The following is a 72089-nucleotide window of genomic DNA, read 5'->3' as shown; positions in this document are numbered from 1 at the left end:
ATTAAATCCGCGACATCGAGCAATGCCGTAGCCGTAAAGCTACCGCGGAGGCACGGAAGCGTTGATTTGACGTGCGACCGCTTCCGTAGTGTCACCTAGGACCCCGCGGTGCGTTTTAATTAATGCCGCTCTGCTTCTGCACGCCCTGCATACGTTGTCCGCGTGACATGTTTGCATGTTAGTTTTTTTTTTCAGAAATAGCAGAAGCGTACCCTACTGTACCTTCAACTTAAATTTATACCGTTTACCCTTAACCACAGTCCTATCTAGAAGTAGGGTTTGCTTGCCTGGTCACCTCAGCTATTCTTTATCTCTCTCTCTCTCCCCCCTCCCTCCCTTCTACGGGGCTGTGGGCGAACAGTGGCAGGGCTGTTATTCATTCGTTACGCGACGGCGTCGGCTCTACCCAATCTCTATCCCCTCTCCCCTCTGCCATTCTATCTCGCTTCCCTCGGGACTGTTTCACGTTAGTACAAAGGTAAGCGCCGCAGTTTCTTCAGTGCTTGTGCGGGGAGGTCACGGGTAATTACAGCCGTCAAGATGGTACTGTGTCGGCGCCCAGGGAGCTCCAGATAGCGCTCCGGTGAAGCGTTGTAATGGTCCGAAAAAGTTAATCATATCGCATATTTTTCTCTACCGCGCTTCCGCCATGTGTATACACACTCTGAAAGAACTCCGACGCGCCGTGCTAGAGTGCGACAGCATCAGCAGCAGTGGAAAAGTCGAATGAAGAGGGAAAGAAGGCTGTTCTTTAAAAGGTTCACTTTTACAGAAACAAAACTGCCCTTCGAAATGTCCGTGTAATGGCAAATGCTCCGCGAACGAAGCCCGTGAATAGGGTGTTTCTAGCGAGAGGAAAATCCTGCTGGAGGCTACACCGTGGGATGTGGCTACCGCATGTTCATGTGACCGTGTTCATGAACATTACATGAACACGCTCACATGAACATGCTAATATGAACACTGGCCTGCAGGCTTGACGTGGGAAACGGTGACCGTTTACAGAAAAAGTAAAAGGTGTGTAGTGTATCACCGACATCTTAACGTTACGATATTGTATGGATCCATGAAACGATCGAGTTAGGTGAAGTTAAATCGTTTACAATTACTTAGCAGTTCACGAAGAAATGCGGAGCAATCATATGAAAAAAAAAAACAACGAAAACGGCCCAATAAAATAAATGGTCTTTTCCCGTATACTCGGAGGTAATGACAGGGAAAAAAAAAGAAACGAAAAAAAGAAAGACAGTCTTCTAACCGCGCGGATGGCGAGCTGGTCTAATTGGTTCGGGTTCGCAGTTTTCGCCTGTCGTTTACTCTTCTTTCGTGCTTGCGTGTTTAACTGTTTCGCTGGAACATTGCATCCTTCTAATTCCCATAGCGTTCTCAGACACTTCGCGCGTGAATACACATTTAAGTTTATAAAGAGGAGCACTCTGTCGTGCGATTCATGTTGTTCGCGGAAGCTTCGAAGTCCCTATAAGACGCTTCAATTCGACGACATCATCGTCTACTAACCACCGCGTGGAAAACTTTGACAATGGTGTGCTATTCTCAAGGTGCATCGGCAAAGCTGGCGTTGTTCGTGGAAGCGGCTAATTTTGCAGCAAAGATGACCGATAGAGCTCTTCACATGGGCACTTGGCTCACGTGGGTGAGTCAGCCACTCCGATGCGACAGCTGCACAACTTGGCGAAGGCTACTCCGAGACCACATTTGACACGACTGTGTTGCGTGCGATGGTGAAATATGCAGTGATACAACTGCAATTGTAATGATAGATTGAGGCTGTGTCAATTTGAGTAGACTGCGCTATCTGTAGCAGAGGGCCTGGCAATCTGGTCTTACATCTTGCCAGCCCACGCGAGCCATTTTTTGCTGTACCTGAAGGCGATAGACTTTGACTGCCCGACTGTAAACGCTGCACGTGCCTTGTCTCTTCGGTGTGATAGCGCGTGACTCATCCCCCCCCCCTCTCTCTCTCTCCTAACCTGCCATTTCGTCACGCGCCAATGTTGCTAGAGTGCTGAAAGGGTGACGCGTTGCATGCACTCATGTTCTGCCCGCTTGCTGTGGGACGCGTATGGTTTAACTAGCAGTGCATCTATCTACTATCTCCAAACTGTGCTCTCTCCAAACTGACCCTATCTCCAAACTGGCGTCATTGTGGAAATCAGAATTCGTAAATTGCAGTATGTGCCGTGAATTAATTAATTCATAAAATAATTAGTAGACTTTAGTAAATTAGTTGAATGTGCGTCTCCATTTCTCGTGGAAGTAATTTCCGCCCCTCTGAGCAATCCAGCTCAAGGACCGGAACTATGTTTATGTAACAGGCTGTTTCTAAATATTCCATAAAGCTTTAAAATGATCACCCTGTATTTGCGAAGTTGTAGGAACTACAATACGGTTTCTCCGACATAAAGGATGAGACCATAGCGAGTGTATGAAGGGTGGAGGATATCAGATATTCCATGTCGATACTAAAGTTCTTCCCGAAATATCGGACCTCGCCTCATCGACGGTGCCATCACAAAGCGCAGAATTTGCTGATGCCTTGCAGCAATAAGGATATAGGTATGGTGATCTGCCTTTCCTTCCCTTTATGTCTCTCTCTATAGGTATGGTGGCATTGCTCATAAATAAAGCAAAGTAATCCGTAATTACTGTACGAGCCCTCAATACCTCGTGAGCACCAGGAATGGCTGGTCACAGCAACTTTTTATTACGACCCGTTAAAGAAAACAAGCGTAGGGAGCTGCGTGGCTTCGCGCATGAAAGAACGAGACTCAGCATTTCACCGGAAGCGGAGGTGGTGGTCACGTGGTGTTCAGACGACCACTAGTGTGTCTCGTTGTCCTCCTCGCTCACCGCACAGGGTGGCGACAATCGCGTCGTCTGCTACGGAGCGCGCCAAGTTCCATCTCACTCCGCAGGGCCGTGCAAGAACACCCGTATACCGTGAAACGGGTGTGCACGTTAAAGAACCTCAGGTGGTCAAAACTGACTCGATGTCCCCCACTACGGGCGTGCTTCATAATCATATCGTGGTTCTGACACGAAAAACGCCATTTTTTTGTTAAGTATCATGACGCAGCTGCTGAGCTGGCCGCATGGTGGCTGCTAGGGCTATTGCCACCTCTTCCGTAGTGTCTGTAGCCTGCACTGTGGCCGCTGCAAGTTCTTCTGGACGTTTACTACACTTAGGGCGTATTGGCTGCTTGCCGGCCTTCGTGCTTACTTGGCTCCGTAGGTGTACTGGACCGTTCCCTCTTTCCCGAAAGAACAGTACCGGGCCTGCAATGTTGTCTTTCGTCTTGCTACGTGGTGTTAGAGGAGCATGGTTCGAAAGGGGAATTTTTCCCACTTAAGGAAAAGTGCTTCCTTTACCTTACTTTTTTTTTATGGTCGGGGGTCGCTGATTAAGCGCTTTCTTTCGCCCCTCCTTCTTAGACCTAAGTGTTGGTCTGAAGTAAGTTAAATGATTAATATAGCAGACTCTGCTTAAAGGGATTTCGAAGAGACAGAAAAAAGTCGGTTTCCTTGGAAAGGCGAAGCATCAATTGCGATAGCAAATCAGTAAACAGCTATACGAAGTAAGGAGAGTAGCCTTATCGGCCGAATAAACTTGCAAACATTCGCTTAATAGCTAAATTAACAAGCATGGCGTTAAGCACGCGCAGAAGGAAGCATGAACACGTCTCACTCGATGGCCCGACCGCCGAAACCGAAACTTTCTGTGGCGATAAAGAGAGAACAAGAGGTAGCGGATGCGGAGCCTAGGCATATTTGTTAGAACGCCAACTATTTAGGCCGCAATTTGAGAACGCTTCTTACGCCTCGATTTCGGGCTACTCGCAACGGATACGCGTTTCTGACTTGCGACGGTATCGAATTTTTTTTTTCCAATGCGACGGAAGAGAAGCCAAAGACAAAAATTGCGTAGATTTAACGCGCACGTTTGAGTGCATGCATCGAGCGAAGCGATGGGACGCGAAGCATTTTATTCCCTTCTTATTTTGCCTGAACCTGTACTTTTCATTCGATCTTTACGCACCCCACAGATCACACTGTCAAATGTCACGAAATGTTTACAGGTTGATGCACTACCTCCTTGTCAACCTACTTCGATATGTAAAACACCAGTTCGGGCACTTTCAGACGTCGAGAAAGCGACGTCCCCGATGTCCGAGGCGATGCTTTAGGCATTCCGGTGGATGAATGATGAGGAGAGGAGGTACAGCCGAGAGAACAACGACGCGTGTAATATTTATCTTGCGTCACAGTGCACAGAAACGCAAGGGAGAGAGAGAGAGACAGAAAGAGAGTCTCATAAATCCTGAAGAGCTTCGCCTGGCGTCACACCTGAAACGCCACTCAAAACGGGCGCGGTGGAAAAATAAAACTATTTGCCCCAATGCACGATACACACACAATGTGCACAGAACACGCCAGAACACTCAGCAAGCTAAAGTATGTCAATACGACCATGGCCTCTGAGGAAGCTTAAAGAAAAGGGGCTTCGGCGTGCAATATGCGCAGGCATATTGCAAAAGATATAACACGTGGGTACGTTTTTCTATCCACATTGCTAGAAGCACACACCAATTTCTGGAGGTTTGGACACTCTGGTTGAGCGGCTCGAGAATGGGTGTAGAGCCAAACTTCTGACTTTGCTTTTTTTATTCAAACCGGACTAGATGTTTATTTATTCACTCACTGGGGCATAACAAAGGGTGTTTTTTTTGTCGCACGATGGGTGTGTGGAGAAAGCGTGGCAAGGAGAAGGCAACTAAATACCTGACAATCTGCCAGATACCAACCTGACCGCCACACTGCATCAACGCTCAGCCCAATGGGCTACCACTATTTTTATTTCTTCAGCGTTTAAGGCACTTCAACGATTCGAGAAGAAGCTGTTGGTAATCGTGCGCGACTCTCTACCAGGACTGGTTTGCTTTCATTGACAAAGGCGTAGACACACGTCATTGCTGCGGGGTAAATAATAATATTTGGGGTTTTACGTGCCAAAACCACTTTCTGATTATGAGGCACGCCGTAGTGGAGGACTCCGGAAATTTCGACCACCTGGGGTTCTTTAACGTGCACCTAAATCTAAGCACACGGGTGTTTTCGCATTTCGCCCCCATCGAAATGCGGCCGCCGTGGCCGGGATTCGATCCCGCGACCTCGTGCTCAGCAGCCCAACACCATAGCCACTGAGCAACCACGGCGGGTGCTGCGGGGTAAGTTCGACCCTGATCCACGACTGTGCGGCACTGCCCGTCCACGGTGCCCCGCTTCGGGTTTCTGGGCGAAAGGTTCGCCTCACTTGTTACTCGGCGTTGGCGGAAGGGTAAATGGTGCAGACAGAAAGAATAGAGAAGACGTTGATTATGAAGATGAAGATGGCCGTGAAAATCTTGCACGCCCCAAGACTCTTCAAAGCTTCCTGTCCAGTCTGCGCTCGTACAAAAATTTGTTGAGAGCCTTCAGACTATCAGGCTGATGACGAGGATCAGGCGAAGGTCCCAATGGAATCTTTTCTGTTAATGGTCCGATGACAAATTTTGACGACATGTCTTTCAGCGATTTTCTCTGCACATCAAATCGCGGGCAGATGCACAAGAGGTGTTCTGTCGTCTCAGGAATGCGGCATTCCTGGCGACAGGAAAGGTAGGAAGGTCAACCAGACGAGCACCCGGTTTGCTGCCCTACACTGGCTTGGGGGAAAAGAAATAGAGAGAGAAAAAATGGAGAGAGTAAGCACTGAAAAAAAATTAGGGCGTTTTACGTGCCAAAACCACTTTCTGATTATGAGCCACGCCGTAGTGGAGGACTCCGGAAATTTCGACTACCTGGGGTTGTTTAACATGCACCCTAAGTACGCGGGTGTTTTCGCATTTCGCCCGCCATCGAAATGCGGCAACTGAGCAACCATGGCGGGTTAGTAAGCACTGAGTGGGTATGGGAGGATGTACGAGGACTCTAAGTAAGGCCACTTGGCTCGTGCATACTATGCCCATTACCTATACTTGCGGGGCTGGTGAAGCTGCGGCTCACAAGCGGTAATTGCAGATTGCAAAGAGACAAACTTTATTTGGCTCACAGTATTTAATACATTTTCACTTTACTGCATGGAGACCAATTCTGCTGAAATGAAGAAGTATAATGTCAGACCGTTTACTGGAAAAGGCCATTTCCAAAATATTTTCCTCATTTCTCTTTATATTGTATTTTGTCTTTACATTCACCTGTTTACTGTAATGGCCGACGGCGGCAGAGAGGAACACGTACGCGCCTTCCGACGCCGAGACGTGGTCTTCCCATTGCGTGTACGTGGTCGCACCACAGCCATTAAGCCGTTGCAGTGCGTGGCGCTTCCGAGAGCTCCGTGTCCCTCGCCTCCCGACCCGCACGGGATGGCAGCGGGATATCAAGCGCTGTCACTCGGCCGTCATCGCTCCCCCGGGCAGGTCAACGGGCTTCCCCCGTAGCAATATTCGTATGAACCAGGAGAGGCGTTTGATCGGGCTGTTCAAGCAACTCTGCGGGTCACCGCCCCATGATTGCGTCGATGATTGCGTAAATTTGACATCAGGAGATTAGAATAAAATCTTCATGGAATACATTTACGTTATACGGCCCCTGTTTTTTGCACGCAGCACTCGTGCCTTCAGCGGAAGGCAAGAGGCGTACGTGCAGATCGTGGCGGTCCGTCCACTTGGAACCGTCGTTTCTTTTGCAAGCAAACGCACTGCCCGTCTGTCGCGTCTCTCAAAAGACCTTCTAAACCTTAATTCACGTGCGGCAAACCGTCGTCCATAGCTTGACAGCACGGCGACAACGACGGCAAATGCACTCCTCGAACGGCCGCATAATTGAGTTTGCAATAAAACATAGTTAACGTGAAGACTGCAGCAACAAAAGGTAAACGAAACAAGCATTTTTAGTCTGCTTCGTTTCAGAAGACCACTTATCGTAGATCACTTGGCCTGGCGAACCTGCAAACATCGAATCAATTGCAAATGTTAAGACAATGCTTGACCTCAAAAGCTCCTATATCGGAATACATGTTAACGAAGAAGTCTTTTTTATGCGGCGTACACCACCCCGGATTTCGTAAGGCTTACTTTACGAAAAGAAAAGGTTAAATTCTACATGCTGTAGGGCGTGACGTTTTTGTTTATGCCATCAACCTTTATTTGTTCAAATTGCCGAATATAGGAGAACTAAAGCATCGTGCTTGCGCCTCTGTAACGCATCAGTAAAATGAATAATATCGCAATTTTGTGTGCACCTACCGAAAGAAATATAGTGAACAAAAGTGATCGCTCTGTGAGCAGGAGTCCTCGTAAACAGAGAAAAATTTTAAGCGTTGGCTGCAAGCTTATGCTTCACATTTCTTTACTTACCCAGACTGAGTACTTACTCAGTACCCAGACGTTTGCGGATTCCGCCTCCCTCGAAATGCACCCGCCTTGGCCGGGATTCGATCCCGCGACCCCGTGCTTAGCAGCCCAACACCATAGCCAATTAGCTACGCAACAAAGACAACCACCTTTCTTGCAATTTCAGCATAAATAAGCACCAGAATAGCAGTAGAAGCACACTGTTCCGTATGGTTTCGGCATTGCAAACAGGCAAAAGCGGTATGCAAATAGGCACGTCCACGAGAAAGGCCCAGACGTGCGCGCGACACGTGACCTACGCTTCAAGGTAAAAGACTGATGCAGCTTGAATTCCCGAAGCAACAATTTCACAATTTTCACAATTTATTTATTTATTTATTAGTAAAAATACAGATAATTGCATGTGCGTAGTATACATAAGGAGGTCCCAAAGTCAAAGACTGTATCGGGACCTCCTGCTAAAGACACTTATGATGTTATACAAAGTTTAAAGCAACAGTAGTATAGATGAGAACTAAGAGTAATATCGAAACATGTTTATAGCATATGAGTAATAAGAACACTTGTTAACAGCAGGACAATATAAAAAAACGGAATACAAAAAAAAATGAGGAGAGTTTCAGTACGTATTTATTATGAATGATTTTAGTTCTTTTTTAAATTGGTATAAATTTTTTGCATTTTTGATGATAGGGGGTAAAGTGTTCCAAAGCGATATAGCGGAAAATTCCGCAGTCTGTTTACCATAGTTAGTTCGCACTTTAGGTAGAAGAAAATTATTATTGAGTGCAAATCTAGTGTGACTATGAGCTATTAGGTCACAAGGTGAGAAGCAGATTGATGGTAGTTCCTTAGTCATATATTTGTAGAATAAAATTCCTAGATTATATTTGGTCAGTTCTGAAATGGTTAGGATGTTGTTTTCATGTAGTAAGGATTTTCCATTAGCAAAGCGTGAACTGCTTGTAATTATTCTTATGGACTGGTTCTGGATTACCTGGAGGGATGCCAAGTGAGTGTTATAAGTGTTACCCCAGCATAGTATGCCGTAGTTAATATGAGAGTGAATGAATGAGTAGTATAGCGAGATTAATGTATTATGTGTAAAGTAGGGACGAGTTTTAATTAGAACGCGAATACCGAATGCTATTTTCTTTTTGATGTGAGAAATGTGATCTTTATATTTCAAGCTGCAGTCAAGAGAAATCCCAAGATGAGCATGGACTGGGAGAGATGGAGTGTGAGCCGAAAGTTAAAGAAGGGGAGAATGCCGAATGTTGTTGATGTGAGGAAAATACAACAAATTTAGTCTTAGTGGCATTAATGGATAATAGGTTGGCATTACACCAACTTAAAACATTTTGTAGATCAGTATTTAGCTTGTTAATAAGAAGTGACATGTGTTTATCAGAGGAAAATATGGTAGTATCATCAGCGTACAGAATGCACTTAGTAGAGGACAAACAGTTAGGTAGGTCATTGATATAAATCAAAAACAGTAGTGGTCCTAAGATGGATCCTTGAGGGACGCCAATGTTAGTGGTTTGTTCTCTGGAGTAGACGTTAGATACAGACACAATTTGAACCCTATTTGATAAGTAACTTTTTAATAATGAGAGCGCAGCACCACGAACACCGATAGCCTCAAGTTTAGTAAAAAGGATAATATGGTTTAAGCAGTCAAATGCCTTTGTTATATCAGTGAAAACTGAACCTGCAAATAGACCATCGTCAATTATTTTTTTTTAATTGGTCAGTTAGATGTATCAGTGCCAAATCTGTGGAGTATCCATTACGAAAGCCAAGTTGGAATGAAGAGAGAATGTTAAATTTAGTGAGATATTTGGTTAGACGCATTGCGATTAATTTCTCCAAAACTTTGCTGAAAAAGGGTAAAATACAAATAGGGCGGTAGTTATGTATTAATGTACTGTCACCTTTTTTTAGAACTGGAATGACTTTTCCGCGTTTAAGCTCGTTAGGAAACACACCAGTCTTGAATATCGAACAACAACGGCAAAAAAAAAACGCCACTGTAGAGGCACAGGGTCAATGTTGACAGCCTGGAGTTCTTATGTGCATGCAAAGCTGGGTACAGGTAGGTATTCTCACTCCGCCCTCACCGAAAGGCAGCCACCGCGTCAGGTAATCGAACCAGGGTTCTCAGTAGAACCGCCGCAGCCAAGTGAAGGCAAAACATGATACAACGTTCAGCGAAATTGACTGTGACAGATATTAGCGAAAATTCATCGCCGTCCTTGTATGCCTGGAATGGTGTCTCGTAATATCCACTTATTGCTCATCCTTTCGTTATCATCAGTGACGCTGGCGTTATCGGCGGCGCCCGAGGCAAAGGCCAAAGTACGTAAGATATGAACTGGATCATTACGAAATGGACAAATGCGTGCGAATTGTTCACCGTTCCCCCCCAACGGCATGAGTTCAGGTGCTCTCGTGCACCGGAGCATTGCCGCATGTTTAGTGTTATCGCTTGGAATCTACTTTTTTTCGAAGTCCTCTCGCTCACATCGTGAACCGCAGACAGCGCCCCGAACTTCTTCGCGTACGCCCTCACTACCCTAACCCCTGCCAACGACCACCACGCTTTGTCGCTCCTCCAGTGCACTCTACGCTTCATCATCTCAAGATATAAATGGGCGGCGCACTTTGACGCATAGGAGGCCGACAGTCCCGCCATTCCTCTTCATACTCTTGCAAGTGCTTGCGAACTTAGTGTAACGCTGCAATCCTATAGACCCTTTTATTGAGGGCGCCGCTATTTTGCGATCACAGCGCCCTCTATCGTCCGCCGCCATGCTGGTATGCGCTCGAGGGTGCATGGCGAACGTGTTGTTGACGACGAGTGGCGACTTTTCGCGCTTTGCTGAAAGGTGTCAACAAGTTGTTTGGATTGGGAAACATCTTAGCATGTTGTCACTACGCTCTTAGGTTCGATATAGCCGTAATATAAAATCGCAATGGACATAGAGGCGCTCCCGCAGCTCTGCCCGCGATCGAAATCGGAGGCAAGTCTGGACATTGTCGATAGGTAACGTACACCAGTAGCTTGTTAACATTGTATACCTAGCCTGGAACTCTATTGAGGTATCACTCAGGGGACAACAATCAGAGGTGCCCCATGTGTCATGCGGTGTGCTGCACGAGCTTAGTCCAATCCAGGTAACTGCGAAGCTCCGAGGAATAACATTTGGCTCGCTTTCGTGCTTATACAATTTTCACGGTAAGAGTTTCTAAACAGTGTTTGTCAGACCCCCGGACATCAATGTTTACAACATAACAAACTCTAAATAAATCGACTGAAAGGGCTGTTAACATGGAGAAAATGAGCTGAATATGGTAGCTGCGATTATGCCACGATCAATCTGACTCACGCGACACGTTGAAAGATTACGCGCACTCTTTTGAGTTTCGAATGGTGCATGTGCGTGTAAAGGCACATCGCCTACTTGAGAGAGTTGAAAAACGAAAAAGTACTCTTTGCAACAGCAACTTTATTTTCTGCAATAATACAGCGCGCGATGAGCGGCGTCGACAGCTTGCCGGCGAGATTCGGAAGCACGGAAGAGCCAATGTGAACTATAGGGCCGGCCGGCACACGGTGGGCATGGCTTTGGTTACGGAATGGAAAGGAATGCACCTTCATTTCTTATTCGGCATGTGCTGTTTTCATAACATGACTTCGGTCAACTTCCGCCAGAACGTTGGTTGCCAAGCATGATAAACTTAGAACATGTTTGAAGAGAATAAGTTGAATGTGCGTGCATTAAGAAATAGTTCATCCATTCGCAATAGGTGACCGATTCCAATACGCACCTTTCTTTCATATCCCAGTTTGATCATGGGTGCCTAGTTCCGAGTTCATTGCCGAGCTCTCAGTGGGAACAAAACCGTGCGAACATGCGCGCGACGGCATCAAGTTCCTACTGTGTATGCTGGCGATACAAAGCAGACGCGTCTCTGTTATCGCAGCGGCAGTGTCCACGAAGTCGCCGCGGCTCATGATGCACGTCGCGCTTGCTTCCGAAAGTTATTTTTGCTGCCTAATACAGCAGAGTGGTATACCGTCGACCTTGAGACATGTGAAATCGCAAAAATGCTAGGCACAACTCGTTAGAATCGCACTTATTCGCCAATAAACTGCTACCTTGCACAGCTGCCGCTGGAAGGAATCCGCATATGTCGGTGCGAGGAGGAGACTGGCCCGGCGCGCTGGTTCGAGGCTACGTTCCTCCTCGCCGATAAAACAGTTTATTGGTCCGTGCGTCCGCCTGATTGTGTGTGTCCCTGTGTGTGCAAGGGTGTGTGCGCTGCTGGAAGAGAGCCGTGTATCAGTGAGGTAGGTCGGCTTCCTCAGCGTATGGTAACGTTTTCGCACGTGGGCATTCGTGCATCGTCTTGGTGTTGCCGTGTCTCTGGCGCGGTGAGTACCCGTTCAAAGTGCACGTAAGTATAAGTTTCTGCCATTCTCATCAGTCATGCTCATCGGCGTATTCACCCCACAGCTGTTGATTTTTTTGTATGTGTTCCCGACCCTTGAGCTGTGTTCCGGTGAGCTCCGTTGGCTGTGCAGCGCAAAGTATCGTTTTCTCACGTGGACTTTCGTGGATCGCTTTGGTTTGCGCGGGTTTTGCTTTGTAGTTTCCACCGTGCATACCCTGGCGGCGCGCACACACAGTGTATCTGTCTGCCCTTCTCATCACTACTGCTGTCCTGCTTATTTTAGCTACAGCTCTTCATCTGGGCGCAACATTTCCAGACCGTGGATCTGTCGTAGTATAACTTCCATCAGAAGTGCATTGACGGGGGCCAGTTGATATATGATGTGACTGCATTGTGTATGGTTGCACTGCGAAGGTGACGCACGGCAGGCGGGACACAGGAAAACGTGTAACGCTAGGTAAAGCCGGGCATGAAAGACTACGGGACACGGGTTTCACGGCATGTTTTAATTTCTGCTCTGGTAAGGCATGACGCTTTTGCTTTAATGAATCGCTGTGTAGTTGAGTGTAAATTCGAGACCATGTGTGCTCCCAGGGTTTGTAAAAGTTCAACTTTCTCGCAAATGACATTCCCCGTAAAATTGTGCGACTGACTCTGAGTGTTCGACCGTTGTCTTTGTGTCAGTGTATTTGTGTATGTCACCTTACCAGTGGAACCGTACAGCATAGTCTCATACGTTCTGCCCAGCTACGAAGTTCAACTTGAGCAGGCTAAGCATTTCTAGCGACACACGTAATACGATGTAGGCTTATTGCTTGCGGTTGAGTGCTTTTGTGTCTTTCTAGAAACTCTCCAGTTCGTGATGTGCATTTTGTTATCGTATTAGGTGTAACAGATTGTATGTATGATGTAGAGTGAGAGTAGCACGGCGATGGGTCAGACGCTATGGGTTTCCGCTGCTGAGCTAGATATCGCGGTTTGGATTTCCGGCTGAATCGACCAGTCTTGAGAATTTAAGTTTAGAAAAATGTAAAGAATTCGAAATCTCAATCACTGTGCTTTGAGTGCACGTTAGAAAAAGCCCCATGTTGTCAAAATTAACCCGCAGCTCACCACTATTCTGTCAACCCGCTATGCTTCTTTGATAAATGCCTTGCTGGTTAAGACACGTTAAATTTTAACATTTCTTTAACGTAGTCGTGGCTTTCGTAGGCCGCTGCGATTGTATTTGCCAGTAATAGAAGACGAGGCTTGTGTCTTTTTATTTAAAAGCTTGGGGGAATATGAGCCTGAAGCGCAGCACTGTTTGACATGGCTTTTGCAAGGAGCTTTCCCTGTGTTTAAGCGTGTACGTGCAGGCGCCCTCCGGATCCCTAGTTACCGTCCTAAATAAGCGTTGACAAAGGGCGGCCTCTAGGTGAAACAGTATTTAGGCCGCGTTCAACAAGCGAGCCGCAATAACGTGCAATTAAGGCCGTAAAATAATTTATCGAAGCGTCAGGAACTACGGAGAATTGCTAGAGCGATGTAATCTGCTCAACATGCATAAACCACGTTTTGTACAAATATTCCTGTGCTAAAGTGTAAAGCTGCAGCGTTGCGTGCCTAAAATGCCCGCGAATGTGTTACAACTTGTGGTGTAGCCTTGTATTGTACTATAGGCTATCCTTGTGGCACTGCTTGTGAACTGCAAGTGAGGTCGGTGTATTGTCATTCTTGCGTAATATTTTACGATATTTTATTACTTGCTGTCCAAATTGTGGGTGTTTTCACGTACGATGTGCTAACTGGGACTTATGCGGATAGCACGTTCCGACTTTTATTTTCATTTTATTTTGGCATTTTCTCTTCCTTGTTTTCTTTGTTTGCTTGCTTGTCTCTTTGAGCCTGCCATTCTCGCTGTGTACTGTTTGCCGAAGAGACAAGTAGTACAGTCAGCATCACCTATGAAGCCAAGTTGCCAACCTCTCCTGCATCTCGTTCTACTCTCCGAATCGGAGGAACATGTTTATATGTCGTTCGACGGATGCGCTGCGAAGGAATGGAACACGCCACGTTGGCTCGTGCTTCGCCGAAAAATTGAGTGCGCCTTCGCGCAAATAAACTTTGCCGCATGTGATCAATAGTAATGGGCTCAGTAGAATTATGGCTTAAAATTAGGTATAGCATCTTAAAGTTGCTCGAAGAGGTTCCTGTAAACGAACTTCTTGCTGGCGCAGACCTAGTGCTAATTGGTAGTTCCATGCTGCTCTATACGCGAAGCCGTGATACATACAACGACCTCCGAAATGTCTTTGCGCGATAAATGTTCGGAAAACACAGACGACGCACAGGGAATCTCAGACACCGTAACTTTCATAGCTACGCCATGGTCGAACGTTCCGAACTGTTTTAGAATGAACTCGGATGACACCCAGTACTTGAATTCTTGGACTATTGTTACTCTCAAATATGAATATTAAGGAACATATTGCTTGTATTTATTAAAGGTTGATCGCTCTTTGGCAGTCATCTGTTGAAAAAGTATTACATTTCCTATAAAGTAGAAGTAGTAAAAAAAAATTCCAGACTGGGGTGGAGCTTTATCGCTTAATCACAACAGAATCAACGAAGGTCAGTATGCCTACTGAAATGTTAGTACCTGCAGCAACCCTGGGGCAAACTTTTGTGTTTGTTGAGAGAGATTTCTCCTGCGATTAATAATAAACCTGAAACACCTGTTAGGAGCGGTGCCATTGAATGACCAGTTTCTTCGCATCGTAATGCGGTCTCTCTGCATTGCGGTTTGATTTGCTTTTGTGAGCGTTTTCGACAAGTAACGCATATCGTTCGGTCTAGAAAGGGAGGCCTCTCGTAGTTCTTGAATCTTAGAGGTCGTCGCACGAAATTTTTTAGTTCCAGTTTAGCATCGGACAAGATGTGTACAGACGGAGGTCTTAAAGGGCCCCTCAGCAGGCCCCATAGAAAATTTCGGTTATACGCTGCAAGTTGTTACGTGTTCTCTAAGGAACGTTCTGCCGCAAAAAAAAAAAAAAAAGAATTCACATCGGCTCATTAATAGCCTAGATAGAAATATTTCAGTGCCGGGAACCCATGATTTCAGAAGGCGAGCTACACTGCATAGCAAGACGTTCTCTCCACTCGCCTCGTCTAACCTCTGCAAGCGAAATTCCTTCCCTGCGTTCTCCCATACCGGACCTCGAGGATCGCGGGACGAACACGTCACAGGGCCTTCATTTTTTTTTTGGCGCTACGCACTTCCGCCGACGACGTCGCGCGCGAGCTGTTGTCTCGTTCGCACAGCGCACGATTTTGCTCGCTGTGCACAAGGAAACATGACTAGCGGTATAATTTAGTGGTACACGAATACTCAGACAGAAGAAGCGGATCACATTGATTGATTGATTGAAAACGTTTTTATTTGCTGAATATTCGTAGAACTCGTGGGTGGGCCGCCTAGTCTGGTAGTCCACTGGTTATTGCTGCTGCACTGACCCTCTCCACCAGCCGGTGCTGACGGTCAGGATCATCGCTGCGCAGAATAGCCTCCCACTGCTCTTCGGAGTGATTTCGAATGGGGTCAACTATCGGATTAAATTGGCATGCCCACACCATGCGGTAGAGGCTAGCTGCCTCTCAAACATGATCACGCAATGGAATACGGTAGAAAATGGCATAGTTCTGGTGCCTGCGCACGTGACCGCACAACCGTGGGAACAAGCAGACGAAGCGGAAGTACATCTATCTCTCTTGCTTTGGTGCGAAGTAACACAAAAAAACACGCAGACATTCAGTTTGTATGTTTTATTATTTCTCTAAAGTTCAAATTCGGCAATTGAAGCAACAGATCGCACAGATGCCTTGAATAATTCTCGAAGTCACGTGTCACCACGAGCGACGTCACACTGCGGACACGACTACGTAGGCGCATGGGCACGACTACGTCACCGTCCGGCTTGGAGCGCGTCGGCCGCGAGGAGAAGGAAAAATGGCGTTCGGTTTGAAATTTCAGATATCTTCGAGGCGCGTGGCGACGTAATACTTTGCAGACACGATCGTTATCGCGCAATGTATGCTCAGCGCTTGTCAGCTCAAAATGGCCAGACCTCGTGAGGGGCCCTTTAAGGTCAGGCTCAGTTCCGCGCGTCGTTATTGACTTTCTTGCCATAGAAAGACGGGACGCTAACTTCCGTTTCCTTAAGGAACTAAGCAAAGTATAGTGACACCGCGGAAAACAAAAGGATGGCAAATCGGTTTTTGTTTAGTCTCATTCGACTTTCAGGACAAAAAGCAATGTTTAGTCGCTATTACATTTGTTGGCTGTCCTATTTACCGCTGTTAGGTCTGGCAAAAGACGTGGTCGTTGCCCCGAAACTCCTTAGATGTGTATTTGCACAATGGGCCCGCGACATTTAGTGCTCCCCATTCGCTGGCAGTGCAGATGTCTTGAATAATTTGAGGACAAAAGGCAATGTTTAGTCGTTATTACATTTGTTGGCTGTCCTATTTACCACTGTTAGGTCTGACAAAAGGCGTCGTGCCGAAACTCCTTAGATGCGTACCTGCACAATGGGCCCGTGACATTTAGTGCTCCCCATTCGCTGGCAGTGCATATTGCTTTACCATATATAGCCGTCTCCAGGATGTGCGTGTAGCGGCTTTGTAGCTGCTGTGTATGTCGCCCTGTGAACGGATGGAACGCCATATCAAAACTGTGTTTGTGAATCGTGACTGGCTTAATATTATGTTAAGGCGCCCGCCTTACGGTGTCGACTGGCTATCGCAGACAGGCTGGACCTTCGCTCTCCGTTAGATCAAGTGACAGCCGACGACGGGGAGGACAATGCCTGTGAGTGTTTGCTTTTTTATTTACAGACTTCCTATCTCCAGAACGCTAGTCTCTGTCGCAAGAAAGAGCGTTATGGCGTTCTAAGTCTCTGGGACTACAGTATTGGCACCACACCCGGCTGCATGCGGTTATTTGGGGCACCACTTTTCTGACACTATTGCTACCAGCGTTGTCGCTAGCCTTGCACGTTTGATGCCCCTGTTTTCAGTAAACCACAACACAAATATGCTTACACGCCTCGTGGAGCGTCTTGTTTATGCAGACGGAAACTATACAGTGAGATCAACTTGCTTGGCGGCCAATTCCGATGAGTTGTTTAGAGACGCTTCTGAAAGTGCCGACGTCGTTTTGCAGTTGAACTTGGAGAAATTCCTGCAAAGCGGCGATCACGCCGATGTGGAGTTTGTCGTGAAGCCGGAAAAATTCGACATCTCGAAGACCTTCAAGGCTCACAAGCAATTACTGGCCTTGAGTAGCGAAGTTTTCGAAGCCATGTTCTACGGTCAGCTTGCCGAAAAGGACATCGTGGTCATCACTGATCTCCACCCTGATGGATTCTACGGCCTTCTGAAGTGAGTATACTTTTGCAGCCGGGTTGATGAGCCATCGTCACAGGCATTACCCTACTATGTATTTTAGAATGTCGCACGGACCCGACCCAGCTAAGATCCACGTGCATTGTTTGCAACGAATAGGCGAGGCCTTTACCGAGTGCTTCAGTGTACCGGCTATCTCAATTGTGATTGCTGTGAAATAGTGCAATATGGTTTTTTACAGCGAAGCTATTGTGTGACTAGAAGCACTGAAATACATCGTGTCTGTTTGGACGGCATTGTACAAAAAATCTAATCTTTCGAGAGCTTTATTCAGGAAGTAGGGAAAATGTTACGGGTGATAATGCGGGCAAACTTGAAGTCTGTGCGTTGTTTCGGAGATAAATGAAAATTGCTGAAGTTTCGTTCTCGGCCTTTTAACTGGCGTTATGCAGTTTCCTCACTGCCCTGTAAGAACCAAAGATGGCAGGAGTCTCAGATTTGGACAAAATGGTGGCAGTCTATTGGTGACATGCACCGAAGCATTGATATGTTTAGAGCAATTTCGTGCATTGTAAACAATTAGCACTAGCATTCTCCAAATTTCCATGCGTTATACGAGGCCTGTAATAGGTTTTTCCGGTGTCCTCGGTGAACTATGCGTTGAACTTGCTTATATTTTGTTGAACTGTGCGTGCTGTCCGTGACTTACGATAAATGTTCAGTTTGGTTAAGTAAATAACAGCCTGCATAGAAAATTACTCATTCAAGTGTTTTGGAGTGTCACACGGCCGTTTTTCGCGTTGTTTCCCATAGTGTCAAGAGATGCCTACATGACACCGTGTTCACATTTGGTGGAGCTTGTGAGCATAGTAGTTGTAATGTCTGGGAAAACTTTCACGTAATGAACGAAATGGAGTAAACGAAGCAGTAATGGCAACCCAACTGCACGGATTGACCGACTCCCTAATGCTCCCTGGCTCATCTGGGATCTTTACTTGCCTATAGCGAAGTCCTCGTGATGGAACCGCCTTTTCCACTTCGACATCGGTAATTACAAGGAAATTTCCCGCAACTTACTGATGAATTGAGTTTTCGTTGCTATTTATGTCATCGCCATTCTGCATGTTTGGCGGAATTTTGTTGCAAACGCGAATGAGTTACGTATAGCAGTTTCAGTTGAAGTTCTGTTCGTGCCTGTTGGAGGCAAGTTCTTATCATCGTTCCGTTTGTCTCGCATTTCCTTCTAAGCGAATTTGATTTTTCCCTGATTCCACTGTACTAATAAATGTTGTATGACTTGAAAATAAGGCGTGAATCAAGACGTAATAGTAATGATTTATACGACTTTTTCGTGCGGGTGTGTTATGTGAAAATTTGCAACTGCAAAAAATTCTCACAGTAGGCCATCACTTGATTAACCGTATTTGAGAAGGGTTTCGTACTTGAAAAAAATATTGTTTCGCATTGAGTAAGTATTAAAACTGCGTTGCTTTGTGCACGAGAAGAAAGGGGGCTTACCGTGGGGCCGGATTTTTTATTAACCGTATTATAAGAAGCCAAGAAACACTGACCCCAAAGACAACACACGACAAATTACATGTGCTTAATAAATGAAATAAAGAAACAATAAGTCGAGCCCCTCGGTTAGCCCCCTTTTCTTGTCGTTACTACATAACGAGAGTCTCGAATCCGGCAACACTGATGCCTTCAGGTAGCATATGTGGGCTTATTGACCGGTTGGCCTTCACCCAAAAAGGTCACGTTCTCGTGGCGCCTGCGACAGAAAGGATGTGCCACATCCGCCGCCTAGCTCTGTGTGTGGTGGCCCTGGCTAACACTCCCAGGATTCTACTGGGAAACGTAAATACCCAAGAAAGTGGATGAGGAAATGGCCCCGCGGTAGCTGAACTGGTAGAGCATCGTACGCGAAATGCGAAGGTTGTTGGATCCTTCTCCACCTGCGGCAAGTTCTTTTTTCATCCACTTTAACTTCCATTAATTTATCGTTTCTTTATTTCATTTATTAAGCACAAGTGATTTCACCTGTGTTGTCCTTGGTGCGAGTGTTTGTTGGCTTCGGAGAAATTGTTTTGTGTGCGTAATTTCATATTTAAAAGTAACGAATTGTCTGTTGTATGACATGCTCAATGTTATTTTCGGTTTTTATGTACTCCTGCTCGGGAACGAAGAGGCCCTGCAATATGTACTCGTATGAACAACGTAAATAAGTATTTGCGCACACATCAAAGAAAGTTTCACTTAAACCTATTATATCACAACACCGTTTCCCACTGCATAAAATTTTAACACCTTTATCTATGTTTCCGGTCGTTGAGAGCGCATTCATACAAAAAAGTTTAGTCCAACCTATATTAGCATATCTAGTGAATATTAATTGGTTTGATGAACAATGTTGCTATCTTTTTTCGAACATGTCACTAAACTGAGGCAAAGAATTCGCAAGATTTTCGCAATATCCTGCTGGAAGGTCGCTAATATTGTCGCTAAAATAGTCTAGAGATTTTGATGCTGTTTAGGTGCTCTTGCAACACTACAAATAGAGGCTAACATCCAGCAAGCTTTGGCTGTTAGTCCAGAGTCCATGCAGGTTAACAAAAATTTATTAGGAGGGTGTAGAAGACCTAATTTATGTTAAAGATTCATTTAGAAAATAATGTAAGATAGCAGCTGAAATCCTCCGTTTACGTCCAGGTTTTAAGGTGAAAGTTTTAGCGCGCTTGGAACAATCACAGGTAACCTGATTCTCCCATGAGGTATAGACGCTTGGTCTACTCTATGTCTGAAAATTTTGTAGCTTTAAGCGCTCATCAAATAAGTGACCTTGCTCATGTTCACATTGTGTACCTTTGTACCGGTGAGATTACGTTGCCGCCTCTTGATCCATCTGAATGCTCGCTCCGTGCAGTATTGATTTGTCCGAAGGACGTGAGAAACGGAGGCGATGCATTGATTCGCGTGGACAAGCCCAACTGTAGCATGGCTTCCCACAGCTCGTCTCCTATTGTTGACCTGCTGCATTGGAAACGTTACCCTAAATTTTACATCTATTGCGGTAAGTCTTGAAACGTAACTTAGTGCTATGCTCGCAAATTTGTCCGCCAATGGAACTTAAACATCTCCAGCAACCGCAGTGTAAAGACCCTTTCCAGAGGTTTCATGATAAAATAATAATAAAAAAAACGCGCATTTTGTGACCACAATTTGAAGCCCGTTTGCTTCATCGCAACTAACCACAGCGCATGCCCCTGGTGAGTGGAGACCAGCGTGCGGTACAGCCAATTTCGGGCACCTTTTTTCCCTAGCATTTTTTAATGATGACGCACGCTCTAGAAAGTCATTTCTGAAGCACCTTTCTTTGGAGCCGCCGTCTCCAATGATGCTGCCACGTTGCCAAACAATGTAACCCGCCGTGGTTGCTTAGTGGCTTTGGTGTTGGGCTGCTGAGCACGAGGTTGCAGGATCGAATCCCGGCCACGGCGGCCGTATTTCGATGGGGGCGAAATGTGAAAACGCCCGTGTACTTAGATTTAGATGCACGTTAAAGAACCCCAAGTGGTCGAAATTTCAGGAGACCTCCACTGCGGCGTGCCTCATAATCAGAAATTGGTTTTGGCACGTAGAAACCCCATAAATAAAGAAAAAAAATAGGCCAAAGAATGTAGTTGGTCGCCGAAGGCAAATAGTGTATCAATAGCGCCACGGTTACGTCAATACCTACTTATAGGTGGGATCCGCATAATTTTGTTGGTTTTAAACTTCTTGAGTGAAATTTTATTCTCCGAAGTACAATCCGCTCTGCTCTGAATCCGGCGACCAGTCTGCTTTCACATGAGTCGATTTCTAGACATTGCGGTGCATCGCAAATAAGGTGCCGTATGTTCGGCACTCGTTTACATTATTTTACCTTCACTGTTTGTCGCCCGCTATGTCTTTGCAGGGTTTATGTTATTAGCCTGTGTTGTCGTGTTTTAAATTTTAGATGCATATTATTAACGACGAAGCTTTTTTTTCTTTATTTGCCTGTCGTGCTATACGTCGCATTATTTATTGTGCCATTTAGGAAAAACAAAACCTCCGGCACTTACCCCTGTATCTGCTCTTGTATGTTTGGCGATATGTTCGTCTGTGACAGCTATTTCGCCACCTCGGTTTTGTTTTGCAGGTACGTGTACGCGGGACGGGCCAGGATCGAAAATTGTTTCGAAGCCTTGCACACAAAGGCTGCAGCGGAGAAATATCTCTTCGAAGAGCTGGCAACTGCGTGCCTGACCTACCTTCGCGAGCACGTCGACGCCAAAGAAGCTTGTCTCTTGCTCGACTGTGCCTTCGAGAGCGGCTACGGATCGCTGGACAAAGTGGCAGAAGCAGTGCTCGCTAACTACGGCGAGGACGTTCTGCGTTCCGACGCGTTCTTCAATAGCCGTGTGGAAACGGTGCTTCATGTTGTGGAGAAGGTAACAAATTAGTCGCGTGGCCAGAATTTCATACCAAGATTGCTTAGCATGAAAGTATTTAAGCAGGGGCTGCAAAAAATCGTAGGCGCCCGGTGTCACGTGACTTGGCTGCTCCAATAGTAAGGAGCAGGCGAGCGGGTGGGAAAGTTCGAAAGATGGCGCTTCTTCAATGAGTACGGCTCTGAACAGCACTATTTTATTCGCCTGCTCACCTGATCAAAAGCGACCAATCCGCAGTTATTCTTCAGCATTCGCGCGCGTTTTGCTGACATTAATATTTGTCGTGTTGAGAAATGTCAATGAAATCGGGTGCTTGTGTTTTCTCTATATTCGTCCCAGCGTGCCGAGTTAGCTTACAATGCTGACATGACAGTCGGATGACATGACAGTCGGATGACAAGGTAGAATCACGATGTCGCATTCAGGGGAGAACGTGATTAATGATTTGCTGTAATACATATTTTTACCTGGCAGAATAATGCTGTTGACGCCTTTCGACACTTATAGGACGTCGCTCTGCCGACTCTTCGCTGAAGATCCGCCTTAGCGGCATTTTTATCCTTCCGTTGCACGCCGTCGCGATTTTCCACCAGCCGCCGCAGGCTAACCAAGCGGTAGCGGCCTGGCGTCAGACGCACGCACCACCCTCCTTATCCGATCATCTACTTTCACTGCCGCTAGTTTGTACCCGACAAAACCCTCTCCGCTGCTGCGTACTCTTCGTCTCTTGTCGGCTAATTCGATAAAGCTGTCAAGGCAGACAATGCTATCCGTTTTGAAAACGAACAAAACCGATTTTCTATACACGAGGAGAGTGTATGATTGGACGGTTAACACAACGCTGTGGGTCAACGCCCGGTGCTTGCGTCGGCGGTTACGTAAATGGAAGGTCAGGGAATTGGTGTGAAAACACATTTTAAGAAGTTTACGTCACAGGGTCCCTGGTAAACATCCTTTAGATCTCTTTCGGAAGATTGCCAACCTTGACCTCCTTCGTCATTTGAGGTTCGAGGGCTTTGCAAAAACTTAAACTTAAGTACTTCGTTGTATGCTGTGCGCCGGGAAGTTATGGTCGCTGCATTAGCGTTAGCCGTGGCCACTTTCTAGCCGCTGGATCCCTGGAGCACTTCTTTATTTCATCTACGAACTTCTCCCACGTTGTGATCGGTCCACGTTTCGCCGGATGTTCCGGCAACAGCCGTCGAAGGTTAGTGGCTCGATTTTTTGCTGCCACGGGAGGCTGAGGAGTGGGGAGCTGTCGGCGTTGGAAGCCATCTCTCATTGTAGACTCAATTTGGCGACGTCAGCAAAGCTCAGATTGCGCCTCTTTGGTCGGTTGGTTGTCGTTCTTCGGGGGCGCCGTTTTGTCTGGTTGCTCCACCAGAACTGTTACGATGGGACATGCTTTGGGATTTGATTATGCTGCACAGAACGTCATGAGCTCCCGGAAATATTGTCAAATTTTCTGTCGTGATATCTCTAGATGATTGCAGGTACGTTTTTATTCAAATGATACTGCCCTGTTTACCTTCGGCTTAAGTTTAATGCTAACTTTATACAGGCTATCAGCTCCTTATACTTGCATCTTGAAGGCAACATATTGTGCAATGGAAATTACAACAATGTATCTGCACGTGACAAATGTATTCGTGTATGTATTCGCAAATATATTCGCAGGTGACAAATGTACCGGAAATTTTGATAGTTCGTGCGGCGCTCAAGTGGGCGCGATCATTTTGCAAGGCGGGTGCCACAGACTTCAAGACGACCATCGGTGCCTTCCTGCCGAAACTGAGGTTCTTGGCGCTGTCATCGTCGGAATTTGTCGAGTTAGTCACCTCCGAGGACGCGCAAGGTGTGATGGAAAAAGAGGACGCGTTCGCCATTTTGTGTCACGTGATCCACGAGGGGCGCGCTACACTGCCGGAGTGGGTGTGCCGGGAGAATATACCACGCCGTCTGACGACAGATGACCCGACTGGCTTGTCTGGGAGCGACAGGTCTTACTGGGATGACAGTGACAGCTCTTACATTGACAGCGACTTTTAAGAAAGTTTTAGGCCCCAGGTGAACTGATTTCACCACACGAACGTACGTGCAGTGCAGAAGATATCCTGTTCAGCTACGACTGTGCCTGTTTGAATGAATGGTGTTGCATTAAAAAGATATAGATTGCGTGACTGTTGGCAGCAAATTTCCATATTTTTTAGTCATTGAATAAATATGTAAGTAAGAGTTAGGTTAGCAGAAGCAGACCACGATTTTCCACTGGTTCTGTCACAACATTTTTATTTGTATAACTTCATCAGTTTACGTGTAATCACTACGCGGGAGTTTTGCAAAAAGGGCTCTTCAGAAAGCGCAGTTTACTTTATAAAATGCTTGCATAGGATAGGTTGGAGAAATGGTAGTAACTTGCCGAAGCAACGTATATATCACATTTCGCTCATGGCGTACTGATCCGTGCCAGTTTATTTAAATGCGTTTGTTTGTTTGTGCGTTTAAATGGAAACGTGCAAATTTGATGCTTAATTTAAAGCAAAATTATTCAGTATATTCACACGATTTTTGTGAAAGCACAGGCCGGTCTAAACAGCAAAGTCCTCTCCCAACTCTCACTGGGCTTTTACACTTTTATAAAATTGCATCAGATTTTACGAAAACATAGAAAACGATTGTTTATATTTAGCGTCTCGCAAACGTTTCAAGAGAAAAGTAAGGGCAAACCTTGCTCTCATGTCACTGTTCGTAAAAAGTTGTTCATATATATGCACCCTTGCCGAATATCACAGCGCTGCATTTGTTGTCAAAAACCAACTTAAAGATTGATTTCGATGAGTTGTATGCTGTATTTTCCTTTCATCTGTGCTACCGTATCGGGTTATTTTTGGAGCGAGTGGCATTCATATTTTACGTGCACGTAATCATGAATGTGTGTCAGTACTCTGTTAAAGAGGTTTCTCTGTACGCGAAGTGTTCTGTGTGAAAGATGTGTTTCTTTAGTTTTTGAAATCCTCAAGCTCTAATTCGCGTGTTTTTCAGCGATGACAGTGTCAGATTATTCAAAGAAAGTTATTCAGGGCGATACTTATTGAAAAAACTTCAGCAATGGTGGATGCCAGAACTTGCATGGTAAGTAAATGTCAAATAAATATGTTAATTTTGCCAGTTTACCAACTTTAGGAGGTATGCTGTCATCGCATGACTTCGACTAAACTCCGTTACTGAAGGGATAACATTTTAGTGGAAATGTTGTGCATATGCCCCAACTTTCGTTAAGTACGGATTCTGAATGTGTCACAAAATGCATTGTGTTTCCATTCAAGTGTTTTGCGTGCGGAAATTCTCTGCACAAAATCTAACCTAACCAGAAATGTTGCAGATGTCGAGTTCTTGAAGCTGGTGCAAATCACAGAGTTCCGAAAACGAAATGTTATGCGTTGAATAGTGTCCGACTTCAGCAATGACAACATCCCTCCTAATGACATTAATGAGAAAACGTAATGTGTGCTCAAGAGGTCATTAATGCTCATGTTGGCAATTATTGAGCAAAATATGACGTCCGCCACTGCTGTGTAGCTCATTCACCTAAAATGGTCTCAAATCTCTCATGTTTAATAACCTCTAACAGACCTTACAAAAACGGAAGCCACGAACACGAGAGCACAACGAATGTCAAACTGCGCCTTTCACAGTCATCCGCTTTGTGTGGGCCCACATGTTGCACTGTTACAAGGTATAAATCTAACCAGCTAGCTCAAATGTGTACACTATGGACGTGTTGTGGTCGTTTACATCTAAAAAAAGTTCGAGGATTGCTGTCAAGTTATTGCGGTTGTAATTTCTTCCTCACTGTACGCTAACGGTACACGGCATCCACACCACTTCTGTTCCTTGGAGCCATTTCACCAATTTCTTTGAAACAGAAGCATTCTGTTTCGGTAGTAACAAACGACTGACTATATTAACTTTCTGGCCCTACTTAGAAATTAATGAATATTCAGGGTTTACTTTCATATACATAGAGGGCAGCTGGAATATCATAAGCATTCCTTTTAGGCGTCACAACCATGAGTGCTTCTAGCCATGTGCCCTAAGCTGCAATCGTGTATTGTAATATACCAATCTTTTCACACTGTGGAACTCTAATTTCGGTTGGAATGGATGTATGTATATTGTGTATGTGGCTTCTTTCACTGTGCTGTAAGTGTAGTTATTGCCTTATTTACAACTGTTACTCAGGCGATGTCAAGGTCTGACAGCGCAAGTGTGATTGCTTGTGTACTTGTATTTCCACTGTTTAAGCCTTCAATAAATGACGTCATATGAGGCCTTTTGCGTCTTTTGACTTGACACCCTCACTGTTGGCTGATTTGGCAGCGCAATTGCTTTTTGCCTTTTCTTTTGTATGCATTTGTACGTGGCACGAAGTATTTGCTGGCATCACCTGAGGGACTGTTGTGTTGCGATAGCAAATAGTTGGAAAAAAAGAACATTTTCAGGTGATCCCTGCGGTTGTGATTTCAATTGCTACGTCTGAGGTGGGCTCTCTACAACAGGCACCACCATCATCTCGACGACAAATCCTGAAGCACGTAACGTCATTTTATTCGGCTACAATATTGCCTGCTGTGGAATTAAAAATGCATGCAGGCAACCACTCGATCGGAGTTCATGTGTGGGGCAGGCTTCACGAAATAAAAAAGTTGACAACCGCCAATGCGTCACTGTAGATCGACTTACACCCTGAAGGATCCTTAAGGGTACATATCGGTCTATAACTGACGCCCGTGCATAGGTAAGGGCGTAATACTGTGATCTATGGACAAAAACAACACGAAGGATGTAAATCGGTTTACAAAGCTTAATAAAGTTGCCTCATGACAGTGGACGTTGGAGTAATTGCAAGGTCGGCCGGACAGCGAAAACCAAGTTTCGAACTTCTAAGCGGGACCATTGTACGTGTTCAAGAATGCTTCAGAAGGACAGTATCGTGGAAACTCGGAAATATACTCCCACTTGAAGAAACAACTCTAAATCAAATGTGGACAGGGGTGTGCGTACGGGCGCTGCACCAGCGCCGAAGCAAAGCAGAACCAGCGCAGGACGATCGGCGTCATTTCAGCTGAGGAAACCTGCTGCAGCTTGAAGGCTTCACGCAGTGAAAGCTTGGCTGAACCTGAGTGAGAATAAATATGTACAGATCACACATTTTCTCTGCTTCTGTGTAGCACACGGGTATATATGCGAGGATGAACAAATGTGATCTCAAGTGGTGAATCTGCCAGCGTCCTAGAGCACGAGTTAAGCGATTTGCTCGGTGGAGCACGTCTGTTTAATAAATGAAACGTACATATAAGGCGCTAGGTCATGTGCATAATTTCACAGCTCCTGTATTGCGAAATGTCTTCTGCATACCGTAGAAAAAGTTTTGTGAAAGACACAGAACAATATGGCAATTTCTTGTAACATATACTTTTAGTTTAGCTTGTTCTCTGTCTGATTTGAGCGCAATTGCCTGTTTATTGCTTTTCTGCAATTTTTACACTTTCTTCCAATAAGGGGCTGAGAGTTTGCTCCCGCCATAAAGGGTGATATACTGGAATGTGCTTGTAACAGATAATGTATATAGAGATAAGCATGCTGCGTAGAACATACTAGATGTGACCGCTGACGAGAGATGTGGTACCAAGGCACCTGGCACTGCGCGGCACCATCCACTCTACAAGATTCGCGGCATGACTTGTCCTGGTTGTAACTGCAACTTAGCTAGAGAGAGAGAGAGAGCAAGCACAGAGAGAGAGAGAGAGGTGTTTATTACTATAGAAAAGCTGAGAGGTCGGCTTGAATCAATGTTCTGACCTGTTACTCGGCGTTGGGGGAAGGGTAAAGGGTGTAGACAGAATAGAGAAGACGTTGATTATGAGGATGAAGATGGCCGTGAAAATCTTGCACGCCCTAAGAATCTTCAGAGTCTCCTGTCCAGTCTGCTGTCATACAAAAATTTGTTGAGAGCCTACAGACTATCAGGCTGATGACGAGGATGAGGCGAAGGTCCCAATAGAATCTTTTCAGTTAATGGTCCAACGACAAATTTTGACGTGTCTGTCAGCGATTTTCTCTGCAAATCAAATCGCGGGCCGATGCACGAGAGGTGTTCTGTCGTCTCAAGGATACCGCATTCCTGACGACAGGAAAGACAGGGAGGTCAACCAGACGAGCGCCCGGTTCGCTACCCTACACTGGGGGTGGGGGAAAGGGGAATATAAAGAGGGAGAGAATAAGCATAGGGGGCGTGTGAAAGGATGTACAGAGACTCTAGTAACTAAGACCACTTGGCTCGTGCCTATTAGGTCCGTCACCTATACTTGCGGGGCTGGTGAAGCTGCAACGCACAAATGTTAATTGAAGATTGTAAAGAGACAAACAAATGTTATTTCGCTCACAGTATTTATTACATTTGCACTTTACTGTATGGAGACCAATTCTGTTGAAATTAAGAAAAAATATGCCAGTCCGCAAACAGAAAAGGCCCATTTATAATTTTTTTCCTCATTTCTTCTTTGTATTGTAATTTGTCTTTACATTCATCTGCTTACTGTAATAGCCGACGGCGGCAGACAGGAACACGTACGCACCTTCCGACGCCTGGTTTCCGAGAGCTCCGCGTTACTCGTCTCCCTACCTGCACGGGATGGCAGCGGGTTATAAAACCCTGTCACTCGACCGTCATCGCTCCGACTGTGAGGTGAACGGGCTTCCGCCGTAGCAATGCTCCTATGAACCAGGGGAGGCATTTGATTGGGCTGTTCAAATATCTCTGCGGGTCACCGCCCATGCTTGCGTCGGCGATTGCGTAAAGTTGACATCAGGAGTTTGGAATAAAATCGGCATGGAATAGTTTTACGTTATACGGCCCCTGTTTTATGCGAAGCATATTACGAGGGCTCAACCCAGCTCCTCAGGCGCGGCGGTGACCATGAAATCACGTGACACCGTGACGTCACGACAGAGGAGAAGTGGCTTTGGCTCAACTCTTGCAAGACGGGCTGGGTGGGAATCGAACCAGGGTCTCCGGAGTGTGGGACGGAGACGCTACCACTGAGCCACGAGTACAACGCTTCAAAGCGGTACAAAAGCGCCTCTAGTGAATGCGGTGTTGCCTTAGAAACGCGCTGTTTCTAAGGCGTGCGTCTCTTGCTCAGGCGCACATTTCGTTGCCGCGCCGAACGCTGCTTTGCTCGACGCTCACCGCGTCCAATGCGGGGCGCGTAGTCGCTGCCCTGTAGCCCATTGTCTTACACCCCTTGGCGGGTCGACGGGAACGCTGTCGCGTTCCACTCTTGAAGGCGAAGAAGTAATGCATGAGTTGTTTCTTCGTCTAGCCGAACCAAATATAGCCAAGCAACAGCAGTTCACCAGGCTAAACAGTGGTTCAACAACTAAAATAAAGGCTAGTATGCTTCGCATCCTGGGCTTAACCTTACCTAAGCCACAGCCATTTTTTTTTGCACGCAGCACTCGTGCCGTCAGCCGAAGGCAAGAGGCGTACGAGCAGATCATGACGGTGCGTCCACTTGGAACCAGTCGCTTTTTTTGCAGGCAAACGCACTGCCCATCTGTCGCCTCTCTGAAAAGACCTTCTAAACCTTAATTCACGTGCGGCAAACCGTCGTCGATAGCTTGACAGCACGGCGTCTTGACAGCTTTGTATGCAAATAAACCCATGCTCTTTGGCTGGTGCGAGTAGCCAGTGCCTGAGCCATCGGCGGCAGCCATTTTTTATTCCTTTCGCAACGGGACAGCCTGTGCCTACTCAGAAAAAAAACTCAGTTTTGTTCGGCATATTAATGCAACTTCAATGCGTTCGCGTCAGTTTGACGCGGTGAGTTCTCGCCGGTTTCTTGACGTCAGGTGACAGGCAGGTGAAGTGGGTGTCGCCGGAGAACTTTTGACCAATAGCCGAGCGCTAATGGCGAAAAGGTGTCGAATCATAAACAACCATTTTTATTTTGTTCTTTCCGGTCATGCATAATCGGTGTGTTCACGTCATATCAGATGGGCAGCTATCGCCGTTTTCGTAACGTTGCGTGACAGCCAAGCAAAGTGGGGGTGGTTCAAAAAGTTTTGACCAATGGTGAAGGGCACTTGCTGTCAACGTGAAAATTAAATTATGGGGTTTCACGTGCCAGAACCACGATTTGATTATGAGGCATGCCGCAGTGGGGGACTCCAGAAATTTGGACCATCTGGGGTTATTTAACGTGCACCTAAATCTAAGTACCCAGGCGTTTTCGCATTCGGCCTCCCTCGAAATGCGCCTGCTGTGGGCGGGAGTCGATCCCGCGACCTCGTGCTTAGCAGCTCAACACCATAGCCACTAAGCAACGCGAAAAAAACAACCGCCTTTCTTGCAATTGCAGCATAAATATATACCAGAAAAGCAGTAGAAGCATATTGTTCGGCATGGTTTCGGCATTGCAAATAGACAAAAGCGGTATGCACATTGGCACGTCCACGAGAAAGCCGCCGACGTGGGCACTACACGTGACCTACGCTTCAAGGTGAAGGAGTGACGCAGCTTCGATTCTCGAAGCAACACCGCGGGCTACAACAAACGCCGATGTAAAGGCACAGGGTCAATGTTGACAACCTGTAGTTCTTTAATGTGCACTGAAAGCTGGGCACACGTAGGTATTCTCACTGCGCCCTGACCGGAAGGCAGCCACCGCGTCAGGTAATCGAACCCAAGATGTCACTACAACCGCCGCAGCCAAGTGAAGGCAAAACATGATACAACGTTCAGGGAAATTTGATGTGACAGATACTATAGCGAAAATTCCTCGCAGTCCAAGCAGAGAACCGTGAAATAACTCGATCGATAGTGCTGTTAAAATGAATAAAATGAGTTGATGACAGTGACCGCGAATATGCCACGATGAACCAGACGCACGCGACGCGTTGAAAGATTATGCGCACTCTTTATGTCTCGAATGGTGCCTGTGCGTGCAAGGGCACATCGCCTACTCGAGAGACTTGAAAAACGAACAACTACTCTTTGCAACAGCAACTTTATTTTCTGCAGTATTACAGCGCGCGATGAGCGGCGTCGACAGCCCGGCGGCGAGATTCGGAAGAACGGGAGAGCCCGTGAGAACTAGTGTCTGCCGGCACAGCGTAGGCATGGCTTTGGTTACAGAATGGAAAAGAACACACCTTCATTTCTTAGTCGGTAGGTACTGTTTTCATAATACGTCCTCGGTCAACTTCCGCAAGAACGTTGGTTGCCAAGCATGAAAACCTTAGAACACGTTTGAACAGAATAAGTTTAACGTGTGTGCACGATTTCATCCATTCGCAATAGTTGACCGACTCCAACACGCACCTTTCTTTAATATCCCAGTTGGATCATGGGTGCCCAGTTCCGAATGCCTCGCCGAGCGCTCACTGGGAACAAAACCCTCTGAACATACGCGCGATGGCATCAAGTTCCTTCTGTGTATGCTGGCAATACACAGCGGACGCGTCTCTGCTATCGCAGCGGCGGTGTCCACGAAGTCGCCGCGGCTGAAGTTGCACTTTAGCCTTGCTTCCGTAAGTGATTTTTGCAGCAGAATACAGCAAAGTGGTAGCCCACCGACCTTGAGTCAGCTGACGTCGCAAAAATCCCAGACAGAAAGCGTTAGAATCGCGCTAATTCGCAATTAAACCATTACCTTGCCCAGCTGCCGCTGAGAGGAAAGGGAATCCGCACATAACCGTGTGAGGAGGAGAGCTGCCCGGCGCGCTGGTTCGAGGCTACGTTCCTCCTCACCAAAAAAGCTGTCTATTGGTCCGTACGCCCGCCTGATTGTGTGTGTGCGTGTGTGTGCGCTGCTAGTTGAGAGCCGTGTATCAGTGACATCGGTCTGCTTCGCCGCGCATGGTATCGTTTTCTCACGTGGGCATTCGTGCATCGTGTTGGTGTTGCCGTATCTCTGGCGCCGTGAGTACCAGTTCAAAGTGCACGTAAGTATAAGTTTCTGCCATTCTCATCAGTCATGCACATAGGCGAATTTACACCACGGCTGTTTAATTTTTTGTATGCGTTCCCGACCCTCGAGCTGTGTTTCTGTGAGCTCCGTTCGCTGTGCAGCGCAAAGTATCGTTTTCTCACGTGGACTTCCGTGCATCGCTTTGGTTTGGCGCGGGTGTGACCTCGTAGTTGGCACATGAATCCCTGTTCGACGTGGACGCAAGTATGAATTTATGCCCTTCTCATCACTTCTGCCGTCCTGTTTTAGAAACAGCTCTCCATGTCGGCGCAACACTTATTAGCCCCGAGAAAGAGGAATGGCGCCCTCTCGCGAGTGACGTCACGGCCAGGGCGCCGCTCGCTCCGGCTCGCTCGGCTGTCGCGCGCGCTCGTTCCCTTCGTGCGCTGGAGTTTGATAAAGCCCCTCAATTTTCCAAAAGTAGCGCCATTCTTAAATCTTTCCGCCACCCCGCTCACCCAGGCGCTTCCTCCTCCACTCCTCCTGTCGCCCCAGCCTCCTCCGCTCCCCCATTGGCCAATCTGTGTCAAGTGAAAGCGGGCCCCGCGCTTTTGTATATTTTTTTCTTTCTGGCGCAGAGCAGGCGCCGCGCTTTTGTATATCTTTTCTTTCCAGCGCGCTGCGACCCCCAATCTTGGGCCCGCGACCCCCATTCTTGGGCCTGCGCGACGAAGTACGGCAGGCGGTTTGAAGGAGCGCGGTAGTTTTATACAATGTGTTAGGGCCGAGTGCTTAAGTGCGATGCCGTGCTGCTGCGCCTACGGTTGCCACAACAGACACAGTGACGGCAAAAAGCTTTTTGTTTTACCATCCGCCGGGCGCAACGCAAAACGAAGAAAAGTGTGGATTCACAAGATCGGGCGGGCTGACTTCGAGCAAGTGGCAAAGAACGCGCGGCTTTGTGAAGTGACACGGCTCCTCCAACCTCTTCTTCTGACGCCCGTGTCAAAACGGGTTCGTGTCCAGTGCATTGGGGGTGCGTTAAAGAACCCCAGCTGCAAAAAAAATTAATCCAGAGCCCCCATTATGGCGTGCCTTATGAGATCGTGGTGTTGGGATGTAAAACCCAAGAATCAACTTTTCTTCTGTCTTGTGTGCCTTGACTGTTCCAGTTAACGCAACACTGCTTCCTTGTGAAAACTTACAACGCAAAAGAATACAGACGCACGTAGTATACAGAGATAAAATTAGCACTTCAACAAAAGTGTTGCTGGTGCCAATGAGGGAGGGGGATAATTATTTTCTGAACCTCTTTCCAGTTGTCCCATCAAGTTCCTTCTTTCTTTTCTATCAAATTCTAACCGTTTGCACTGTAATAAATAAATAACGATTTCATATGCTGGTACGTTGTTAAAATTATCTATACCGCCTATGTGTGAAAACGTTGCTCATGGCCACCACAACCTGTGCATGAGCTACGTACAGTCGACCAAAAAAGTTTACGGACCACGGGATCTCAGTAAATTCAAAATATACGAGCAGCCTTTAAAAGCAGCCAGTAAAATTGTGCATCACAGTGTTGTTCGCATATGCCACAAAAGGCTAAAAATGGGAATACCAGGTTGTGTTTTGAGACTGAGGAGATATTCAGCTTTGTGTCAGATCTCTTGGTCCGTAAACTTTTTTGGTCGACTGTACATCTGTAAAAGGCGCGGAACAGAAACGGCCCTGCTGCCAGGCATTGCTGACCGCAGACAGTCGGAATCTCTCACGCGCCGGCCGAACAAAAGCATCCTGCAGGTACGTAAATTAACCTACGAAACCACGTGCACATACTTTCGCGCTGTCAAAACCTGAAACTCTGGTAATCACTCGCGTGTCTGAGCACACCGCGTGCTTGTGTCGTGTTTCAGCAACACGAACTTTCAACGTGCGCGCGCTTTACGCCTTAAATACGCCTTGAATAATGGTGCTTTTCTCTATTTCTTCCGCAAATCCGACACGACATTCTTAAGGCCAGTTACCGACTGACAAAGCAAGATCTAGATTGAAAAAAAACTGCTCCGCAGGACTCGAACGAACTTTTCCGCGGATTTCCTCCCGTAGCGTGTTAGCCGTCGTCTGCTACGGCAGGCCCACCACCAGCGGCGCCACCATCGAGGCCGCGCCGAGCGGAGGAGGAGGGAAGTGAATGGCGCTACTTTGGGAGATTGAGGGGCTTTAGAGTTTGAGGTATAGTAGCGGCGCCTGGTGGCGGCGCGGGAAACGACATCTGGGTCGTACCAGCTTGAGTCGTATTGAACCCTGGCTGTGGCGAAGCACGTTTCTAGGCCGAGTTTTGCGTCTATTCGCACTTTTTTATGCCCTGTTACGAGTGCGAAAAGGCTCTTCACTTCTCACAGACCACGCCGACCACGCTGCGAGCTCGCCGCAGCCTATAGGTCTACGAAAACGGACTCTCCGTGTGCTGTGGGACGTAATGCTAGGAGCAGAAGGAATCGGTGACGCCGATCCGGGGAGACCTAGCCCAGCCTCGAAAAGGCGTCACCGTCATTACTTCTGCGTCGTGGGCTGCCATGAACAAGAAGGCCTGAATCCCAACATCAGATTCTGCCGTTTTCCTTCAAGGCCTCACGAAGTGGAGCGTCGGGCGCGCTGCATAGCTGCAGTTCGTCGCGCTGAGTAAGCGAAACTTCGCGCCATGTTGACTGATTCGCCTGTCTTGAAGCTTGCTTGGTTATCTGCGTTCTAATGTTCGGTATTTTGCGCCTACAGTCCCGACAGCAGACCGACATAGCAGCAGGCATGGCTGGTAATTCACGATTCGAGACCCGGCCACAGCGACAATTAACAATTCGACCGATGCGAAGTGGTGAAGTGACCAGGTGTGTGTAAATGAGCACAAATGGTCGGGCTCATTCGATCACAATTCACTACTCCACTACGAGCAGCACAGGTTAAGAGAGTTAAATGCGCAGTACAGTAAACCACAGCGCTCATCCTTGATCTCAAGCCAGCACGTTGAGGCAGCGCAGCAAGGCAGTATTGATTGCAGCACATCGATGTTCGAGCGCTGTCATTAAAACCTACGTCAAGCGAGCGGCGCACGAGCTCGCGCTGCAGCGCGATTCGCACGTACGTGCGAGCTCATATGCATTGCATCAGTTATTACCAGTTACTAAAAGGGACAGATGGCCGCTACTATAACGCAGGCATAACTACTTGTTTAGCGGCATGCAGTCAACAAAGATTGCAGGAGGCCCGCCGTTTCGCGGCATGTCGAAAGACCGCTGCCGTCGCGGCGCGTACGATCGTGCGCTCGAGCAGTTCCGTACGCATGATGCCTGCTTATCGCTGCTGTGGATTCATTTATAGCAAGCATTTCCTTGCGTTTGTGTGCCTGAATCTAGCAGCTAGCGTGCAAACCTCACCTGAAGTTCCACTTCGTACGCGACTCGCTTCACTTGCGATTGACACGGTGGTAAAACTTCGCCGTCTAATTCTTGAACGGCGTACACGTATTCGGCACTGCATAATTTCTTGCCTTTACGGAGCGTGCCACCCCTGAAAAAATCTTCGGCGCCCGATATTCGCTGCAGGCCGTGAAACAACACAAACGAAAGTGGCGGGTCCATATTGTAAACGTGTTTTCCGAAGCAGACGACCGAGCTTGGTACGACCCATTTTAGCACAGAGGGCGCTTTTTAGTACCTTTTTCGCAGCGCCCCCTGGGCAATGCAAGAACCCCATAGGTGGCTCGAGCCGTACGTATTGAAGAATAAGTCGGCTTCTTTCAGCTGCCACACCTTAACCACAGTTTCTTCTTCAAAAGCGTGTGAGTCGAGAAACTTTGCGGCTTGGATATCGCAAGCTAAGTAGCGTTAAAGGGGTCTACTAGTTTTTGCAATGCATATATGCGCCGTGTCTATCGGTAAATTTTGACTAAAAAAAAGAATATCTGCAAATTCAACGCGCGAAGTTGTGTATGATGCTTCGCTAAACACTTAACATTCCTTTAGTATTTAGCTCTGAGAGGTATTGCATTTTACGTGGAAGAAAAATTTGGTAATTGGCGTCAACATGTTATCCGATGTTAGAAAGACACTGCCCAGCGAAGCTGTCATCATGATTCCTATTACTCTGGTGTCTTGTTCTATTCAAATATGGCCATTCATTAATGCGTAAAAAAATAGTTAGGCGCGCATTTCTTATGAAAATGTTTGCTGCTACTTTCATCCCCCTCTGAAACAGGCCTCCAAAAAACGAATTGCTCATGGCTGCTAACACGACGGCGCGTCCTGTAGAGTATTTACATAGTTAATTCACAAACACCATAGTAGCAATCACCTGAGAGAAAAGTTTCGTTGTTTAGATCGAGAGCCACTCAATTGAAAGTGATGAAATGTATCATAGTGGCCCTCAGTAGCCTTTATCGACAATATGGCACACCCCTGATCACATAACGGTAGCAATCGACTGTCCCTATGGCGAGGCAGGCTATGTTCGCGAAACCCATCAGTTCACTTCAACTTCGAATTAAAACCATAAAGCATTTTTTTACAGCGCCAACTGGAATGGTTAAAGTATTCTCGAGCTACTACTACGCAGCTTAGATTGCCTACAAAAGGAAAATTCAAGCACCTTTTGTCTCACCATGTCTCGATCCAGCGTTATTTAATTATACAAACGGATAACTATTCGCTTCGTCGGTACATAAAAGAGAACCTTGCAGGCTAATTTAAGTTTGCTCCAATCCAATCGCAAACATTCATAAAGAAAGCACCACAAGCCTTGCATATACTTTCACTTGATTTCTGACCCTCCACAGGGGGAATTTCGATATCTTCAATATGTCCCGTACTACTAGTCATTGACAGTTCGACTGCTTTCTGGCTGCAGCTATGCGGTCCAGCAGGCATACTTCACTAAAAAAATTGGGCCGAGCAGCCTGTGTCAGTTTGCCAAACAGATTCGTCATGTATATTCCTCAAGCAACAAGCACCAGTAAATTTCTCAAGTGAGTTTGATTTGATTTGATTTGATTTATTAATTTTCATTTACACACACACATGTACAGAGGAGTGGTAAATGGAGGTGGATGAGGGAAAAAAGCCGCACAGACGGGGCTTGAGGTAATCTCACCCTCTTAGGTACAATATGGCTGCATGGGGTAACACATCAAGCGCCATATAAATTACATTTATATAGTGGCCATAAAACATTGCAGTTATACAATATATGAAAGCACAGTGAAATATTTCCACGATAACAATGCAAAACACACTGCGGCATTGAAATAAATAAATGATATACACTTCGTAACATAGACAAAAAAAGAGGAACATAACATGCATTATTAATCATTAACAAACGCGCTCTAAAGAGGTGAGTTGAACGTGTAGCACGGAAAAGGGAATATATATTGGTAGATTCCTATTAGTACTCTGTAAATAGCTGTAAGCCTTCATTAACTTTACTTCAAATTTCCGCCGCTTAAAAAAAAATAAACCCGTGAAGAACCGCCCAATGTTGACAAGCAGTTAAAGAAGCAAGTGAGGCGTGTAGAATCTAAGCTCCAGTATTAGTTAAGTCACCGCGCTACTGCCGAGCGTTTCTGTTAGGAAATGCAAAAATTCGATATTATACCATGAACTACTCGTCGTGAGCAAACCTGTTTTAGCGGAATAAAATCAACGTAACTGCTGTAGAAGTCATATATAGCCAGCTTTGTGACATACTTGTTGCACCGCGGCAGGTATGGTATCATAACTGGATTCCTATAGGCTATGCTTTTGCGATTGTCCATCCGCGTATGAAAAACCCGCAATGGGCTGGTCTGCGTCGCTTCGGCTGGCACTGTAGCGTTGCCTTCGAGAGCTGCATTGTTGTCTAAGAAATTAGCTCTTTGAATAAATGTTCGCAAAGGAAGACGTCGTAAAAATATATTTGAGACGACCACCATAAGTATACAAGCAGAGAGAACGAGGGCGAACAAACGAAAACACCGCAGAAAGCGCCCGGAAAACGCCCGAACTGTAGCAGACGACAGGCGCGAGCCCGTGCCCTGACGTCACGCGAGCGGCGCTCGCAGCGCCGCTCGCGTTCGTTCTCGGGGCTAATAGACCGTGGATCCGCTATAGTATAACTTCTTTCAGAAGTGCATTGACGGGGGCCAGTTGATACCTCACGTGACTGCATTGTGTATGGTTGCAATGCGAAGTTGGCGCATGGCAGGCGACACACACGAAAACACGTAGCGCGAGGTACAGCCGGGCGCGAAAGTTTACGGTACGCGGATATCACGAGCAATGTGAATTTCTCCTTTGGTAAGGCATGACGCTTTTGTTATAATGAATCGCTGTGTAGTTGAGTTTAAACTCGAGACCATGTGTGCGGCCAGGGTTCGTAAAAGTTCAACTTTATCGCGAATCACAATTCCTGTAAACTTTCGCGATTGACTGAGTGTTTTCGTGCCAGTGTATCTGTGTATGTCACCTTACCTGTGCAACTGTATACCAGAGAGTCGTACGTTCTTTCCCGTACGAAGTTAAACATGAGCAGATTAAGCATTTCCAGCGACACACGTAATATGATGTGGGCTTATTACTTGTGGTTAAGTGATTTTGTGACTTCCTCCAATTCGACATGGGCATTTTGTTAGCGTATTTGACGTAGCGTATTGGTTGTATAATATAGAATGTGTAGCGCGGTGGTAGGTCATAGGCTATGAGGTTGCGCTGCTGAGCTCGAGATCGCGGTTTTGGTTTCCGGCGGCAGCAACCACTCTTGAGAATTTAAAATTTTCAAAAGTAACAAATTCAAAACCTGGTGCTTTGGGTGCACGTTTGAAAAGATCGCATGTTATCAAAATTAACCCGCAGCTCTCACCACCATTCAGTCAACCCGCTATGCTGCTGTGATAAATGCCTTGCTGGTTGGGCACGTTAAATTTCAATATTCTCTTTAACCTAGTCGTGGCTATCGTAGGCATCCGCGATTGTCATTGCGAGTAATAGAGGAGAAGGAACTGAGCTGAAAAAACGTCATCCCTATCGGATTTGCTGGCGGTCGACGTCCTAAGTGGCCTTTGCTATCGAGGCGTAGCAGCACCAGCTTAATAAGGAAACAAATACTGAGCTCAGGTGTCTGCCTGTCTAAACATGCACATTGGCGGGCTTGCTGCGTTGGATAATAGTACATTTCACTGTAGTTTTCGTCAAATCCAGGATCTCCAAGCTCCGTCGCCTGTTCCAGGTTGTATCGTCAGTAAAGTGGCTGGTTACATGTAATTGGTTACGGAAAAAATTTACTGTATTACAGTTGTCGTTACATGGTAAACAAGGAAATCCTTAAAGAACACCACCACGAAAAATATAATTGATTACAAGTAATTAATTACGTGTAATTCGTTACGTACACGTCTGCTTTCGACGCTTGCGCTTTAAGAAAATATGTCTGTCGTCTGTACTGTTCGGTACATAAATCCGTATAATACGACTGCGCAGAGATCGATCCGCTTGAGTTTCCGAATCGGAGGAACATGTTTATGTGCTGTTCGATGCATGCACTGGGAAGCGATAGATGGCGCCACTTTGGCGCGTGTATCGCCGAAATACAGAGTCCGCCTTTGCACAAAGCAATGTTGCCGCAGGTCATGAATAACAGTGGACCTAGTACATTTATGCTTTAAAAATGAGTAGAACATTTTCGCTGGCAAAAGAGGCATTTAATGGAAGTCTTTGCCGGCACTGATGTATTGGTAATACAAGACAACAGGGAAGGAAAGACAGGGAGGTTTGCCAGTGTAAATACCGGCTGGCTACCCTGCGTGTATTGGTAATTGTTTTACGTTGTACTATATGCGAAGCAGTAGTACATACAATGACCTCCAAATTATCTGCATGGTAAACGTTCTCAAAACACACATGACGTACACCAAATTTTAAACACCCTAACTGTTACAGGTATGCAATGTTTGAACCTTCAGAACTCTTTTATTAAAAGGAAGTCAGGTGGCATCAGGTACCCGAATTTTGGCACTATTCTTAATCTCAAATATGAATACTAAGGCACCTAGTACTTGTGTGTAGTAAAAGTTGATCGCTCTTTAGCAGTCATCTGTTAAAAAGTAGCAAATTTTATGTAATGTAGGAGAAGTAGTGCGAAACTGAATTACGGATTCTGAATTTTTATCGCCGAGTCAGGAAAGAATCGACACAAACCAGTAGGCCTACTGAAATTTATTTATTTATTTGTTTATTTATTTATTTATTTATTTATTTAATCATTCATTTATTTACACAAATACTGCAGCCCAATATAGGGCTGTCGCACGAGTGGGGACATTATACATTGCTATACAATACACATAAAAAACACATACACAAAAACATGAATTATCGAAAAGAAGCGCTTTACATGTTAGCGAAGTGCTTACCAGTGGTAGCTATGAAATCTTTTAGTGATTGTGAACGAATGTTTCCGGGTAGAGTATTACAAAGCTCTGTTGCACATGGCATAAAAACTGTACTTGTATGTATTAGTACGGGCATAAATAGGTGTTTAGTTCAAGGCGTGGGAACTACGGGTACAACTTGTGTTAGTAAATGTGATATAGCCACAATCAGAAAGACCAGAGGTGGAGTTCATAATTGCATATAATAGCTTTAATATGGTTAATAGCTTTAATATGGTTCAATGTTCAAAGATCGTTGAGCCTGTGTTGGTGAGAAAGTGTGGCTGTAATTCTGGCAAATGAAACGGGTAGATTTTCGTTGAACGTTATTGAGCGACCTTGTTTCACATTGTTTGTAGGGGAACCAGACGACAGATGCATATTCTGGAACGGGGCGAATCAGCGTTTTATATAACAGCAGTTTAGTATCGCGCGGGGTCTTGGCTAAAGTACAGCGCAAATAACTTAGTTTTTTTTAGTGCTTTACCGTTAACATGTTGAATATGTTTAGGCCATGAAAGACGTTCGGTTAAAATGACGCCTAAGTATTTATACTGAGATACTCTTTTAAGTTGGATGCCATCGAGGGAAGAATCGAACGAGAGGGGGCTCTGTTGGGCAATGACATCACGACTGTTTTACTACAGTTGATGTTTACTTGCCACGTTTTGCACCAAGCGCAGAAAGACATAAGAGATTGGGCAAGACGGTGGGGGTCATCAATGGAGTTAATAGATTCCTATAATACGCAGTCATCTGTATAAAGTCTGAGTTGAGTTGAGAGGCTACAAGGTAAATCATCGATGTATACTAGAAATAATGAAGGGCCTAAAACGGATCCCGGAGGAACGCCTGACGTAACGTTGGCAGGAGTTGAGTTCACTAAGAGAAACAAATTATGAGCGATAGCGAAGAAAGCTGGCCATCCAAGAATTGAATATGGCGTTTAATTTTATCAGTAGTTAAGAATGAATCACAGAATCAAAAGCTTTAGATAAATCAATAAAGGTGGCATTCACTTGATTACCTATGTCTACGTTAGAAGCGATATCATGAAGAAAATCGACTAATTGCGTTACAGTGCTAAAACCGCGACGGAAACCATGCTAGGCAGATTTTAGAACATCATTGGAGTTAAGGAATTCGATTATATGTTTCTGAATAATGTGCTCTAATACCTTGCATGACTGGGGTGTGAGAGATATCAGCCTGTAGATAGAGGGAATCGTTTATCCCCTGATTTATACAAAGGCAAGACTTTGGCTGTTTTCCGTTAACTTAATTGGTACTTCCCCAGAGTCTAAGGATTTCTGGAAGATTACAGTGAGGTACTGAGCTGTCCATAGGGTGTATCTCACAAGGAAAGGACTCGGGATACCATAGGAACGGTACACTTTTTAGTGTCGAGGTTCAAGATTAGCTTTAAGACACCATCAGCACATATTATGATATTGTCTAATTTATTAGTTTTTGCGTAGCAACTATACTTTGCAACTACATGATTATCGAGAATGAAAACAGATTGGAAGTACGAGTTAAAAGCATTCGGAAACTACGGTGGAGTCATTAGTAATAGCGTCGTTAATCTTGAAAGAGGTACTGCACCTTGCACTAGGTAAAATTGATGTCCACAACCTGCAAGGATTTGATTTTAGTAGTAGAGGGAGCTGCACTGAACAATCGAAATATTTAGCATTTTAGTACGAGTACGAAGTTCCTCGGCTTTTTCAAAAGGAACGCGAAGTGCAGGATTAGAATGGTTTGATTTACGTAGTCTATCGACATGGCGTGAGAGGTGCAGAATATGCCGGTTAATCCAAGGAAGTTTATTATTTATCTTTTTTTTAATGGAACGTAGTTATTGATGCAAGATTTCACTAACGACAAAAATTATCAACAAGACTGTCAACATGAAGTTCGGTACTCAGTGCTAAGAAATGCTCAAAGTTATCTACCAGAGTATCAGTGATGGCTGTGGCATCACATGGGCGTAGTTCCTTGTGTTCGATCGAAGGCATTTATCCTGCGATTAATAATAAACCTAAAACACTTATTAAGCGGAGTGTCACTGAATGGCCACTTTTTCACACCGTAATGCAGCCTTTATGTATTGCGTTTTGATGTGCTTGCATAAGGGCTATCGACAGAGGAAACGCATATTGTTCGCTCTAGAAAGGGAAGTCTCTCGTAGTTCTTTAATCCTCGAGGTGTTCGCAGGAACTGCGTCAGTTCCAGTTTGTTATCAGTAGATGTGTACAAGCCAAGGTCTTAATGTCAGGCTCAGTTCAGCACGTCGTTATTGAACCCCTTACCAGGAGTAGGGCACTACATCCGATTCGTTAAGGGACTAAACAAAGTACAGCGACACTGCTGAAAACTAAACGCGAATGGTAGCTCCCCTCCCCTTCGCCCCTCCCTTCCCCTAATAACCCAGCGCGCTCCTCTCGCTCTTCGCACGCTGCATTCTAGCTTACCCAAATAGCTTGAGTATATAGTACAAAGGGCCCAGAGGATGCGTGCGCGGAAGGCTATACGATATACTTGGCGGTCACGTACGCAAGCTGACTATTGGATTTTGCGTCGGCTGGATTTGCGTGACTTGCGTATTCATGGTATGCCAATATGGCAACGGCCACGTTACATTTAAATTCGATATTGCCACTTGCCATTTGACGCTAGAAGAAAAATATACGGTAAAATCAGTTTTCATTTAGTCTCATACCGTTTTGAGGACAAAAAGCGACGTTTAGTCATCGCCACGCTCTCTCTTTATCACAATTTTTTTTTACAGCTCACTAAGCCGCCCGCCTTACGTCACGCCATCATCTTCACGCATGTCACAGCGCACCAGCCATCAACTCCAAGTTTCTCGTCCTCGAACACGAACTGTCACTTTTCAATCATCATTTTTTCCTCGAGCTGCCAAGGACTGGAACGACCTACCCATTAATGTCGCTGCCATCACATGTCATTCACAATTTCTAGAAACTGTTGAAACTTGTATTTCAATGTAACACCTGCCTTTTCCTATGTTCACATGTTAACCACCCCTTATGTAATACCCCGAATGGGGTCTTTAAGGTAATAAAATGAAATGAAATCAGATTTGTTGGCTGTTCGATTTATCGCTGTTAGGGCTGACACAGACGCTGTCGAGAAACTGCTTAGATTTCTATATGTGCACGAGAGGCTTTTGACATTTAGCGCTCACAATTCGCTTGCAGTGCTGATCGCTCTTCCATGTACAGTCGTCTCCAGGATGTGAGTGTAGCGGGTTCTTAGCTGTTCTGTCTGCTCCCCTGTCAACCGGCGGAACGCTATATCAAAACTGTTTGGGAATTGCGACCGGATAATATCATGGTAAGGCGCCCGTTTCACGGTGCCGATTTGTTATCGCAGATTGACTGGACCTGCCCTCTCTGTGATATCGATTGACAGCCGACGACGGGAACGACAATGCCGGTGAGAGTTCGGTTTTTCTTTTTTGAGACATACTATGTGCGTAAGCCTAGCGACCGTCGCAAAAAAAGGCATTGTACTGTTATAAGTCCTCGACTGAGTATATCAGCATCAAACACCCATGGACGGAAGTGTTGCGCCAATTGCGCCAAGTGGCGCAAAACCATCGAGCTGCGCCAGCCTGAGCCAAAACACTAATTTCGAATCAAGTTAACAAATTTAACAGTGTACGTGTCCAGTGGCAACCACACAGTCATAGGCATGCATTGTCTAGCGCTCAGCCCTGCAATCCGTTTCAGCGTTGGCATCTTTGGAGTGTGGGTGTGTTTGGTGTCATATTTGTAACTAGGCGACAAGAAGGTGAAAACTGTTTATTCTATACAATGCATTATATTTCAGATCGAGTCCAAAATTATAATAAAGCATTGTTCGGTGAACAAAACATTGGTTGCCGTTTTACACTGCCTTCATGCAACCTGTGTCTGAACCGCGACCGAGCCCCATTAATCTAGCTTATTCAAAATATTGGACAACGTCGCAGCCTAGAAAACCAATAAACATTTTATCCCTTTATGATTTTGAAAAACAAAGTATCTTAGAGCTGTTTTTCTATAAGTGATGTAAAGTACTGGCAAATGTGCAACGACCAAAGTGACGTCACATTATGCGTTATTCTGCTGTCTTAACTGACGGTCGGCAAGAAAGAAAAATTACCTGGGAGCACCATGAGAACGGCGTTCACTGTGCCTTGATGGGAGTTGTTCATGGTGGTCACTATGAATATTTATCGTTCATTGTGCACGAACACTTTGATTAGGTAAATTTTAAAATTCAGCTAATCGATAAGATGTGAATGAAAAAGTTGAGGATGTCGTTTATAAATGACCGATAATAGCATTTGAAACGACCTAGGATTCGTGAAGAACCCGCCGTGGTGTCGTAGTGGCTTTCGTGAAATCAGGAGTTCGACAAAAGTTCGTCTGGTGGGAATTGCTCACAGTCAAGATAACCAATAACGTTAAAGGAAAAGCAACCAAGACGTTTTTGCTCCCATAGGAGGGCCTTGTTCACAATCAAAGTAAACGAATAGGGAAGGGAGAATGTACATGTGAATAGATGGTGCAAACAACGTCATTACATGAAAAAAAATATCATGATATTCATGTTGCGACATATAATTTATGTTTGTCATACAATCTTCTCGTACTATGCCAATTTCGGTACATATCAAGTTGACGAAACCACCATGAGTGCACCAAGATGTAGGCGGCTGTTTCATGACCTACATGGCAAAAATGTCATGATATTCTTGTCACGACAGATCGTTCATGTTCGTCATGCACTCTTATACTATACCAATTTCGGTACATACCAATGGCGAATTCCATTGAGAGAACAGAAGTGTCATAATATTTGGGTCACGACAGATTGTTTAAGTTCGTCATACACTCCTGTCATACTATGCCAATGTTGGTACATACAAATGGCGAATTCCATTGAGAGAGGAGAAGTGTCATGATATTCGGGTCACGACAGATTGTTTAAGTTCGTCATACACGCCTGTCATACTATGCCAATGTTGGTACATGCAAATGGCGAATTCCATTGAGAGAACAGAAGTGTCATGATAATCGGGTCACGACAGATTGTTTATGATCGTCATACACTCCTGTCATACTATGCCAATTTTGGTACATACCAATGGCGAATTCCATTGAGAGAGCAGAAGTGTCATGATATTCGGGTCACGACAGGTTGTTTATGTTCGTCATACACTCCTGTCATACTATGCCAATTTTGGTACATACCAATGGCGAATTCCATTGAGAGAACAGAAGTGTCATGATATTCGGGTCATGACAGATTGTTTATGTTCGTCATACACTCCTGTCATACTGTGACAATTTTGGTACATACCAATGGCGAATTCCATTGAGAGAGCAGAAGTGTCATGATATTCGGGTCACGACAGATTGTTTATGTTCGTCATACACTCCTGTCATACTATGCCAATTTTGGTACATAACAATGGCGAATTCCATTGATGGACAGAAGTGTCATGATATTCGGGTCACGACAGATTGTTTATGTTCGTCATACACTCCTGTCATACTATGCCAATTTTGGTACATACCAATGGCGAATTCCATTGAGAGAACAGAAGTGTCATGATATGCGGGTCACGACACATTGTTTATGTTCGTCATACCCTCCTGTCATACTATGCCAATTTTGGAACATAACAATGGCGAATTCCATTGATGGACAGAAGTGTCATGATATTCGGGTCACGACACATTGTTTATGTTCGTCATACACTCCTGTCATACAATGCCAATTTTGGTACATACCAATGGCGAATTCCATTGAGAGAACAGAAGTGTCATGATATTCGGGTCACGACACATTGTTTATGTTCGTCATACACTCCTGTCATACTATGCCAATTTTGGTACATAACAATGGCGAATTCCATTGATGGACAGAAGTGTCATGATATTCGGGTCACGACACATTGCTTATGTTCGTCATACATCCTGTCATACTATGCCAATTTTGGTACATACCAATGGCGAATTCCGTTGAGAGAACAGAAGTGTCATGATATGCGGGTCACGACACATTGTTTATGTTCGTCATACACTCCTGTCATACAATGCCAATTTTGGTACATACCAATGGCGAATTCCATTGAGAGAACAGAAGTGTCATGATATTCGGGTCACGACAGATTGTTTAAGTTCGTCATACACTCCTGTCATACTATGCCAATGTTGGTACATACAAATGGCGAATTCCATTGAGAGAACAGAAGTGTCATGATATTCGGGTCACGACACATTGTTTATGTTCGTCATACACTCCTGTCATACTATGCCAATTTTGGTACATACCAATGGCGAATTCCGTTGAGAGAACAGAAGTGTCATGATATGCGGGTCACGACAGATTGTTTAAGTTCGTCATGCACTCCTGTCATACTATGCCAATTTTGGTACATACCAATGGCGAATTCCATTGAGAGAACAGAAGTGTCATGATATTCGGGTCACGACACATTGTTTATGTTCGTCATACACTCCTGTCATACTATGCCAATTTTGGTACATACCAATGGCGAATTCCGTTGAGAGAACAGAAGTGTCATGATATGCGGGTCACGACACATTGTTTATGTTCGTCATACACTCCTGTCATACTATGCCAATTTTGGTACATAACAATGGCGAATTCCATTGATGGACAGAAGTGTCATGATATTCGGGTCACGACAGATTGTTTATGTTCGTCATACACTCCTGTCATACTATGCCAATTTTGGTACATACCAATGGCGAATTCCATTGAGAGAACAGAAGTGTCATGATATTCGGGTCACGACACATTGTTTAAGTTCGTCATACACTCCTGTCATACTATGCCAATTTTGGTACATACCAATGGCGAATTCCATTGAGAGAACAGAAGTGTCATGATATTCGGGTCACGACAGATTGTTTAAGTTCGTCATACACTCCTGTCATACTATGCCAATTTTGGTACATACCAATGGCGAATTCCATTGAGAGAACAGAAGTGTCATGATATTCGGGTCACGACACATTGTTTATGTTCGTCATACACTCCTGTCATACTATGCCAATTTTGGTACATACCAATGGCGAATTCCATTGAGAGAACAGAAGTGTCATGATATTCGGGTCACGACACATTGTTTATGTTCGTCATACACTCCTGTCATACTATGCCAATTTTGGTACATACCAATGGCGAATTCCGTTGAGAGAACAGAAGTGTCATGATATGCGGGTCACGACAGATTGTTTAAGTTCGTCATACACTCCTGTCATACTATGCCAATGTTGGTACATACAAATGGCGAATTCCATTGAGAGAACAGAAGTGTCATGATATTCGGGTCACGACACATTGTTTATGTTCGTCATACACTCCTGTCATACAATGCCAATTTTGGTACATACCAATGGCGAATTCCATTGAGAGAACAGAAGTGTCATGATATTCGGGTCACGACAGATTGTTTAAGTTCGTCATACACTCCTGTCATACTATGCCAATTTTGGTACATACCAATGGCGAATTCCATTGAGAGAACAGAAGTGTCATGATATTCGGGTCACGACACATTGTTTATGTTCGTCATACACTCCTGTCATACTATGCCAATTTTGGTACATACCAATGGCGAATTCCGTTGAGAGAACAGAAGTGTCATGATATGCGGGTCACGACACATTGTTTATGTTCGTCATACACTCCTGTCATACAATGCCAATTTTGGTACATAACAATGGCGAATTCCATTGAGAGAACAGAAGTGTCATGATATTCGGGTCACGACACATTGTTTATGTTCGTCATACACTCCTGTCATACTATGCCAATTTTGGTACATAACAATGGCGAATTCCATTGATGGACAGAAGTGTCATGATATTCGGGTCACGACACATTGCTTATGTTCGTCATACATCCTGTCATACTATGCCAATTTTGGTACATACCAATGGCGAATTCCGTTGAGAGAACAGAAGTGTCATGATATGCGGGTCACGACACATTGTTTATGTTCGTCATACACTCCTGTCATACAATGCCAATTTTGGTACATACCAATGGCGAATTCCATTGAGAGAACAGAAGTGTCATGATATTCGGGTCACGACAGATTGTTTAAGTTCGTCATACACTCCTGTCATACTATGCCAATGTTGGTACATACAAATGGCGAATTCCATTGAGAGAGGAGAAGTGTCATGATATTCGGGTCACGACAGATTGTTTATGATCGTCATACACTCCTGTCATACTATGCCAATTTTGGTACATACCAATGGCGAATTCCATTGAGAGAGCAGAAGTGTCATGATATTCGGGTCACGACAGGTTGTTTATGTTCGTCATACACTCCTGTCATACTATGCCAATTTTGGTACATACCAATGGCGAATTCCATTGAGAGAACAGAAGTGTCATGATATTCGGGTCATGACAGATTGTTTATGTTCGTCATACACTCCTGTCATACTATGCCAATTTTGGTACATACCAATGGCGAATTCCATTGAGAGAACAGAAGTGTCATGATATTCGGGTCATGACAGATTGTTTATGTTCGTCATACACTCCTGTCATACTATGCCAATTTTGGTACATAACAATGGCGAATTCCATTGATGGACAGAAGTGTCATGATATTCGGGTCACGACAGATTGTTTATGTTCGTCATACACTCCTGTCATACTATGCCAATTTTGGTACATACCAATGGCGAATTCCATTGAGAGAACAGAAGTGTCATGATATTCGGGTCACGACACATTGCTTATGTTCGTCATACATCCTGTCATACTATGCCAATTTTGGTACATACCAATGGCGAATTCCATTGAGAGAACAGAAGTGTCATGATATGCGGGTCACGACACATTGTTTATGTTCGTCATACACTCCTGTCATACAATGCCAATTTTGGTACATAACAATGGCGAATTCCATTGATGGACAGAAGTGTCATGATATTCGGGTCACGACACATTGTTTATGTTCGTCATACACTCCTGTCATACTATGCCAATTTTGGTACATACCAATGGCGAATTCCATTGAGAGAACAGAAGTGTCATGATATTCGGGTCACGACACATTGTTTATGTTCGTCATACACTCCTGTCATACTATGCCAATTTTGGTACATACCAATGGCGAATTCCATTGAGAGAACAGAAGTGTCATGATATGCGGGTCACGACACATTGTTTATGTTCGTCATACACTCCTGTCATACAATGCCAATTTTGGTACATACCAATGGCGAATTCCATTGAGAGAACAGAAGTGTCATGATATTCGGGTCACGACACATTGTTTATGTTCGTCATACACTCCTGTCATACTATGCCAATTTTGGTACATACCAATGGCGAATTCCATTGAGAGAACAGAAGTGTCATGATATGCGGATCACGACACATTGTTTATGTTCGTCATACACTCCTGTCATACAATGCCAATTTTGGTACATAACAATGGCGAATTCCATTGATGGACAGAAGTGTCATGATATTCGGGTCACGACAGATTGTTTATGTTCGTCATACACTCCTGTCATACTATGCCAATTTTGGTACATAACAATGGCGAATTCCATTGATGGACAGAAGTGTCATGATATTCGGGTCACGACAGGTTGTTTATGTTCGTCATACACTCCTGTCATACAATGCCAATTTTGGTACATACCAATGGCGAATTCCATTGAGAGAACAGAAGTGTCATGATATTCGGGTCACGACAGATTGTTTAAGTTCGTCATACACTCCTGTCATACTATGCCAATGTTGGTACATACAAATGGCGAATTCCATTGAGAGAGGAGAAGTGTCATGATATTCGGGTCACGACACATTGTTTATGTTCGTCATACACTCCTGTCATACTATGCCAATTTTGGTACATACCAATGGCGAATTCCATTGAGAGAGCAGAAGTGTCATGATATTCGGGTCACGACAGGTTGTTTATGTTCGTCATACACTCCTGTCATACTATGCCAATTTTGGTACATACCAATGGCGAATTCCATTGAGAGAACAGAAGTGTCATGATATTCGGGTCATGACAGATTGTTTATGTTCGTCATACACTCCTGTCATACTGTGACAATTTTGGTACATACCAATGGCGAATTCCATTGAGAGAACAGAAGTGTCATGATATGCGGGTCACGACACATTGTTTATGTTCGTCATACACTCCTGTCATACTATGCCAATTTTGGTACATAACAATGGCGAATTCCATTGATGGACAGAAGTGTCATGATATTCGGGTCACGACACATTGTTTATGTTCGTCATACACTCCTGTCATACTATGCCAATTTTGGTACATACCAATGGCGAATTCCGTTGAGAGAACAGAAGTGTCATGATATGCGGGTCACGACACATTGTTTATGTTCGTCATACACTCCTGTCATACAATGCCAATTTTGGTACATAACAATGGCGAATTCCATTGATGGACAGAAGTGTCATGATATTCGGGTCAGGACACATTGTTTATGTTCGTCATACACTGCTGTCATACTATGCCAATTTTGGTACATACCAATGGCGAATTCCATTGAGAGAACAGAAGTGTCATGATATTCGGGTCACGACACATTGTTTATGTTCGTCATACACTCCTGTCATACTATGCCAATTTTGGTACATAACAATGGCGAATTCCATTGATAGACAGAAGTGTCATGATATTCGGGTCACGACACATTGTTTATGTTCGTCATACACTCCTGTCATACTATGCCAATTTTGGTACATACCAATGGCGAATTCCATTGAGAGAACAGAAGTGTCATGATATGCGGATCACGACACATTGTTTATGTTCGTCATACACTCCTGTCATACAATGCCAATTTTGGTACATAACAATGGCGAATTCCATTGATGGACAGAAGTGTCATGATATTCGGGTCACGACACATTGTTCATGTTCGTCATACACTCCTGTTATACTGTGCCAATTTTGGTACATAACAATGGCGAATTCCATTGATGGACAGAAGTGTCATGATATTCGGGTCACGACAGATTGTTTATGTTCGTCATACACTCCTGTCATACAATGCCAATTTTGGTACATAACAATGGCGAATTCCATTGATGGACAGAAGTGTCATGATATTCGGGTCACGACACATTGTTTATGTTCGTCATACACTCCTGTCATACTATGCCAATTTTGGTACATAACAATGGCGAATTCCATTGATGGACAGAAGTGTCATGATATTCGGGTCACGACAGATTGTTTATGTTCGTCATACACTCCTGTCATACTATACCAATTTTGGTACATACCAATGGCGAATTCCATTGAGAGAACAGAAGTGTCATGATATTCGGGTCACGACACATTGCTTATGTTCGTCATACATCCTGTCATACTATGCCAATTTTGGTACATACCAATGGCGAATTCCGTTGAGAGAACAGAAGTGTCATGATATGCGGGTCACGACACATTGTTTATGTTCGTCATACACTCCTGTCATACAATGCCAATTTTGGTACATACCAATGGCGAATTCCATTGAGAGAACAGAAGTGTCATGATATTCGGGTCACGACACATTGTTTATGTTCGTCATACACTCCTGTCATACTATGCCAATTTTGGTACATACCAATGGCGAATTCCATTGAGAGAACAGAAGTGTCATGATATGCGGATCACGACACATTGTTTATGTTCGTCATACACTCCTGTCATACAATGCCAATTTTGGTACATAACAATGGCGAATTCCATTGATGGACAGAAGTGTCATGATATTCGGGTCACGACAGATTGTTTATGTTCGTCATACACTCCTGTCATACTATGCCAATTTTGGTACATAACAATGGCGAATTCCATTGATGGACAGAAGTGTCATGATATTCGGGTCACGACAGGTTGTTTATGTTCGTCATACACTCCTGTCATACAATGCCAATTTTGGTACATACCAATGGCGAATTCCATTGAGAGAACAGAAGTGTCATGATATTCGGGTCACGACAGATTGTTTAAGTTCGTCATACACTCCTGTCATACTATGCCAATGTTGGTACATACAAATGGCGAATTCCATTGAGAGAGGAGAAGTGTCATGATATTCGGGTCACGACACATTGTTTATGTTCGTCATACACTCCTGTCATACTATGCCAATTTTGGTACATACCAATGGCGAATTCCATTGAGAGAGCAGAAGTGTCATGATATTCGGGTCACGACAGGTTGTTTATGTTCGTCATACACTCCTGTCATACTATGCCAATTTTGGTACATACCAATGGCGAATTCCATTGAGAGAACAGAAGTGTCATGATATTCGGGTCATGACAGATTGTTTATGTTCGTCATACACTCCTGTCATACTGTGACAATTTTGGTACATACCAATGGCGAATTCCATTGAGAGAACAGAAGTGTCATGATATGCGGGTCACGACACATTGTTTATGTTCGTCATACACTCCTGTCATACTATGCCAATTTTGGTACATAACAATGGCGAATTCCATTGATGGACAGAAGTGTCATGATATTCGGGTCACGACAGATTGTTTATGTTCGTCATACACTCCTGTCATACTATGCCAATTTTGGTACATACCAATGGCGAATTCCATTGAGAGAACAGAAGTGTCATGATATTCGGGTCACGACACATTGCTTATGTTCGTCATACATCCTGTCATACTATGCCAATTTTGGTACATACCAATGGCGAATTCCGTTGAGAGAACAGAAGTGTCATGATATGCGGGTCACGACACATTGTTTATGTTCGTCATACACTCCTGTCATACAATGCCAATTTTGGTACATAACAATGGCGAATTCCATTGATGGACAGAAGTGTCATGATATTCGGGTCACGACACATTGTTTATGTTCGTCATACACTCCTGTCATACTATGCCAATTTTGGTACATACCAATGGCGAATTCCATTGAGAGAACAGAAGTGTCATGATATTCGGGTCACGACACATTGTTTATGTTCGTCATACACTCCTGTCATACTATGCCAATTTTGGTACATACCAATGGCGAATTCCGTTGAGAGAACAGAAGTGTCATGATATGCGGGTCACGACACATTGTTTATGTTCGTCATACACTCCTGTCATACAATGCCAATTTTGGTACATAACAATGGCGAATTCCATTGATGGACAGAAGTGTCATGATATTCGGGTCACGACACATTGTTTATGTTCGTCATACACTGCTGTCATACTATGCCAATTTTGGTACATACCAATGGCGAATTCCATTGAGAGAACAGAAGTGTCATGATATTCGGGTCACGACACATTGTTTATGTTCGTCATACACTCCTGTCATACAATGCCAATTTTGGTACATAACAATGGCGAATTCCATTGATGGACAGAAGTGTCATGATATTCGGGTCACGACACATTGTTTATGTTCGTCATACACTCCTGTCATACTATGCCAATTTTGGTACATACCAATGGCGAATTCCGTTGAGAGAACAGAAGTGTCATGATATGCGGGTCACGACACATTGTTTATGTTCGTCATACACTCCTGTCATACAATGCCAATTTTGGTACATAACAATGGCGAATTCCATTGATGGACAGAAGTGTCATGATATTCGGGTCAGGACACATTGTTTATGTTCGTCATACACTGCTGTCATACTATGCCAATTTTGGTACATACCAATGGCGAATTCCATTGAGAGAACAGAAGTGTCATGATATTCGGGTCACGACACATTGTTTATGTTCGTCATACACTCCTGTCATACTATGCCAATTTTGGTACATAACAATGGCGAATTCCATTGATAGACAGAAGTGTCATGATATTCGGGTCACGACACATTGTTTATGTTCGTCATACACTCCTGTCATACTATGCCAATTTTGGTACATACCAATGGCGAATTCCATTGAGAGAACAGAAGTGTCATGATATGCGGATCACGACACATTGTTTATGTTCGTCATACACTCCTGTCATACAATGCCAATTTTGGTACATAACAATGGCGAATTCCATTGATGGACAGAAGTGTCATGATATTCGGGTCACGACACATTGTTCATGTTCGTCATACACTCCTGTTATACTGTGCCAATTTTGGTACATAACAATGGCGAATTCCATTGATGGACAGAAGTGTCATGATATTCGGGTCACGACAGATTGTTTATGTTCGTCATACACTCCTGTCATACTATGCCAATTTTGGTACATACCAATGGCGAATTCCATTGATGGACAGAAGTGTCATGATATTCGGGTCACGACACATTGTTCATGTTCGTCATACACTCCTGTTATACTGTGCCAATTTTGGTACATAACAATGGCGAATTCCATTGATGGACAGAAGTGTCATGATATTCGGGTCACGACACATTGTTTATGTTCGTCACACTCCTGTCATACTATGCCAATTTTGGTACATACCAATGGCGAATTGCATTGAGAGAACAGAAGTGTCATGATATTCGGGTCACGACACATTGTTTATGTTCGTCATACACTCCTGTCATACTATGCCAATTTTGGTACATACCAATGGCGAATTCCATTGAGAGAACAGAAGTGTCATGATATGCGGGTCACGACACATTGTTTATGTTCGTCATACACTCCTGTCATACTATGCCAATTTTGGTACATAACAATGGCGAATTCCATTGATGGACAGAAGTGTCATGATATTCGGGTCACGACACATTGTTTATGTTCGTCATACACTCCTGTCATACTATGCCAATTTTGGTACATACCAATGGCGAATTCCATTGAGAGAACAGAAGTGTCATGATATGCGGGTCACGACACATTGTTTATGTTCGTCATACACTCCTGTCATACTATGCCAATTTTGGTACATAACAATGGCGAATTCCATTGATGGACAGAAGTGTCATGATATTCGGGTCACGACACATTGTTTATGTTCGTCATACACTCCTGTCATACTATGCCAATTTTGGTACATACCAATGGCGAATTCCTTTGAGAGAACAGAAGTGTCATGATATGCGGGTCACGACACATTGTTTATGTTCGTCATACACTCCTGTCATACTATGCCAATTTTGGTACATACCAATAGCGAATTCCATTGAGAGAGCGGAAGTGAGCTCGGCGCAGTGCGGAGTCGGGTTGCAGCGCAGTGAGAGCCGGAACACTCGGAGGGGGACGTGTGAGGAGAAACGTACCACGTGACGCAAGCAATGGACGTCCCAGCATTCTCTGTTAGAGAACGGCAAAGTACGTGTAATCGTGTTGTGGTCGTTGGGTGCTCACCGGTTCGCGGCCGCGCATAACATACATTCGTGCAACGCCGATGTGTCCTCCGACACATCCGATGACAGTAGCTTTCGCTGCATTCACGGCAGAGCGTCTCAAGCGTCTCTAGCCGTGCATTAATATCCTGCTCCGGTATTCCATAAACCGCAACACGTATACCTTACACGCGATGTGGACTATCTTGTTTATGCAGAGAGAAACTTTACAGTGAAAGAAACTTGGGTGGAAACCAATTCCGATAAGTTATGTTGAGATGTTTCTGAGAGCCGATGTCATTTTGCAGTTGAACTTGGAGAAATTCCTGCAAAGTGGAGATCACGCTGACGTCGAGTTCGTCGTGAAACCGGAGAAATTTGACACCTCGAAGACCTTCAAGGCTCACAAGCAACTACTGGCCTTGAGTAGTGTAGTATTCGAAGCCATGTTCTACGGTCAGCTTGCCGAAAAGGACACCGTGATCATCACGGACCTCCACCCTGATGGATTCTACGGCCTTCTCAAGTGAGTACTTTTGGCCATGTTGATCTGCCGTTGTCAAAGGCATTACCCTACTATGTCTTTTTGGAATGTCCCACGCCTTCGATCCCGATAAGACACGCGCGCATTGTTCACAAAGTGTTAGCGTGGCCTTTACCAAGCGTGGCCTTTACATAGCCTTTACCACTTGTGATTGTTGTGAAACGGCGCAGTGCGTCCTTTTACAGGGAAGTTGTTAGAGCGACAAGAAGCACTAAAAAGCGTTGTATCTGTTTTGAAGGTATACTAAAAAAAATGTAATCACCCAAAATTTTTATTGAGGAAGTGAGCAAAGTGTTAAGCGTGATAAGGGGGAAAATTTTTAAGTGTGCTTTATATGAGAGATAAATAAAAAAATTCTTTGGCCTGTTGACAAGCGTTATGCAAAATTTGATCACTGCCGTGTAAGGACGAAAAACCGCAGGCGTTCCACATTTGGACAAAATGGGGGCCAATATATTGTTGACGTGCACTGAAACATTGAAGCGCGTAGGATTACTTCGGACTTTGGGAATAAATAATTGTAATACTCGAAAATTTCATGCGTTATACGAGGCCTGTAGTACGTTTTCCCGGTGTCCTCGGTAAACTATATAGGGGACACGTTTATATTTCGCTGAAGTAGGTAACATGCTGTCCCTGACTTACGATGCATGTTCAATTTGTGTAGGTTATTTGCAGTCTTCGTAGAAAATTGCTTATTTAAGTGTTCCAAGGTGTCATACAGTCGTTTTTCGCGTTGTTTCACATAGTCTTTAAAGAAGTCTACATGACCCCGTGTTCAGATTTGGTGGAAGTTTTGAGCATAGTAAATGTAATGTAAGGGTGAAGCTTTCACGTTGTTAGCTTGATAAAGAGCGTCGAAAAAAATTAACCCTCGTTTTATTCCCTATTTTCAGGCGTCATATGGAGTTTGTATTTGGTTTTCCTGATGTACCTTGTAAAGAAAACGAGGCGCATTGTTTATATTTTCTGAAATAAGGGGCAGGTCATGGGTGATATGCAAGCATAGATCAAAGTGTGTGGGTTATATTTTTTATTCTATTTTATTTATTTCATACTGCAGACCTAGTTCAGGTCCAAGCAGGGTGATTAAACACAGCAAGAATACAATGCATTAATCAATCAACCAGGGTGGTAAGGCACGACAGTAATACAATGAATGAATCCATTGAAACAGGCAACAACGAGTTAATGCAGTCTGTTATAGTTCGGAAAAAAAAAGAATACTTGAATACACCCGTCCGTGCAAAATAAGGTGTTAGTGAATTCGAATGATGGTGTCGAGTAAGCCTACACGTTGAACTAGACAGATGGGATGCTGGATGAATTGATAAATCTCAATTAAAAACCATGGAAAGAAATCGAATTCATAAGTTTTCCTTTCGCTGCTCAAGGATTTCGATGCCATTATCACCCATTATTGTTGAGGAAGAATCATATTGAGATAATTTTGAATACATGAATTGCACGGCTTTCTTCTGTACCCTTTCGAGACATTTAACATTTTGTTTAGTAAACGTGTGCCCAACAACACATGCATATTGAAGTTTCAATCTAATGAATGAATGATAAGCAATCAGTTTTCCGTTAGGTGGGGAATTTTTAAGTTTACGTCGCAAAAAATATCATGTATGCCAGGCCGAAGAGCAGATATGTGTAAATTCCCTGATACATTGTTAGTAATTGTGACGCCCAAATACTTATAGTTTGTTTCTTCCTGCATAGACAATGAGCCTAACGTGTAACTAAATGTTAGTGGAGCTTTATGACGAGTGAAGCGAAGACAGGCCGTGTTTTCAGCGTTAAGCCGCAATCCCCACTTTTTGCACCAATCAATAATGACAGCTAGAGAAGTATTTAAACCAGTTTGGTCATTTGTTGAAGTGATTTCTCTAAAAAGCACGCAGTCGTCCGCAGAGAAGCTAATTTGCACACTGGAATGGATTCAAGAAGTAATATCATTTATGTAAAGTAAAAAGAGCAATGGTCCTAGGACACTTCCTTGATGAACTCACGAGTTGACCGGAATACAGCCAGACTGTTGCTTATTAATTTCCACGAACTGACGACGATTTCCTAGATATATTGTTACCCATGCGATCAATATTTCTGGGAGCTCAAGATGTGTAAGCTTTAGTATTAGTTTGTCATGTGGACCTGTATCGAAGGCTTTGCTAAAATCAAGAAATACAGCAGCAATTTCACCATTTTTACCAAGGCATGAGGCGAGTGAATTAATTACGGTTACAAGCTGTGCAACTGTTGAATAGCCTTTTCCAACTCCGTGTTGAAAATTAGACAGTATTGAATGTTCATCTAGAAATTCGTTTATCTACTTGGCAACAATATGTTCAATTAGATTACAACAACATGAGGATGTCAGTGATATTGGACGGTAATATTGTAACAATGAATAGTCGTCCTAATTGAATACAGGTACAACTCTGGCTATCTTCCAGTCATCCGCTAATTTTCCAGCAAGTAACGAAGCACGAAATATAATACGAACGAACCTTGCAATAGTTTCAGCATAACGTTAAAAAGAAAAAGATGTTTGTAAGGTTGTCAGGACCACATGAAGATTTAGTTTTTAAGTCAACTAGCGTAATTTAACCAGATTTAGTTATAATTGTTAAGTTACATAGCTCAATTTAACTATCTAAATTGAGGTTGTAATAAATTGCGTGTGCAAGTGGTCTGTACTGTTCCGAGCAGCGCTAAATTTAGTCTGCTATCATGGAATCAACATCCAAATATCATTTAAATCAAATTCATCTGAACTGTATGGCACACTGCGGGAAATACAGCATTGGTTAATTATTTAAAGATTGGTTAAACATATAGTTGACAATCTCGGTGTGTAATTTAATGGCGGTTGGTGTGAAGCCTGTATGGGTTTCCTTTGTAGCTTCGTTCTACAGTCAGGTGGATGACAATTTTTCCCTGTCGTGAATGTTTCTCGCCCTGCGGTCTTCCGCAGAACTAATTTGCCGTAACATAATAGTGTTCTTCAAAGCAGAATAAAGGACACCTCTGTTTCACATTCCTGTATTTCAGTCATATTGGCTTTTACTGAGCTGCTTCAAAACGCGGATTTATTGCTCCAAAAGAAACAATTCTTGCTTCAAACATGGTCCATCCTGCCAAGTTCGCTGCTGCCAGAGCTGCCGCAAAACTTCCTAGGGCACTTCCACCCTGGTTGTGGGTTAAGTTAGCAGTCATAAGCGGATCTACAGAGGCGGTGGACAGGGGGGGGGGGCACTTGCTTCCCCCAACCCAGAACTGAAGGGGGGGCAAGGTAGGCCATTACCCCTCCTCCCCACTTCTGAAAGCTGCACCTGGAGTCCCGGCCAAGATCACTCGAGTCTACAGAAAACCGCTTGAAGCCCTGATACTGGGGGTCGGGCATCTTCACCAACTGCACGCGTAGTCTCGGCCACATTGGTTTTCCAGCGCACTCATCACCAGCATTTATATAGCACACAGGGTCTACTCGGTTCCAGTTGGCAAACTGCCCCACCTCTAGAAGTCTGCCATGCTGTTTGAAGTCTTGATCTAGGAATTGATTCGGGTTACTTGGATTATGATACTAGGAACCTCAATGGTGAAATTGAGGTTTCCCTGTAATTTCAAGATTGGTTTCATTTATTTGGCCACATGCCGTGGTTCCTTAGTGGCTATGGTGTTGGGTTGCTAAGAATGAAGTCGCGGGATCTAATCCCGGCCACGGCGGCCGTATTTCGATGGGGGAGAAATGCGAAAACAACCGTGTACTTAGATTTAGGTGCACTATAAGAACCCCAGGTGGTCCAAATTTCCGAACTCTCCCACTACGGCGTGCCTCATAATCAGAAAGTGGTCTTGGCACGTAAAACCCCGTAATTTAATTTTCAAAATTTTATTTTGCCGATAGAAATGTATATATATGTTTATTTAGCACAAGCAATATTTCAACATTAGAACGCAGTTTCCTCACAACAGAAAGCAAACACGAAGCTTTGAAGAGGTTGAGCACTGAATTTAGTTATTCATGCAGTACTGGCGAGCTTCCCTTTGGCAGCTAAGGCCTGCGTGGTTAAAAGTGAAACAATAACTATCATAAGGTACAGGAGCGCGATTTGGCATAGTAGAGGCTAAAGAAAGAGAAACCAATGCTCGTTGAAAACCTATACAAGGTAAAAAGAAATACTTCTAGTTAATCGTTAAAACAGCAAAAGCAAATTATAAAAACATGAAGAACCTTTAGAAAACAGTGTAAACAGATTACAGCACACCACAAGCCATGAAAGGGCAAGAGGTTGGTGAAGAAAAAAAAATCAGTGAGCCGATCGGGAGCGAAATCTAAAATATATCGGAAAAAATAGAATATAGTACAGTCCAGAATTTATAGATTTCCTTACAGATATGATATGGGAGCATAAGCTTAGTTACAAGTTGAGTTACTGATGTGTCTGAAATAATTAGAATTAGGAGTGTAGAAACGCTCCGCCCGACTCTACATCGGACAAGTGGGAGAAGACCCTACGAAGCCCGCTCTTACAAGACCAGCAATGGGCCGTCCAGCAGGCTCGCGCAGCGGCCGCTTGGCCAGGTCCTCCCTGTCGGTATCTGCGTGGGAGACGCCCACTGCGCGCTGACGTGCGTCCTGCAGGGCCTTTGTTAAAGTTTGTTCGATCCAATCACGAGACGACCGGGGTCGAAATTCAAAATAAATCGGAAGAAATAGAAAAAAAATAGTGCAATACAAAATTGATGGGTTTCACTATAGATTTAATGTCTCAGCATAAGAATAGTTACAAGTTGAGTTACTGAAGTGTCTGGAATAACTAGAATTGGAAATCGCTGATTACCGCACACCAAAACAGGGAACCGTAGACTTTAGACATCCGCCACGTTAGCACGCCATTGGCGAAACTCTTTGAAAGCCGGAAGTAGAAAGCGGAAGTAATGACGTCACACGCAAGAAGGTGGCATGATATTTAACCGGCTAATTATTGGAAAATTCAGTTGCCGCCGAGACCAGTTCGTGCGTTTTGTTCGCCTAAAGTTAACCTAAAGAACACCAACGCCGAAGTGTGATTTCCACTAAGAGACATTAGGGACTTTCAGCCTGTCCGCCGTTCCGGCAAACGGGGGCGGTTTGGGCGGATTGCCGGATTTGCGGGGGCGTCAACGTGAGCGACCGAACAGGTGCAGCCGCCTGGTGGAGTAGAGTTCAACAAGACAAACACAGAGCTAAAATTGCAGTAACCCACTATATCCTGCTTCGCTGCTGATGCAAATTTTCGGTAGCGGCGTAATGGTGAACACGATTACGCCGCTGTCGAAAGTTTACTCCAGCAGCTAAGCAGAATATAGCAATAGGCTTTGTGTTTGTGTGGTTTAGCTTTGCACCACCAGCTGGCCGCTCACGTTTACGCCCCCGCTAAACCGGCAAACCGACCGCGCTTGCCAGAAAACCGGACGTGCTAAAATTCTCTATTAAGTCTTAGACTAGAGTCGCCTACCATTTTTTTTTATTATTGACTTCGAAGTCGCTAAAATGTCGCCAATGGTTCTGCCAAGTTACTAAAAATTATCGCTGGTCGCTAAAGGGAAAATGTTTCGCTATAACGCTTGCTGAACCATTGAGTATCTAAAGCTCACTCCAGCTTGTTAGAAAGCATACTCTATGTTGTGCATGAATCAGAATTTTACTATATAAATCTCAGCATATTGTAAGTTATATACTGCGGTTACATCAATTTCCATATCTCGGCGGGATACACTTATTTTTTTAGTTAAGCTGTTTCAGATAAATTTTATTCTCTAAAGTACAACCCGCTCTCAATCCGGTGACCGTGCTGCTTACGTATTAGTCGCTCTCTGGAATTTGCGTTTCATAGGAAATATGGTACTGTGTGTTCGACACTCGTTTGCATCGTCAGTTTATCTTCAACGTCTTTCTCATGCTATCTCTTTGCAGGGGTTACATTGTAAGCGTGCGTTGTCTTAATTTTTCGATGCATATTAAGGACCAGGCTCTTTCATTCGCCTGTCCTCTTACATAGCTACATTGTATTGCCCTTGTATGTTTCCTGAAAAGCTCATCTGAGACAGCCATTTTGCCACTTCGCTTTTGTTTTGCAGGTACGTGTATGCGGGACAGGCCAGGATCGAAAATTGTTTTGAAGCCTTGCACACACATGCTGCAGCGGAGAAATATCTCTTCGGAGAGCTGGCAAGTGCGTGCCTGGACTACCTTTGCGAGCGGGTCGACGGCGAAGAAGCTTGTACCTTGCTGGACTGTGCCTTTGTGAGCGGCTATGGATCGCTGGACAAAGTGGCGGAAGCAGTGCTCTATTACAAAGGCGAGAGTGTGCTGAGTTCCGACACGTTCTTGAATAGCCGTCCGGAGATCGTGCATCTTGTTCTGGAGAAGGTAACCGCTAATCGCATGACAAGAATTTCATACGAAGAATTTGCTCAGCATGAAACTAGAGTTGTATGGACTGCATTCCTCCGATAATGATATTGAGCAAAACACACACAAAAAAAAATCATAGGCTTGCGGACTCAGCAGACTGCGCTACTCCAATAGGAAGGGGGAGGCGCATTGGTGGCATCGCGGGGAGATCCTAAAGCCCGTTAAACTTCGTGAAGCAGCAACACTCTCCTCCTCCGTATTCGCTCCTCCTCCTTTCTCCTCTCTTTCACGCATAGCAAGGCAGTGCATGCATTCGCGCCTTGAAGCGTTCGCGTTGGCCTTCTAGCTCCGAGTAGCTTCGTGTACAGGGTAGAATTTTTATTTGACGGGTATAGGAATTCAGTCACGGCAGCCTTTCTTTCTTCTGTTTTGATAACTATTTTTTAAAGTTTCTGAACGAACGCTAACGCTATGCCATGAATCCGAATGTATCGCGTGCGCTGCAATTCGGTACGCAGCATATGTCAAGCGTGCATCTTGCGGCGAATGGTTGTAAATAACACGTTTACGTTCGGATGCCAAGATACTGACCTCCAGCAAGCTCTCAGTAGCCTACATAATTCGCGCCGTCCTTACCATGTGAATTCGCGGCGCGTATCAGCTATGACGTACAAAGGTTGACAGAGGGCACGAACTATTGCTGCTGTGAAGGTTCGAAAGAGTATTGCTAGCTACAGTGCCTCCAACGTGCGTGCTTGCCAATCTTCTAAGCAGGCGCAAAGGCTCAGAGGTGGGCGCTGGTGGTGTTATGGTTTTCGTGCCTCAACGTCGACAGAAATTCCGCCGCCGATCATCGAGTCTGGAGTCTGCGTAAATAGAAAATAAAATCAGTTCATTTTTTTCGTTTTTCGCGAAGCGGTAACGCGATAACAGCGCTTCACTCAGTATCAAACAATAGCATTGCGGGCTTAAGTAAATTTTTTTCAGGTTATTGACTTATAACGAATAACATTTCATCGTGCAATAGCTCGTCCGTTCATTAAGTGGCGTACTTGTCGCGAACCGAGTTCCTCTAAGGTTCTCGCATTGACCTCTGCTGCGCCCGCTCCGAAGTAACATTTGTGAGATATGACTTTATATAGTGATGACCGCGCATAAAATTTCCGCGCTATGACGCGGCTGAAATTGCGGTAAGTGAAATGATGTTCAATAGAGGTCAAACTAATATGAAACAGCATTCGGGTTGCAAGTTCATAGTTTATTTTAAGCGTAGATGCATTACAGGTTTGCTTTTCCAGTCACATGTCACACCAAGGGCTTATCAGAGACATAGTGGCCGTAGAAATTGATAGTGGAACGAATGAACAAGCGAACGACTAAACGAGCGTGCGAACTAAACGAACGAGCACGAACGACGACAAAACCAGCCAGGGAACGAGTGGGCGACCGCACGTTTTCTTTCCGTGTGCTCTCCCGCCACATCTTAACCTTTGCACACTTCAAAGATCACACCAATTAGCACGTACGTCTCAATGAGCCATGATGCTGTCGCTCGGCGACGAACGCGCTGCGTCACTCGGTTTCGAGAGAACGCACACGCTTTCCATCGGTTCCTTTGTGCCGCAAATCCACCGAGCAACCGCCAAGGATGAACAGCTGTTCTATCTAAAGAAGGCCAGCACGTAACCGCAAAAGGCGGAGAGTTGCTTTCCTTAGAGGAGATTTGATGATCGAGCCTGAAATTTTGACAGAATAGACTGTGCTGAATCTCAAAAGTTTTGTAATCCCGTTATTGCACACAGCCAGGCGTGCCCGCGAAGTTAAGCCGGTTATCGTACAAAACGATTACACGCACCCAAATGCCACTAACACGACCACGTAGTGCTTATACAAACAAACCACACTTCGCGTAGGAATCGCTGTAAAGCGTGCAGACAAATGAGGACATGCTCAGAGAACTGTGCCATGTCTACTACACTATGGCGCGCAACGTTTTACACAAACCCGACACATACTATGTCATGAGAGACACACAACTTACCTCGCATTGTCGTGTGGAGGGTGTGTGTCAGAAGTTCTCCCTCCCGATTTAGTGAAGCCATGTCATTGCCCGTCGCGCTTACCGGACGGTATCGAGAATAGCTTCTTGTCTTTGCTAAAACTATTCTGGCATTCGGAGGTGCAGTAGATCATGATCATAAAGAATGCGGTGAAGCGACGTCGCAATTGCCACAAAACATACTTCAATGCTTTCGCAAATCAAAACAACACGGACGAACGTCGGCGCCATCATGCGCTCCTCGCCACTCCGTAGACGTCTCCCAAGAAAAAAAAGGCGCTGAAGTGGGACTGTAAGCAAACGAAGCCGGCGGAAAGGCCCACGTGAGGCCATTGGGCCAATCACTGGGTTGACAGCGCTTGAGGCCGGCGATGCGAACAAGCTGCGTCTTGGAACGGTGGCCACGAAATTGGAGACGAGCAGTCGCGTAGGTCACATCACTTAAGCCATCTGTGATGACGAAAGGGCAGGTGGACCGAACTAGAATCTTCTGGCATCGACCGCGCTTGCAAAGGAGTCCGAAGCCGTGATGTGTGACCCTTGTCGGCCTTTCATTGGCCAACGTGGCAGCTATCCGAGTTGAGCGTAAGGGCATCTTTTCCAAGGCATGTCAAAACCAAGTAGACGATTGTCCTCTATAAATATGTGACAAAAAAGCATGACGTCGTCAAAGTCACATAAACCAATTTCCATTTCAGGCCGCGCAGTATCATTTTCATAAACATCAAAAGTCTGAGGGGCGTTACAAAGAGTAAACCTACTCGAAAGTGTTGTCTGGTGTCATAAAAGCTGAATGCACGAGTGTATCTGCCATTACGCCAATCGGAGACCCATTTAGGAAAAATTACCGCAGAACCCACCTCACAAGCACTCGACGGTAATGCGATTATAATTTGAGCAATATAGCGGAAAAGTGAATCCCTACTCCCGTTTGTCTGTAGGGATCATTCTGAGTCTTCGATTCCTTCGGCTTCATGCGATCTACAGAGTCTCGAGTACCGGCCAACGTTGCTGTGGTACTCGCTTGCCGAGATCGCCAATGGGCACGATGGCACGACGATGATTGACGGTGACGCAGTGACGATGATGGAATGACTGCAATGGAACGGCGAAAGTAGTATGACCACGGTGGCATGACGACAATGAGATTGCGATTCTGCAGGGACGATGATCGCATAACGACAACAGCGCGAGTACGACCGTACAACGGTCGCATTACTGAAACTTTCAACACCGTGCAGCGAGGACAATCACATGAAAATGCCGGCCTTATTATGAGTGAGTGACCATCATGATTACGATAGATAGGAATGACGTCGATAGAATGACGAAAGTGGTATGACAAACGACGGCATTACGACCATGGTATGACGTTTCTGAAATGACCATTATGATACGACAACGTGAGGACAGTGGTATGACGACCCTTGTGTGACGACGATGGCGTGATGAGAATCGCACGAAGTGGACGAAATTCAGACGATGGAATAACCACGAGAAATCGTGACGACAGTAGGCCAGCAAATGCATGACGACAACTCTGGCAAGGCAATGGCTACGATGCCATGACTGGTATGAGGAATGGGATGTTGAAGACTGCTTGACGACGACAGCGTACAAGAGCCGAATGGCGAAGCTGGTGTGACGATGATGGAATGACCGCGATGGCTTCGCGATGATGGTATGACAAAGAATGCTTGAGGACTGTACGAAGATGACGGCGTGACCACGATGACATGACACGAAGTCGGATGACGAAGCTGTAATGTCGACGATGCAACGACCACGACTGCATTCCGACCATGAGCGCATACCTATTGGCTCAAGCCCATGGCTCAAGCTATTGGATAACTCTGGCAAATTCCTTGGAGGTTTCCTTGAGGCCGCCCTTCAGCGCGCGCCCAGACGGAGACGAGGCCCGACATAGACTGTGGCGCACAAACAAAGGCGTTCGCGTCAAGGCGACAACAACCGCGCCTTCAGTAGAAGCCATAACTACCGCGAACACCCCTGTTCTTGAACCTGACCCTGAGAAGCTGAATGAATTGATGAAAGCGGCCATTGACGAAGGCTACCATGGGGAACCGCGTCGACGTTGGTTTTCCAGATTCCGAAGCGATTATGACGTATGCGGGGGTGATGGTGCAACATAGCAGGCGGAGTCCGGTCAAACGATGCGATTTAGTGAGAGGGATTTTGCGAGTGGTTCAACGATTATGATTGTCCTAGATACAGTCATCAGATTCCCTAGTGTAGTAGAAGACGACTGTTTTAAAAGCGGAAACTTTTGGTGCAGTGAGAAAGGCGCTGACGTGACCTGATGCGAGTCAGACATTGTATGTGCTCCTACATAGAGTGGGCTTCCGTATTTTGAGCCAATGTAAAATGCACCCACTTTCCTTCATTCCTGCTACCGGATGTACTCATCCCTGTGCCGGGTGGATTCCTGGCCTAAACGCTACCACGAGCCGCAACAGTAGGCAATGCTATTCGTTTTGAAAGCAAACAAAAGTGACCCATACACGAGTTGGAAAAGGATGATTTTAGGGCGCTAAAAGGGACACACACAATGGAGGAAACACACGCATAGAAACAGCGCCATGGTTTTGTGTATGAGCGCTTTAATACTGTGTGTGTTTTTCATTTGTGTTTCTTTTCAGCGCCCGAAAATCATGTTTTCCAAATCGCACCCACTTTCTCGGGTAGATTGATTATGACCTACATACGAGGAGAAATTGGGTGGTGAAAGTAACGCTCCGGGTCACTGCCCCAAGCTTGTGTCGTGGGTTACGCAAATGGGACGTCAATAAATGGCAGTAAAAACAGATTTGAATAGCATATTTAGCGCCAGCAAACAAGGACGTAAGGGAGACGACAACACAATGCGCACAATGTCTCCCTTACGTCCTTGTTTGCTGGCGCTAAATATTCTTTCAATTTACCAACACGCCCAACAAATGGCAATGCTACAGATTTGAATAGTTTTACGTTACAGGGACTCTGGTACCCGTCATTGACGATCCCTTCTAGAAGATAACCAACATTGCCTTCTTCACCCATTTGAGGTTAAGCTTAAGGGCTTCGACGTAAGTTGTGCAGGTTGCGCCGGGAACTTTAACTCGCAACATGAATGTTTCTTCGGCCCATTTTCTACCGCCGGATCCCCGCAGCACTTCTTGATTTCGTCTGCAAACTTCTCCTACTTCGGGAAAGTGTCTTTGTGGTTTTCATGTCACGAAGACGCGGTTAACTCAAGGAAGAAGGCACCGTTATTCAGCTGGGCGGTGGCGTTCCAGCCGTTGAACTTGCCTGCTCGATGGTAGAGCTGAGTCATCCGTCCACCTCGCCCCCGGCTGTTCTGGCGAACGTTTGTGGCTCGATTTAAGGCTACTGTGGGACACTGAGAAATGGAGAGCTGTCGCCGTGGGAAGCCGTCTCTGCTTCTAGACTGACAATTCGGCCACTTAAGCAAAGCTCCACTGATTGCGCCTGTTTGACTGGTTGGTCGTCGTTCTCCGGGGGCGTCGTTGGTTTATCTGGTGTCTCCACCGAAACTGGTGCGATGTGATATGCTTTGGGACTCGATTATGGTACGCAGAGCGCAATCATGAGCTACTGAAAATATTTAGCAGATTTTTGTAGTAATATTGCCAGATGATTGCAGGCACGTTTTTAATCAAGTTATACTGGCCTGTTCTACTTTTGGTCGAAGCTTAAAGCTAACTTGAGGGACAGTCCTAGCAGCCACTTGCAATCCTAAGCCAATATCTTGCGCAACATAAATTACAACGAAGTATTTGCGTATGATTTTGTGTAACTCTATTAAACTGTGCCTCTGTTGCTGCAGGTGAGAAATACACAAGAGATTTTTGTAATTCAAGCGGTGCTACGATGGGCGCGATCATATTGCAAGGCGGGTGCTGTGGACTTCAAAACGACCATTGCCGCCTTCCTGCCGAAGCTGAGGTTCTTGGCGCTGTCATCGTCGGCATTCGTGGAGTTGATCACCTCCGAGGATGCGCAAGGTGTGATGGAAAAAGAAGACGCGTTCGCCATTTTGTGCAACCTGTTCCTCAGAGAGTGCACTGATCTGCCAGAATGGGTATGTCGAGAGAGGCGGCCACGCAATTTTGTGATTGGTTGATTTCAACGAAAATAGTACATCACAAAACTATTGGGCCAATAGCCTAAGCTAGTGGAGGCTTCCATGTTATGTGTGACAGTGACAGTTTCGTCTGGTATTACGGTGACAAATCTATCTTTTGTGTCTTTTGAAAGAGCTTTTAGCGCACTCCAATCCGACTGATTTCCCATCTCCAACTTACGTTAATGCAGAAGATATCTTGTCTAGCAACCACTGTGCCTGTTTGAATAAAATTTGTTGCATTGAAACGAGATAAATTGTTGTCAGCGAAGGTCTATATTCTTGAGTCACTGAATTAATGTGTAAGTAAAAGCGAAGTACCAAATGTAGAAGTTTTGAATTGAGCAGCGGAAAGAGACATCAAGATTTTCCACTGCGTCTGTAACGACATCTTGATTGTCATACCTTCATCAATTTACGTTGAATAACTACATTGTTTATGTGCGTTCTGCGAAAAGGTATCTGTAGAAAGCGCAGTTTTCTTTATTTGTAAAGTAATGCTTGCATAGGAGTGTGGAGAAATGGTAGCAACGTGACTAAGCATTCGTTCGTCGCGTACTGATCCGTGCCAGTTTATAGAAGTGCATTTGTTTGTGTGTTTGTTTGTTTTGTTAGAGGGAAGTCTGCAAATTTGATGCCTAATTTAAAGCAAATTTATTCGGTGCATTGCCACAGAAAAGTCTTCTCCCAACTGTCACTGGGTTCTTACTCTTCTATAATACTGCAGCAGCTTTCACGCAAATAGAGACAACGGTTGTTTAGAAAGACCATTCGTGCGTCTCGCAAACGTTTCAAGAGAAAGAAGTTTATAGTCAAAACTTACTCTCATGTCATTGTTCGTAAAAATGTCTTCATATGCACGCTTGCCGAGACCTCACAGCGTTGCATTGCTTGTCAAAATCCAATTTAAAGATCGAGTTCGTCGAGATGTGTGCTGTATTTGACTTTCATCTCACCATCTGTGCCGGAATACTTATGGAGCGAGAGCCTTTTATATTGTACTGCTGTACATTCATGGGCGTATTTCAGTATTATGTCAAGCAGGCTTGTCTGTACGTGAATAGTTCAAGTGAAAGATTTGCTTTTTTTTTTGTTGACAACTTAAAGTGCCTATTAATGTTTTATTCGACGGCTGCGTGAGGTTATTGAAAGGAGGGTATTAAGGTCACGTTTGCTAATAATTTTTCATGGCAATGGTGGATGCGTGAGCTCGCATGGTAATAAATGTCGAATATAAACATTAACAAGATTTTGCAACAACCGCAGGGGGCATGCTGTCTTCGCAGAATTTGGAATAAATGCCGTGACTGAAGCTATTAGTTTTCAATAGAAACTTTGTGCATATCGCACAAGTTTTATTACGCAGGCACTCTAAATTTGTCACAAAATGCAATGTGGTTGCGAGTAAGAGTTTTCCTTGCTGAAACAATCTGGCGTGCGGGAATATACTCAACTTAAATGTTGCAGATTGCTAGTATTAAAACTCGTGCCAATTACAGAGTTCCGATAACGAAAAGTTATGGTTTGCATGGCGTCGGATTTCGATTCACCAGTTACAACATGCCTTCCAACGACATTAACTAGAAAACGTAATGAGTGCTTAAGAGTTCATGAACGTTCTTCCACAGACATTAACTAGAAAACGTAATGAGTGCTAAAGAGTTCATTAACGTTCATATTGGAAGTTATCCCGCAAAATCTGATGTCGGCCACTGCTCTGTCGCGTAGCCAGCAAAAATAATTTCAGATCTCTCATTTTTGTTAAACTCAAACAGTCCTTTCAGAAGCGAAGCCACGGGCACGAGCACACAAAGAATGTCAAACTGCGCCTTTCACAGTCGTCCACCTTGTCTAGACCCGCATGTTGCACTATTACAATGTTGAAGTCTAACTAGCTAGGTCGTGTTGGAACACTCGGAACATATTGTGGTTGTTTCCATCTAAGAAAGTTCTAGGTTTACTGTCGAGTTACTGCGGTTGGCTGTGTCACGCTCACTGTACAAAAACGTTACACGGCATCCACATCACTTCTGTTCCTCAGAGCCGTTTCACCAATTTCTTTGAAACAGAAGCATTCTGTTTTGGCAGTAAAAAACAACTTACTAAAATTAGCTTATCGTCCCTATTTAAAGGCTAATGATTATTGGGGTTCATTTTCAGAGACATAGGCAGCACTCCTCTTACTCGACACAACCACAATTTCTTCTGAATACGATTTAGCCGTGTGTTCTAATCTGTTCTCCTGCATTATAAAAGACCAATCTTTTCACATTGTGAAACTCAAAGTTTGGTAGGAATGTATAACTGTACTGTGTATTTCGCTTCTCTCAGTATGCTGTAAGTGCAGTTATTGTTTTATATTACAACTGTAACTAAAGCGATGTCAAGGCGTGACACCGTGAGTGTGATTGCTCGTGTACTTGTATTTCCACCTCTTAAGCCTTCAATAAATGACGTCATGTGAGGCCTGTCGCCTATTTTGACTTGTCGCACTCAGTGCCGGCTGCTTTAGTAGTGCTTGCTCTTTGCTTTTTCTTTTCTATGCATTCTTTCCTGGCACTCGATTTGATGGCACCACCTGAGGCACTGTTGTGTTGCGATAGCAAATATTTGAATAAACAAGAAACTTTTCACGTGATCCCTGCAGTTGTGATTTCAATTTCTACGACTAAAGTGGGCTTTCACAACAGGCATTACCATCATCTCGACGACAAATCTGTGACGTGCTCAACGTTGTTTTCTTCAGCTACACTGTTGCCTGTTGTGGAATCAGAAATAGATGGACAGAGGCCATCACTCCGACCCACCTGCGGGGCAAGCTTCACGAAATAAAAAAATGGCCAGTCGCTAACGTAGGTACTGTAAATCAATTTACAGCCTTAAAGATCCTTAAGGGTGTATGTCGGTCTATCGCTGACACCCGAATGCAGTTGAGGGTGTAATAGTGCGAGCTATAGAGAAAAGCACCATGAAGGGTGTAAGTCGGTTTACAGCGTGCTCAGTGGCGCATTGTTAGTGTATTCAGTTGCACGTTGTCGCACTGTTGTGAATCTGAATGCCAGGGCACTATACTATAAACCAAGTTTTGTCTTCCCATTACGGGGAGGGTGAAGCGCAGGATATATTCGCCTGACAACGATGGCCGTTGGCGTAATGGAAAGGTCGGTTGGACACCGGAAACCCAGTCCCGAACTTCTAAGCGTGACCATCGGACATGTTCAAGGAAGTTTAAGAAGGACAGTATCCTGGAAACTGGGACATGTACTCGCACTTGGAAAAACAACGCTAAATAAATTAAGCTCAGGTATACGCGTACGGGCGTTGAATCGGCGGTTGAAGCGAAGCAGAACTAGCGCAGTACGATCAACGTCATTTCAGCTAAGGAAACCTGCAGTAGGTTGAAGGTGGCCGGAAAGTGGAGTATCTGGCCTGCTACTCTGCGCACGG

The 72089-nt window shown here is 44.8% G+C and overlaps 2 protein-coding genes across 6 annotated transcripts; both read left to right on the top strand.

The window, feature by feature from the left end:
* Window positions 1-11514: 11514 nt before the first annotated feature.
* On the top strand, window positions 11515-26063 carry LOC139052687 (BTB/POZ domain-containing protein 6-B-like). Of its 5 annotated transcripts, none has more exons than XM_070529727.1 (5): window positions 11515-11769; window positions 16660-16722; window positions 17077-17294; window positions 21442-21733; window positions 23411-26063. In XM_070529727.1, exons 2-5 carry the CDS (start codon window positions 16717-16719, stop codon window positions 23780-23782), a joined length of 888 nt encoding a protein of 295 aa, XP_070385828.1. In that variant the 5' UTR covers window positions 11515-11769; window positions 16660-16716; the 3' UTR covers window positions 23783-26063. The 5 variants fall into 5 exon arrangements, with proteins under 5 accessions (XP_070385828.1, XP_070385829.1, XP_070385826.1 ...); XM_070529728.1 differs by having other exon boundaries at window positions 11515-11853; window positions 16664-16722; XM_070529725.1 differs by having other exon boundaries at window positions 11515-11853.
* Window positions 26064-31608: 5545 nt separating this feature from the next.
* On the top strand, window positions 31609-71280 carry LOC139052709 (BTB/POZ domain-containing protein 6-like). The gene is made up of 5 exons (XM_070529760.1): window positions 31609-31741; window positions 43562-43624; window positions 55798-56015; window positions 62163-62454; window positions 68346-71280. The coding sequence occupies exons 2-5, from the start codon at window positions 43619-43621 to the stop codon at window positions 68640-68642; spliced, it is 813 nt and encodes a 270-aa protein (XP_070385861.1). The 5' UTR covers window positions 31609-31741; window positions 43562-43618; the 3' UTR covers window positions 68643-71280.
* The last annotated feature ends 809 nt before the right edge of the window (window positions 71281-72089 follow it).

Source organism: Dermacentor albipictus, unplaced genomic scaffold, assembly GCF_038994185.2.
Source record: "Dermacentor albipictus isolate Rhodes 1998 colony unplaced genomic scaffold, USDA_Dalb.pri_finalv2 scaffold_29, whole genome shotgun sequence".
Lineage (NCBI taxonomy): Eukaryota > Metazoa > Arthropoda > Arachnida > Ixodida > Ixodidae > Dermacentor > Dermacentor albipictus.
The sequence above is the reverse complement of the archived record's forward strand: the minus strand, read 5'-3'. Positions and strand labels throughout refer to the sequence as shown.

Bases quoted from the DNA above. Each gene is read 5' to 3' on its own strand.
- LOC139052687 (XM_070529727.1), top strand. The intron at 17,295-21,441 runs GTGAGTATACTT...TTTGTTTTGCAG, and splicing joins GGATTCTACGGCCTTCTGAA to GTACGTGTACGCGGGACGGG. The intron at 21,734-23,410 runs GTAACAAATTAG...ATATATTCGCAG, and splicing joins TGCTTCATGTTGTGGAGAAG to GTGACAAATGTACCGGAAAT.
- LOC139052709 (XM_070529760.1), top strand. The intron at 56,016-62,162 runs GTGAGTACTTTT...TTTGTTTTGCAG, and splicing joins GGATTCTACGGCCTTCTCAA to GTACGTGTATGCGGGACAGG. The intron at 62,455-68,345 runs GTAACCGCTAAT...CTGTTGCTGCAG, and splicing joins TGCATCTTGTTCTGGAGAAG to GTGAGAAATACACAAGAGAT.